The 72,089-nt window shown below is 36.9% G+C and overlaps 2 protein-coding genes and 2 long non-coding RNA genes across 6 annotated transcripts; 1 reads left to right on the plus strand and 3 right to left on the minus strand.

Moving 5' to 3' along the window:
• Window positions 1–33,022: 33,022 nt before the first annotated feature.
• Window positions 33,023–37,803, minus strand: LOC133777666 (uncharacterized). Of its 3 annotated transcripts, none has more exons than XR_009868753.1 (4): window positions 37,516–37,803; window positions 33,839–33,870; window positions 33,709–33,750; window positions 33,023–33,274 (listed from the first exon to the last, which is right to left on the minus strand). It is a non-coding gene; the product is annotated as an uncharacterized LOC133777666 (long non-coding RNA). The 3 variants fall into 3 exon arrangements; XR_009868754.1 differs by having other exon boundaries at window positions 33,023–33,283; XR_009868752.1 differs by lacking the exons at window positions 33,709–33,750; window positions 33,839–33,870.
• A 2,516-nt stretch (window positions 37,804–40,319) lies between these two features.
• On the plus strand, window positions 40,320–41,684 carry LOC133779479 (uncharacterized). Its single transcript, XM_062219438.1, has 2 exons — window positions 40,320–40,838; window positions 40,956–41,684. Exons 1-2 carry the CDS (start codon window positions 40,320–40,322, stop codon window positions 41,682–41,684), a joined length of 1,248 nt encoding a protein of 415 aa, XP_062075422.1.
• Window positions 41,685–46,698: 5,014 nt separating this feature from the next.
• LOC133780607 (uncharacterized) lies at window positions 46,699–48,508 on the minus strand. The gene is made up of 3 exons (XM_062220246.1): window positions 47,840–48,508; window positions 47,171–47,734; window positions 46,699–47,078 (listed from the first exon to the last, which is right to left on the minus strand). Exons 1-2 carry the CDS (start codon window positions 47,945–47,947, stop codon window positions 47,243–47,245), a joined length of 600 nt encoding a protein of 199 aa, XP_062076230.1. The 5' UTR covers window positions 47,948–48,508; the 3' UTR covers window positions 46,699–47,078; window positions 47,171–47,242.
• A 3,824-nt stretch (window positions 48,509–52,332) lies between these two features.
• Window positions 52,333–57,477, minus strand: LOC133777667 (uncharacterized). The gene is made up of 3 exons (XR_009868755.1): window positions 56,555–57,477; window positions 56,219–56,288; window positions 52,333–53,149 (listed from the first exon to the last, which is right to left on the minus strand). It is a non-coding gene; the product is annotated as an uncharacterized LOC133777667 (long non-coding RNA).
• Between the last annotated feature and the right edge of the window lie 14,612 nt (window positions 57,478–72,089).

Genomic DNA, 72,089 nt, shown 5'->3' on the forward strand with positions numbered 1-72,089 from the left:
AGCATACACACCACTAGGTCTACAAAGTTGATCTATCACCCTAGCAAATACAAATGAATGGGTAGCCCCTGAATCAAACAATGCAGTATACAAAGAACCAGCACTAGAGATCTGACCTGTCACAACTTAGGGGCTGGCCTCCGCCTCAGTCTGTGTCAAAGTGAATACCCTGGCAGGAGCAAGACTATCACTTTGCTTCTGCTCCTCCTTCTTAACTTAAGGGAAATCCCTCTTCAGATGGTTGGCACTCCCACAAACAAAGCAGGCCCTGATCCTGCACTCACCCTGGTGTCGACGCCTGCACTGCGGACACATTGGAAAACTCCTCCAATTATCACTGGCACCCTGACGGCCGGTGAAAGCACCCCGTGCCCTCCTATCTGAACTGGGAGGAACAAAGGAATCTGGGGCCTTCCTCTTCTGCTCACTAGAACCACCACCACGACTAAACCCAACAAAAGGAGGCATTGTCCTCCCGGCATCACGCCTAACAGCATTATCCTTCCAAATCTAATCCTCAGCCCTCTCAGCAGTAAGGTCCTTATCCACAGCTTGGCCATAAGTAGTAGTCGCTGGGTCCAAGGTAATATTCACATCGCGGGCGATCATAACATTCAGTCCCCGCACAAACCTATCCCTCCTGGCCGCATCTGTCGGCACTAGATCTGGCGCAAACTTCGCCAATCTATCAAACTTTATTGCATACTCTGTCACTGTCGATTGATTCTGAGTCAGGATGATAAACTCATCAACCTTCGTTGCTCGCACTGCCACACTATTGTACTTCTCATTAAACAAGTTTCTGAATTCCTCCCAGGTCATAACCGTTACATCCCTTCTCTGAACCACCACGTCCCACCAGATGCGGGCATCCTCTCTGACCATGTAGCTAGCACAGGCTACCCTCTCGTTCCCCTGAACTCTCATAAAATCCAGAATCGAGGCAATCATATTCATCCACTGCTCTGCCTGCAGTGGGTCTGATCCACCCTCGAAGGTGGGAGGAAGCTACTTCCTGAAACTCTCATACAAAGGTTCCCACTTATTCTCCTCAGTAGACTGCACTGGCACTGGCGCTGCAACCTGCTGCATTGGCAGCCCAGTAGCCTGAGGCAGAGCCTACTGCCTCATCTGTCGCAACTCTTCCTCTGTTCGCTGCAGTCTTGCTTCCATCTCAGCAAACATCTCTTGCCAGTTCTGTGGGGCAGGTGGAGGGTCCTGACCCTGGTTGTCATCCTCGGCCCTACTGTTGCGGAGTCTAGCTGATTGTCGAGGCATCTCAACAAATATGCCTGCAACCAACGACGCCGCTCATCAAGCATGATAACAACATCCAAAACCACCTCCCAAACACACTAGTCATCCAAAATAATATCTAATATAACATATAACACACAATGGGCCATGCCCTAGCATCACGCATATGTTAACTCATTCATCATGCTCTATATAAAATAAGCAGGCAAACAGGGCATTCAAACACATATTCAGACATATTAACCAATCATACCAACCAACCCTGAGTTAAGCATGTCACTGACTGCGTGTGTACATGTTTAGTCAATCTCTAGAACCAATAACCTTGGCTCGCTCTGATACCAAGTTGTAATGCCCTACTTCCTTAGAGTCGTTACCAAGTGAGTTTTAAAATGTGCTTTCAACTCGCTAATCGAGGTTTTAGGTCAAACAGTGTAACTAAGCCATAAACAACAGAAAAACTTAGAAATAGTAATTTTCATAGAAAATCATAAAAGTGTTACACTTGGGATCCCAAAATACAGTTTAGAAATATTTACAACATATAAACTGAACCAAGTCGACTAAACGACAAATTCTAGGTTTATTTACAAGCATCTCCCAAAATCCTCTAGCTGTGGCAGCCAGGCTGGCCAAACATGTACACGCCGCCTCACGCGTGTTGAATCCTTAAGGTCAAAATCCTCTATAGAAGGTAACAAGTTCTGACTTTGATGTTCTAAGTATCTGAGTTTCTGGTTGAATCTTTCAGTTCTTGGGTTCAATGTTTGTTTTTCTAGTTTGATGATGCATGTGGTTAAGTCTTGTGTTATTGAGTTGTATGGGGAGAGATATAGGTGATGGTAGACTCAATTTGGTGTGTAATTGAGGGTTGGAAGGGTTCCAAGGGGTTTTGGTTCGAGGAAAGTCGAAGAGGAGAAAACAGAGTGTTGTTAGTCTGTGACTAGCGCTGTAGCGCTAGCCTTTGGGCGCTACAGCACTAGGCTAGGGCTTCCTGGGCATTTTGGTTCTGTTTGTAGCGCTATTGCGCCTCCTTAGAGCGTTGTAGCGCTACCCTATCTCCAGGAAGGGGTTTTTGAGTTTTTCCTTAAAGTTTTTGCCCGGAGGATCAGGGTTTGATTCCACCACCCCGTTTGGGGGAATTAGGGCTTCCTGGGGGCTCGGGATTGGTCCCGAGGCTAGGTTTTGGATTTGAAGTTTGGTGGTGATTCTGATCTATGGCTGTGACTAGGTACGCGCTAAGGTTCAGACGGGATCGTGCTTGAGGATCAATTGAACGAGCTAACGAGATCTAAAGGTAAGAAAGCTGCACCTGATTATGTGGTTAGGTTGGGACTAAGTGTTCCCTTTGTTTGTATACATTGTTATGTGAGTGTGATTAACCATGTGAACATGATGGGACTAAGAGCTCCCTATATTTTTATATCATGTCATGAGGTGGTATTATGCCATGGGACATGCAATAACCGGCCTAAGGGTGTTGGAATCAATATTTGCGCACAGGGCGCGGTTCGGCCACTGGTAGCTGAGGCAGCTTATTTATCACTAAGCTTGGTTAAGCTGGCCGGAGTCAGTGGGTATTACACTGGGGGCGACCTAAGTGAGCCGAAGACAGTGGGTTAAAGAGAGGGTGTGGCCTAAGGGCGCCGACCCTGAGTATTATTTGATGGATGTGACAAACTGTTGATTATGAATGTGAATATTGTGATATGGATATGATTTGTTGAGTGTTACCACTGATTGGATAAATGTTATGAATTGTTGTATTCCTGGTTATGCGTTGTGAAGTAATTGGTTATTGATGCTGATCTTGCTATGATATCATGCTTTCTTGCTGGGCCTCGGTTCACAGGTGCTACGTGGTGCAGGTAAAGGCAAGGGTATGCTGAATCAACCATGAGTTGGAGAGCTCTGGGGGCGAGGTGTACATTGTCAGCTGCTCGGCCGCCACGGTCGAGGAATTGTACAGGGACGGAAACCTAAAATGTGTATTTTTCCATTAGAGTGGCTTGAATTATTTATAACTTTTGGAATTTGCTGTAACTAAGTCATCTAAACCCTGTTTTGAGTTTCCATGTATTTAAACTGTCATTTTTAATGAAAATAGCCTGTTTGTGACCAAAATCTTTTATTCCTAATCCATTGATGACGTTGGATTCACATTTTGCGTAAATGACTTGATTAGCAAGTCTTGCACTATTTTTAAACACACAGTGTAACGGTCTTGGTTATCCAGGGCGTTACACATACCCCTTTTCCCTGACCTTCGAAAGCGAGGCTATGCTCCCAATTTAGGCAATGGTGACGACCCACAGACAAAAGAGCTTTGAATAGGATCATAACCATGAGCTACTTAGTGCATTCCTCGATCTAATCGAAGAAAAATGAGAGGCATCACAATTGCAGCTCGCCCATTATCAACAATTAACAAAAGTTAATTTAAATTTCATTTATCAATAATCAACTTGGTTTAGGTTAATTTGAAAAATATTGATTTAATTTAAATAGGATTTATCAACAATTAACCAAAGTTAATTTAAATATCATTTATTAAAAAATATTTTATTAATAGGTTTGAAAAACGTGATATTTTTAAAAATCTAACCAGCTATAAATTTTTAAAACAAATATCATCTGCTGTTTTAAAAAAATATATCTTAAACAGTTAAACAAATTCAAATATCTATAAAAATATATAGTTAACAAATCTTCAAATTTTAAATAATTTAAATATTAAAATCTATAGAATAATCAGATATTATTATTTTCAAATATCATACTTAAAAAAAATATCAAGTATTAACTTAATTCTAATATTTTAATATATTAAAATATTTAAAATTAATTAGTTAACCTATTTTTAAATTTGAATTTGAATCTTTGTAGAAAATATCTATTTTTAAAAGATCAAACAACAAAAATATCATATTTCAATAAATAATAGAAAATATCTTATATTTTTATATTAACCTATTAAAAATAATTTCAAAAATCAAATTTAAAAAAAAAATTAGCACAGGCCGCATCCAATGAAAGTTGGTGGCCGTGGCCACAGGACGTTTCTGGGCATTTTTCATGCACTTGCCGCAGCAAGATGTTTATGGTGGCCGCGACCACTAGCTGCTATTACCGAGGCCGTGGCCAGTGAAAACTGGTGGTTGTGGCCACTACCCGAGAGAAAAAAAATTGATAAAAGTTGTGCAATTTTTAAAACCAAAAACGTTTTCTAAATAATTTTTACCATGATTTACATCAAAGAAAGCATTTATATAAAAATTATTTGCAAAGAAAAAACAACAAAATAACCCAAATATGCTAATAATCACATAAAATTCAATATGCATCATAAAAAATATGAAATCCACCAAATTACTCAACACATCAAATAATTCAATTTTACCATGTTCATGCATGAAAATAAAGATTACCAAAGGCTCAGAGGCAAGTTGTTAGGAAACTTATACATGATCTTTATTTATTTTCATGTAGATCTAATATTAAACAAGTTAATATGAGACAACCTAGAACATGTTTCTAAAATTGAATTCAAAGAGAAATAATGATAAGAACACTCACATTATACGCAGCTGAATGAATGAGTTATTCCTTCAGTTTCTTTAACCCTTGTATCATTTCTGTCGTAGAGTATTACCAAGAAACTAAACCGTTCTTCAATTTTCTTCACAGCCTTCCAAAGTATCCTTGGAATCACCTAGACTAGGGTGGGTAATTCTCAACACATGAGATAGATACAGAGAGAAGAAGAGAAAATAACAAAGAGGCTTATAAAAGGACTTGTGTTTAGTGAAAATCTAAAACCTATCAGAAAATCTGACTTGTGACTTGTCAAACTTGTCTTTTGACTTCTCTCTAAGAACTCCTTTTATAGACTCAATTAGGCCATTTAATTTAATTAAAAAATCAATAAATTAATAGTCAATTTGAAGCCCTAGGTCGAAATTATCATGGGCTTTAGGCCTGTGAAATTTCCCATTTGATTATAAGCCCATTGGACTTAAAATCAAGGCATGTATTATTTTCTATTGATTTAATTAATTAAAAAATTATTTAAATCATTTATCAAAATAATTATTTATAATTTTATCCTTGATTTAAACTTATTTATTAATTTAGATACCAATTTATTTTAATTAATAAATTTTCCCTAATTTCTCTTTTCTTCTCTAAATTACATAACTCTGTGAAACTATCCAAAATTGACTTGGTCAACTTTGATAATTGATAATTAAATCAATTAATTGAGACTGTCTAGATGATTTAATCCAAGGTACAGTGGGGACCATGGGCCTATGAAATCAAGCTCCAATAAGTTATCATAAATCTAACAAATAAATTTACTAGCATATTAATTCCTCGTGACTCCACTACAGACTTGGAATTGCACTCTTGAATTCATAGAATACTCTATAAGCAATATAGATACATTATTAATTATCCATTGTTACAATCATAATTGTTACTCAATCCTCTATAGACGGTCTACAATGAGATGGGATTAAAATATCTTTTACCCCTCATTGTATTTTATCCTTAAAACATTTAGTTCCTTGTAAATGATATTTCAGTAAACTAATATTAATTACTAAAATGAGATCTCTATCATTTAACACCTTGAACCAAACTAAAAGAAAACCATCGTTTCACTTCTTCATCAGAAGCTATAGATGTTCATATCTATGATTAACACTCTCACTCAATTATACTACCGAGTTCCCAAGATGTAAGTATGGGTTAGTCTGTAGGGTAAACTGGTAACGAACAAGTCAAAGAACTCAAATAATACAATCAGTTAGAATACTAGCCACTCAGAACTGAGATTGAATTGACCTATGGTGAACTATATGATCTGACTAGAATAGATAATAATGGTTTGTTTACTTATCCTATCTACTATCAATATCGATCCAGTCCGATGTAACAAATACATCTGATCTTATCTACTTTGTTAATGTTCTGGAAAGAACATAACACTAAAATGTGTAAGTAGATCATATCGTAGATTGGCAAGTCAGTGTAAATTCTATGCACTGACTAATCTTAGGACTAACTTATATTTTTATATATAATCATATTTATATTCCACGGTGATTATGTCACTATAAATATGATTAGCTACATGCTCGGGATTTAATAGATGTATATATTAAACAAATAATCATGAAAATAAAACATGTTAGTAAAGTGATTGATCAAGTCAAAATATGATTTCTAGTCTTTTATTTATATTAAATGAGATTACAAAGAAATTGGATTTTAATTAGGGCATAAAACCCCAACAGCCTGGCCTTGGATCACTTGAGGAATTTAGGGAGGTACATGCCGAGGAAGAGGAGACAGAGCTTTGTGAACTTTTTCAGTTGTTATCGGAGCTAGAGGAGGTTCTTTTGCGGCAGCTCCCGGGTGGAGCTGGCACCTTTGTCTTTAGCTGGAGACTCGGTGGTAGCCCCAGCCTTGGGATTTTTTTCTTTGTCAGTCTGGCCCTCTTCACCACAGGACCAGCTCTAGTCCCACCGAACTTAAAAGCACCCCTCAAACCCGAGGCATCTGGCAGCTCCATCTCTTCGCTTGAAAAAGAACAAACAGAAGGTTCAGATTTAAAAAAATAATTAGTCAAAGTAATATAAAGACAAGAAAAAGAGCAAGAACCCTACCCTCCGAGCTAGAGGAGGAATCTACTACGATCAGCTCGGGGTTATGGACTATGTTAGGCACAACCTCTAACTCTTGGATTAAAGGAGGTGGGGGAGAATCTAAAATTATTACCTCCTGGGTCCTAGGGGATTCAGGTCCTTCTTCAGGGTTGGACTCATCTACGTTCTACCTAAAACCTGGGGCATATATACCCTGACACAAGGAAGGCCAAGTCCTACGGTTTGTCCCATACTCTTCAAAAATGGTGGACCTAAAATTGAGAGTGTTGTCAACCACAATGGTACCTTTGGGGTAGCTATGGTCATAGCGTACCACCAAATGGTGCACACACTGAAGGAGAGTTGTGTTTAGGTTCGGGTTGGTAGGATGATGACTAACGAGCTTGTTAAGGTTGAAGCAAATTAGCCTAAAACTGGCAGCAGCCCGATCTAACTCTGTACATGGGTTACCTTGGCCGGAGGGGCCAGCTGCTGCCCCAGACGCAGCTCGCTCGGGATCATGCCCTTGATTGTCTTCAGGAGCTCAATTTTTATGCACCACCGGTGCTACGTCTTCTTCCTCCTCGATGTCTTCATTTCTTTACGAGGGGGGAGCTCGGGGATGACAAGAAGAGGAGCTCGGGCCCTGAGAGAGTGTCTGGCCCTTGCTGATCAGGTTGCAGGCCACCATGGTGTCATCGTTCACAACCTGACGGAAGTCTCTCTCCCTTGGAGGAAGACTAGATAAAGTCTCATATTGATCCCCGAGGATCATAGATCGCTCTATCCTCGCGCATATAGCTGCACAAAGAATGAACTTAGTTAGAATACTTAAAAAAAAAAATTGCAACAATAATAACAAAGTTCACATGCTGGATTCATAAAGATAGAGGACTTACGAGAGCGGTTGAAGTATCGGTGATCGCAGTTCTTGAACCCATTTATCATAAAGAACAAGTCTTTATAGTCATTTGGGTGGCTGAGGAGGTCGATGACAGAGGCTGTGTTGGGAAAATGAGTGAGGTAGTAGAAATCATCATCTTGCCCATTTTAGTCAGGACTGGCCTTGAGGTAGAAGAAATACGTAATGTCTACCGAGGTGGGGACCTCCCGCTCGTGCCTCAGAAACAAATACTTTAACCCCGCCAAAAGTCGATTTGAGTTTGGAGGGACCTGGAACGGAGCCAGTCTAACATAGTTCAGGAAATCTACGAAGTACTGGTCCAGTGGGAGGAAGGCACCTGCCTTGAGGTGCTCATCCCTCCACCCCATAGTCATCATGGAGAGGGGCGCAGCTCCGCTATCCTTCCAATGGAGGACGGGCCTGGAGGCCATTAGCTTCCATCTCAATCCCATGACTCAGTAGGATCTTATTAACTTTCCCCTGAGACATTATCCTGGACACTATATGCCCAGCCTCGAAGAACATGTTGGGGTCGACAACGAGTTCCCTCTCCACCACAGGGAATTGAGGAATAGGAGAGTCAGATGCGACCTGCTTGCCTTTCTTCTTGCTCTGAGCAGAATAGCTCGCGGCGTTTTTCTTTGGAGGGGCCATGATTTAGCTCGCCTAATGAAAAAGTGTCCTATTAGTGGCGACCTAAGATGATTACTAACTATGGTGTTACAGATACGAAGATCTGAGGGTTTAAGTGGTTTACTTTTGGGATTTAAAATTTACACGAGCTAAGGTGTGTTCTAGCCTCAACGCATGGTCGTAGGCCACGCACTTTGAATTTGTGAAATTCCCTGATACTTCGTGATTCCTGTGTCAGACTCGTCAGACCCACTACTTTTCTTTTGAAAGCAGTTTAATGCAAAACCGCTTAAGGAATTGTGACCCTTAAGCTACCCAGAACCAAACCTAAAACCCTTTCAGCTTCTACATCCAAACAGGTATTCTAATCGATTTACCAGTAGCATTTTCTTTGTAAACCTCAGAAAAATTGCCCAGTTTTATGAGTAGCTTATTTCTAAACAAACTTGGCCTCGTTCATTTAGCCTAAACTGAACCCTATGTCCTATTTACACTCAGACGTAGCCTAAACGATATTGAGCAAAGAGCATTTTTTGAAGTAAAATACTCACTGGAAAACAAAGAATTGAAAGATTCAAACCAAGTGAGGAAATGTTGGGCTTTATGCCCTTATAAAACCATGTCGGACATGTAGCATGATTTCATATTATCAATAAAAGTAGTAGAAATCATTTAGTTTGACAATTGTGTTTCTTGCTTGTTTTATTACATGATTATTGAAATAATACAAACATTTATAAAATTCCGAACATATGGATGGTTACAATTATAGTGACTAGGTCACATTGGATTATAGTTGTAATTATATGTTCAAAAGAACGAGTCCTAAGATTAGATCAGTGCATTGGATTTTCACTGATTAGGCAATCTACGATATGATCTACTTACACATTTTGTGTGTGATGTCTTGTCCAAGGCATCAACCAAGTAGATAAGATCAGATGTATTTAGTTACACCGGACTAGGACCGATATTGATTATTGATTGATAAATAAGTATCGTTGTTATCGAATCTAATCTATGTCACAACATTTACCATATGTTAAGTCGATCTTAATTATGAGTGATAATATTCTACTAATTATATTATTTAAATCTTTGGACTTGTCCGTTACCAACTTACCCTACGGTCTAGCCCATACTTACATCTTAGAGATTTAGTAGTGTAATTGAGTGGGAGTATTATTCATAGAGAGGAAATCTATAACTTATGTATGAGAAGTCAAAAGATGATTTCCTTAATTGCTTTGTTCAAAAGGTTAAATGACTGAGATCTCATTTCTGTGATTAAGTTCACAGAAATATCATCTATAAGGAACTTAGTGGGAGTTAAGGATAAAATACCGATGAGGGGTAAAACAGTAATTTGCACCCATCTCGTTAGTAAGTCATCGATAGAGGACTGACTTACTATAATGGTTATAACAATGGATAATGTATTTATTGTTTTGAAAATACATTCTATGAATTCAAGAGTTCAATTCCGAGACTATAGTGGAGTCACGAGGATTTTATAAGGTAATGAAATTATTCGTAAATAAATTCACGGTAACTTGTTGGAGCTTGATTTCATGGATCCATGCTCCCCGCATCATCTTTGAGTAAATCATCTAGAATGTCTCAATTAATTGATTTAATTATCAATTAGAACTTTTAAATTTGACTAGGTCAATTTTTGAAAATTTACAAAGATATGAGATTTATAGAATAAAAGAGAATCTTTTGGTAAATTTATTAATATTGATAAATTTGTGTCAATATAAATAAATAATATTAAATCAAGTTTCAAATTATAATTAGTTCATTTGAATAATGATTTAATTAATTAATTAAAAAAATAAATAAAAGTTTTTGAATTTAGGCCCAATTGGGATTTAAATTCAAAACAAAGAGATTGGGCCCAAGGCTTTTATTTATTTTTTTTTTTAATTAATTTAAATTTAAATAAAGCCCATTAAGTTGTCTATATAAGGAATATGATATATAGGGTTTTCATAAGAAAGCGAGTTTCAATTGATTGGTAAGTGAAAACCTAGACAATCTAACCTTTCTTGGCCACTCTCTATTCTTCTTCTCTTCAAGATCTCTTTCTCATGTGTTGAGAACCAGCCCACACTAGTTCTAGGTTAATCAAAGGCTTTGTGAGGAAGACTGTGTTGTTGATCTTGTTCAATCTCTTGATAATACTCTGCTACAGAAAGGAATCAAGGGTTAGAAAGATTGAAGGATGGAGTTGTTCCAGTTCCATCGCGTAATGTAAGTTTTTACTTTACTCTGTGTATTTGTATCAATTTCATAGGAGCATGTTCTAGGGATTTGCATGTTTGTTTGATAACATGAAAATTGCATGAAAATAAATAAAGATGCTGCAATAAGTATATCCAACAATTGGCCTGAGAGCCATAGGTTGCTTGTTTATTTTCATTAATGAACATGTATGAAATTGATTGATATGTTGGGTATTAATTGGATGATACATGTTATTGGTGCATGTATTATGTTTTCTTATGTAAATTTAGCAATAATTTGGTTGTGTTTCGCTTGTTTTGTATTAAAAAACTACACATATTTTTTTTTTTAAAAAAAATTGGACTATTTTTTAAGTGTGCGTGTCGGGTGTCACGAGTCGGCTATTTGGGAACTCCAAGTAGACGGAACGTGCAGCACTTGCAGACACTTCAAGCTAGCAAGTCAGCCCACAATACACACCTGCAGGCAAACAAACTCAGTTGTTAGCCACAAACACATCTTAGACATGCAACGGGCAATAACGAAGTATGAGCAAGCACAAAGCAAGTCATTCCTTGGAACATCCACACAACACAAAGCACACAACAAGGCAAGTGGCACGTGATGGCCCAACAAAGATGACAAACAAGTAACACATAGGCAATAAGGAAGCATACAAGGGCAAGTATGGATAAACATCGTTTTATTAATATATAGCCTTGATAGGGCAAGGGAGTACACAGCTTTGGCCCCTATTTGCCGGTGGCCATGGTGCTTCCCTAAGTCACCAGGTCACCTCCCCCTAAGGAGCCTTCTAGGGATACAAGGTCTTCCTAGTAACATATATGTTTTTTTTCTAGGAGTCATATGCATAATTAAAAAATTTCCACTACCCTTCCCCATGAGGTTGCTTGGTGCAAGACTTGACTAATAATCAAGCACCAACGCATGCTCACTTAAAAAATGGCCCCATGTGGGTCTGCCAAAGGGGCAGCACGCCACACTCTCCCCCACTCAATTCTTCGGCGTCCTTGATGAAGTAGCTTGTAGATCTTCAATCTTCTGTGTGAGCTTCTTCAAGTCTTCCACCCTATCCCAGCTGATCTCGTCATCTGCGAGCCCCTTCCATTTTACCAGATACTCCTTATGCTTTTTACGATCAATGGTGACCGTCCTCTCTGCCAGGATTTCTTCAGGTTGACGCTTGCTCCTTGGCTGAATGATGACTCCTCCTCTGGTTGACTGGTTGTGCTCTGGATTTGCTGGATCTTCATGATACGGCTTCAAGTTGCTAACGTGAAGGACTGGGTGTATCTTCATCCATGCTGGTAGGTCGACTTTGTAGGAAGTTAGGCCAACTTTGGAGATGATTGAGACTGGACCCTCGTACTTGCAAACGAGTCTGATGTCTTTGTCCCCTCGGAATCTCAACTATTCGGACCTCAGCTTGATTAACACTAAGTCACCTACTTTGAACTCCAGTGGTCTGCGCTTCTGATCTGCCCACTTCTTCATTCTTCTTGATGCTTTTTTTAAATAAGCTCGAGCAATCTCTGTCATTTTCTTCCAGTCTTTTCTGAAGTGAAAGGCTTGCAGGTTCCGACCGCGATATTCATCCATTGTGTGGGGCAACAATGGCTACTATCCATTAACAACTTCAAAAGGGCTCTTATTCGATGAAGAACTCTTTTGAGAGCTGAAGCAAAATTAAGCTACATCGAGTAGTTGCGGCCAGTTCTTCTGATTGGCATTGACAAAGTGGCACAAGTACTCCTCCAACATCCCATTGAATCTTTCTGTCTGCCCATCTGTCTGTGGATAGTAGCTCGAGGATATGTTCAATTGTGACCCTAAGAGACTGAATAGTTCGGACCAAAAGGTCCCAGTGAATCTTCCATCTCGGTCACTAACAATGTTCTAGGGCACTCCCCAATATTTGATAATATGCTAGAAGAATTGTTGTGCTATCTCCACTACTGAACAGTACTTCAACACTAGGATGAATGTTGCGTACTTAGAGAATCTGTCCACGACCACCAAGATCGCACGTAAATCCCCTGTCTTCGGTAGGCTGGTTATAAAGTCAAGCAACACACTCTCCCATGGTCAGCTTGGGACTCGCAACGGCTCCAACAACCCAGGTGTCTTGTTCCTTTCGACCTTATCTTGCTGACAGATGAGATAGGTCTTGGTGTACTCCACTACATCATCTCGTATTTGTGGTCAGTAGTATCCCTGCTTCAAAAGGGCGTGCGTTCTCTGCCACCCTAGATGACCTGCCCACAAGGTGTCATGACACTCGCTTAGTAATGTCTTCCGCAAATCCCTAGCTTTTGGAACATACAAGCGGCCCCCTTTGGCCCACAGAAGATCATTCTCCACCCAGAACTTGTGAGTCTTGCCTTCTTTCACTAGCTTCAGGATGGTTCTGACAACCGGGTCTTTCTCCAGGTTTTCTTTGATGCGCTACTTCAGTGGAGTATTCACCATGCTAGTGGAAAAACTAGCCAAGATCTTTAGAGTCGCCAATTCTTCTTTGCGATTCAAGGCATCAGCTTCCTGGTTCAAGTGTCCTGCCTTGTGCTCAAAACAGAAGTCGAACTTTTCCACAAACTCCTGCCATCGAGCCTGCTTAGGGGTCAGTTTCGGCTGTGTAAGGAAATGAGTAACCGCTGCTTTATCCGTCTTCACCACAAACTTCGACCCCAGCAAGTAATGTCTCCACACTCATAAGCAATGGACAACCACGAGTAGTTCCTTCTCCTGGGCAGTATACCGCCTCTCAGCTTCAGACAGCTTGCGACTCTCATATGCTACCGGGTGGTCTTCTTGTACTTGTACCCCTTCGAAAGCATAATCTGATGCATTTGTCTGTACTTTGAAGGGCTTACTAACATCTGGAAAGTCAAGAATAGGATCCTTCATCATGGCTTCCTTCAAACTCCTGAATGCTTCAGCACACTTGTTAGTCCACGCCCAAGTCACACCCTTTTTCAGTAGCTCGGTCAAGGGTGTCGCTCTTCTTGAGTAGCCGTCCACAAATCGCCTATAGTAGTTGGCTAGGCCCAAGAAAGAGTGGAGTTCTTTCACGTTTGTGTGGGCTTTCCATTCTTGGATTGCCCTCACCTTCTCCAGATCCATACGATTCAGCCACGTTCCACAACGTGGTCTAGGAACTTGATGCTCTCCTGTGAAAATGAGCATTTCTCACGCTTCACATATAGCTGGTTCTCTCTCAACTTCTAAAACACTTGAGTCAAGTGTTCTTGATGCTCTTCAATCGTGGCGCTATAAACCACGATATCATCCAAGTACACTACCACAAACTTATCTAGATACTCGTGGAATACTTGGTTCATCAGTGTGAAGAAAGTGGTGAGTGCATTTATCAACCCAAATGGCATTATCTGAAACTCAAATGCTCTATATCGAGTAACACACGTTGTCTTTGGTTCATCCCCATCTGTGATCCTCACCTGATATTAGCTCGATCTCAAGTCCAACTTTGTGAAATATTTGGCTCCACTTAGTTTGTGGAACAAATCAGCGATCAGAGGGAACTGTCACCTTGTTGAGAGCCCTATAATCAATGCACAGTCTCAAGCTCCCATCGTGTTTCTTCTGGAATAGCACAGGTGCGCCAAATGGCGCCTTTGACGGTCTAATGAAGCCTACCTCCAATAAGTCCTTTAGCTGCTTCCTCAACTCTTCTAGCTCAGGAGGTGCCATTCTGTAAGGCACTTTTGTTGGAGGTTTTGCTCCCGGTACCCGCTCTGTCTAGTGGTCAATCCCCTTTCTTGGTGGCAAGGCTTTGGGGAGTTTATCTGGCATTACGTCCCCATACATCTTCAAGATCCTCATAATTTCAAGTGGAACAATCTCTTCCACAGTTTCTTCGAACACGGTGGGTACCGCTACATAAGTGGGCTCCTGTTTCTTCACACCCTTCTTGAATTGTAAAGCTGATAGAAGCTTCACACAAGGGGGTGGTTTCACCTTTCAAGCACCATTGAAGGAGTCTCTCCTATTATGAGCAAACTCCCAGTAGCGGGAATCGGGATGGGACCTTTCTCTGTTAGGAAGTCCATTCCCAAAACTACGTCAAAGTCATCCATATGGACCACCACTAAGTCAGTATGCCCCTTCCACGTGTCGATCTTAACTTTTACGCCCTTAGCCACTCCAGTTGTGGCCAAGGCCTTGGAGTTGACCGCTTTCATGCGGCCTGCATCTTTCTCCAGTTTTAGTCCCAGTCGCTTGGCTTCGAGTTCTGAGATGAAGTTGTGGGTGGCGCCAGTATCAAACATCACGCTTTTCACGAGCTTGTCGTTGATGGTGGCATCCACGAACATTAGCCCCTTCCCCAGGGTCTTCTTCCCTTTTTCGCCATGCTTCTTGAGAGCATTCAATAGGCGGACAGCGCCCATGTGCGCATACTCTTCATCCTCCTCTTTTCCTTCGTGTTGTTCTTCTTGGCCAATGAGGGCATTCAACTTTCCCCTGTAAGGCCAAACTGCCGACTTATGTGGTCCTTTGCAAAGCCAACAAGCCAGTGGCTTCCTCCATGCAACAACATCTATACCGCTGGAAGAATTGGACTCTGCTGTCCTCTTCTCTCCCCCACTCTTGCCCTGCCATGACTTCCTAGACTTCTTACTCCCAACGCTACTTGATCTGGTTGAAGGGGTAGCCCTTTTCGGCAGGCTGCTCTCCAGAGTGTAGTCTGTCAAGCATTCAGCAGCAGCTTGAGCAGTGGCTAGGTCAGACACACGTTGTCTCTGAAGTTCTTGCTTGGCCCACGGTTTCAATCCCTCGAGGAAGCAGAAGAGCCTGTCTACTTCGGACATGTCCTTTATATCGAGCATTAGTCCCGAAAACTTCTTCATATATTCTCGGACTGTCCCAACTTGTTTAAGCTCTCTCAACTGGCGTCGAGCCATGTAAGCGACATTTTCTAGCAGAAATTGCGTCTTTAGTTCTCTCTTCAATCTCCCCAAGATGTGATGGTGCATCTACCATTCTCGATGTCGTCATACTTTGTCCTCTACCACACCTTGGCATCCCCAGAAAAGTACATGGTAGCCATGGCGACCTTTCCTTCTTCAGAATCGGCCTGCACGGCTCTAAAATAGTGTTCAATGTCAAAGAGAAAATTTTCCAAGTCCTTTGCGTCTCTAGCCCCGTTATAGGGCCTCGGCTCAAGCACTTTAACTCAGCCATATTCCATACCTATCGGCCCCGTTGCAGGTGCATTCCCAACCTCTCGCATGGTTAGGTTTACCTTTGCAGTTAGCTCAGTCATTTCTTCTCTGAGCACGCCAACTGCCTCCTTGCAGTCTTCCATAGTGTCATTTATGGAAACTTGTTGTTCCTTCAGCATGCGCTACACCGCCGCAATGTGCTCCAACGCGGTTATTCTAGATAGCAGAACATCGTTTTCCTTCTCTAGCGCAGCTATGCGATTGTTTGCATCTGACGATCCAGAGTTATGACTTACAGAGGAAAGATCCCTGACTCTTTCGTCCAGGCCATCTAATTTCCCCACACGCTGCTCAAGTGCTTCGATCATCTGAGTGTTGCTCACCATTAGTGTGTTTCGCCAAGCTTTCTCTAACTTGGCTCTGATACCAACTGTCATGGGCCAACTATTTGGGTACTCCAAGTAGACGGAACGTGCGGCACTTGCAGACACTTCAAGCTAGCAAGTCAGCCCACAACACACACCTGCAGGCAAACAAACTCAGCGGTTAGCCACAAACACATCTCAGACATGCAACGGGCAGTAACGAAGTATGAGCAAGCACAAAGCAAGTCATTCCTTGGAACGTCCACACATCACAAAGCACACAACAAGGAAAGTGGCACGCGATGGCCCAACGAAGATGACAAACAAGTAACACATAGGCAATAAGGAAGCATATAAGGGCAAGTATAGATAAACATCATTTTATTAATATATAGCCTTAATAGGGCAAAGAAGTACACAGCTTTGGCCCCTATTTGTTGGTGGCCATGGTGCCTCCCTAAGTCACCATATCACCTCCCCCTAAGGAGCCTTCTAGGGATACAAGGTCTTCCCAGTAACATATATGATTTTTGTCTAGGAGACATATGCATAATTACAAAATTGCCACTACCCTACCCCATGAGGTTGCTTGGTGCAAGACTTGACTAATGATCAAGCACCAAGGCATGCTCACTTACAAAATGGCCCCATATGGGCATGCATGGAGTCGCCGACGGAACTTGCATCGGCATTTTTTCGCAAAATAAAAAAATTTATTTTTTTATTTTTTATTTTTTAAAATTGGATATTTTGTGCAGTTAGGTTTAAAATATTTAAAATTGATTATCTGATTATTTTAGATATTTTAGCTTTTTAAAATATTTTGAATTGGTTATTTGATAATCAGGATATTTTAAGATATTCTTTTTTGTTATAAATAAAATATTAAAATTATTTATTTGATTATTCAAGATATTTTTATTGTTTAGAATATTTATAATTAGTTATCAGATAATTCTAGATATTTTAAATTTGGTTAAAAGAAATTTTGATATTTTAAAATTGGTTAAAATATTTAAAAATAAAATATTTAAAAATAAAATATCTTGTCATTCCTAACAACTTAATAGTCTTGGTTAAATTAATTATTTGAAATTGAATTTTGTTTGATAAATTCTATTTAATTAACTTAATATTTTGTAACTTGTTTAATTAATTATATTGAATTTTGTCTGATGAATTATATGTTAATTAATTATGGTATTTTGCAAAATAGTATATTGTTGTGGCATATTTGCATAATTTAATGATACATGCTTATAGAGTAACATGTTAGACCCATCCAATTATTAACATATCAAGCATCATTATTAAGTTAATTTTTGCATTTGGGCTTTAAATATAAGTATAATGATGGGCCAATTTTTGTGTTTAAAAAATGTGGGAAAACTCAAATAAAACTTTCTTAAAATGTTAGGTTTTATTTGGGCCAAATTGAACATGTAAAGTTTAAATTCCTCTCTTGTGGGTGGTTCCACTTGTGAAGGCCCATCTGCTTCGCATTACTAGATTGGGCATAATCAATTGAATAACAATTAATAAAACAAATGTTCAAATTCTTGTCTTTTTGGGCTTTGTGTGGAAGTTAGGGAGCCTTAGTAGTGGGTCCGACATATCGAACCCAGCTCTCCTCCATGCAAGATCAAATTATTGAGGCCCATTTACCTAAGTTGAATTTACTTGTATTATGTTTCTTTTTAGTTGGACCTAATAATTGATTAGAAACAGATTAATTCTATTTTTTGAATTAATTTTCAATGGTAATTTTAGAATTAATGGAAAAATATTATAAACTATGGTTTATTAATTTGGCAAATCTATGTTGATATTTTCCAAAAGGAATAAAATACTAAAATATTTAATAATGAGTTTTAAAAATTTGAATTCAATCTCAAGCATTAGTTTAACAAGGTTAGAGTTCAGTGGGGCCTCATGGCGCTTTGATTTCTTCTCCCTACGGAAGGAGTTCACTGGACCTCTTAACATGATTAAATTTCTTAGGATAGATGGTTATAGATGGACTTTCTATAGACTTGTACATATTTTATGTATATATCATTACTCTTGTTATAATTAACCGGTCTACATTCTTATTCTTTGTTAAACAACATTATCTTTACTGGATCAATATATAAATTCTAAATCCGAAATGAGAAAATTATACTAAATATGAGATTTTTTCGTGAACTTTGAAAATTATAGCAGTTTTTTTTCCTTAAGTTTTTATGACATATTTTTTTTTACATTTTCATGGGAGTTTTTTTCCCATATATTTGTAAAATTTTATTTGTATACCATATTTTGTCTTTTATACATTTTTAGTAGTTAGTTTTGATATGTTTTGAGATTATTTTTATAATTTTAATATGTTTGTATTATTTTTTATCATTCATATTTTATAAAAAAAAAATTACATAATTCTTTGAAGAGAAATCTGAGACCTTCATCACCATAGTTTTTATTCTCATTTCTCTTCTTTTCTTCCATTTTTATCTTCTTCAATCAACATTGTATTTGTAGTAACTGGTTACCACTATCAAAACAATTTTGATTTTATTCTTTTGTGATAGTAATGTTGTGCCACTGTCAATTTTTTTAGTGATGTGTGGTAACTGGTTACAACAATAACAATCAGTTTTATTTTTTAAGTGGTGTTGTAGTAACTAGTTACAATTATAAAATAATTTTGATTTTTTTAGTAATGTACCATTATCAAAATATCAACTTAATTGTAACTAGTTACTTAGTGAGATTTGGAAAAAAAATTGATATGAAAAAATAAACTAAATTGATCATGAAGGTAGCTGGTTACAGCTAGGTCTGAAAAATAAAATAGATATGAAAAAAAAGAAGCTAATCTGATGGTCACTTGTTACTTAGCCAGACCTGGAAACAAATAGGATCACAAACAAAAAACTGGTTTCAAATTCAAATCTAAAAAAAAAACCCAATCATCATGTGACCTGGTTACGTAGTCATTTGTGAAAACAAAATTAGTTCTAAATATAAAAATCTAAATTAATCGTTATTGTAACTAGTTACAGCTTGTTCTAAAAAAAATCATATATAAATAAAAAAAAATGAGATGTCATTGTACCCGGTTACTTAAATAGATCTGGAAAAAAAAACTAGAAATCATAACAGATCGTGATTGTAACCAGTTATAGTTAGGTTTAGAAGGAAAAAAAAAACTCAACATGAAGTGAAAAATCAGATTTTAAATGGCAAAACCAGATGTGAAATAGTAGAAGAACAACAAAGAGAGCAAAAACAAAACTAGATCTGAAGAAGAAGGAGAAGAAGAAAGAAAGAAAGAAAGAAAGAAGAAGAAGAAGAACTAGAACTAGAGGGGCGGAGGTACATCGCCGTCAGGGGTGGGGGTAGAGGTGTGTCTGTTGGGGTTTTTTTTTTGCCCTAATTAAAACTCAAATTCTTTGTAATCTCATTTTATTATCAATAAAAGAATAGAAATCATTTTTTGACTTGGTTAATCACTTTGCTCACATGTTTTATTTTCATGATTATTTGTTTAATATAAACTTCTATTAAATTCTGAGCATATAGCTAATCTTATTTATAGTGACGTAATCACAGTGGAATATAAATATGATTATATGTTCAAAATAAGTTAGTCCTAAGATTAGTCAGTGCACAAGATTTACATTGACCTGCCAATCTACGATATGATCTACTTACATATTACAGTGTTATGTTCTTTCTAGAACATTAGCAAAGTAGATAAGATCAGATGTATTTGTTACATCGGACAGGACTGATATTGACAGTTGATAAGATAAGTGAACATACCATTATTATCTATTCTAGTCATATCATATAGTTGACCATAGGTCAATTCAATATTAATTTTGAGTGGTTAGTATTCTAACTGATTGCATTATTTGAGTTATTTGACTTGTTCATTACCAGCTTACCCTCCAGTCAAGCCCATAATTACATCTTGCGAACTCAGTAGTATAATTGAGTAGGAGTGTTAATCATAGATATGAACATCTATAGCTTCTGATGAAGAAGTGAAACGATGGTTTCCTTTTTGTTTGGTTCAAGATGTTAAATGATAGAGATCTCATTTCAGTAATTAAATTAGTTTACTGAAATATCATTTACAAGAAACTAAGTGTTTTAAGGATAAAATACAAGGAGGGGTAAAACGGTATTTCAGTCCTATCTCATTGTAGACCGTCTATAGAGGATTGAGTGACAATTATTTGTTGTAGCAATGGATAATTAATAGCGTATCTATATTTGTTATAGAGCGTTCTATGAATTAAAGAGTGCAATTCCGAGTCTATAGTGGAGTCACGAGGAATTAATAAGTTAGTAAATTTATTTGTTAGATTTATGATAACTTATTGGAGCTTGATTTCATAGGCCCATGGTCCCCATTGTTCCTTGGATAAAATCATCTAGATAGTTTCAATTAATTGATTTAATTATCAATTAGAATTATCAAAGTTAACTAGGTCAATTTTGGATAGTTTCACAGAGTTGTGTAATTTTGAGAAGAAAAGAGAAATTATGGCAGATTTATTAATTAAGATAAATTGGTATCTAAATTAATAAATAAGTTTAAATCAAGGATCAACTTATAAGTAATTAATTTTATAAAGGATTTAAATAATTATTTAATTAATTAAATCAATAGAAAATAATACAGGCCTTGTTTTTAAGTCCAATGGGCTTATAATCAAATGGGAGATTTCACGGGCGTAAAGCCCATGATAATTTCGACCTAGTGCTTTAAAATGCTATTATTTTATTGATTTTTTAATTAAATTAATGGCCTAATTGAGTCTATAAAAGGAGTACTTAGAGAGAAGTCAAAACATATGTTTAATCACTGGTTTTCTGATAGTTTTAGATTCTCTCTAAACACAAGTCATTTTCTAAGCCTCTTTGATTATTTTCTCTTCTTCTTCTCTGTATCTATCTCATGTGTTGAGAATTTCCCACACTAGTCTAGGTGATTCTAAGGATACATTGGAAGGCTGTGAAGAAAATAGAAGATCGGTTCAGTTTCTTGATAATACTCTGCAACGGAGAGGATACAAGAGTTAGAGAAACTGAAGGAATGACTATTTAATTCCGCTGCGTATACTGTATGTATTCTATTCATTTTTTCTCTTTGAATTCAATTTTAGAAACATGTTTTAGGCTATAAAATAAAGATCTTGTATAAGTTTTCCTAACAACTGGCCTCAGAGCCTATAGTAATATTTATTTTCATGCATGAACATGTTTAAAATAGGATTATTTGATATGTTTGAATAATTTGATGGATTTTCATGTTTTTATGAAACATATTGATTTTATGTGATTACTAGCAATTTTTAGGTTATTTTGTTGTGTTTTCTATGCTATTAATTTTTATATATGCTTTATTTTGTGTAAAACATGTTAAAAATTAATTAGAAAATTATTTTGGTTTGAAAAATTGATCAAAAAAAATTTGAAATTTTTTTGCACTGGCATCCATGCGTGCGCGCACCTAGCCCTGCCACCGCCAGCCCAGCCACCATGCACTCAGGTGAACAATACCCTAAATGGGTACTGTTCATCCAGATTTTTTTTATTATTTTTTTTAGAATTAAAGAAAATTAAAATTGTGAAAATACATTATTTATTATTAAAAACAAAATATCTTTTTTTTTTGTTTTATCATTTAAATTTTTTTTTTTAATAAGATATTTTTGTTAGTTGAGATTTAAATAATTAGATATTTTCTACAAAGATTCAAATTCAAATTTAAAAATACACTAACAACTTAATTTTGAATCTTTTTATATATTAAAATATTAGAATTAAGATATTAGATATTTAAGACATTTTCTTTTAAATTCTTGATATTTTTATTAAATCTTTATTTGAAAGTATAAATATCTTTTTATTATATAGTTTTTAATATTTAAATTATTTGAAATTTGAATATTGTTAGTTAGATATTTTTATGGATATTTGAATTTGTTTAATTATTTTTAGATATTTTAGGATTGTTATAACTATTTATATTTTATTTTATTTGTTAATGGTTAAAATATTAGCTAATAGTTATAACAACAGAAGATATTTTGGAAAATAGGTAAGATATTGATTTTAAAATTTAAAATTGGTTAAATTTTGAAAAATATCAATTTTTTTCAACCAATTAATAAAATATTTTTTTAATAAATGGGATTTAAATTAACTTTGGTTAATTGTTGATAAATCCTATTTAAATTAAATTAATATTTTTTTTCAAATTAACTTAAAACCAAGTTGATTGTTGATAAATGAAATTTAAATTAACTATTGTTAATTGTTGATAAATTTCATTTAAATTGACTTATTTTTTGTAAAAATTTAATTAATTTGAATTTTTTGAAAAAATCTAGATAATTAATTGTGGTATTTTTGCATGAATTCACAAAATTGCTCACATAGAAACATGATTAGGCCTATCCAATTATAACATGTCTGTTTGCACTATTTGTGGTATTTTTTGCAATTGAGCTTAGATGCATAAAGTGGCTCATATGTTTGTTAGATATATGGATTTTGCCAAATAAAATATTCATAAAATGATAGGTTTTATTTGGGCCTATTAGAAAATATAAAGTTTAAATTTCTCTCTTGTGGATGATTCCACTTGTGAATGCTCATTTGTTTTGCATGACTATAGTGGGCCTAATAAATTATTAACAATTAATAAAACGAATGTTTAAATTCCTATCTTTTGGACCTTGTATGGAAGATAGGAGGCATTTGTAGTGGGAATGACATACTGGACCCAGCCCTCTTCCATACCATCCCAATTGTTAAGGCTCATTTACCTGAGTTGGACTTAATTGTATAGGTTCATTATATTAGTTAAACCTAAATATTGATTAGCAACAAATTAATTCTAAATTAATTGAATTTATTTCAATGACACTTTAGAATTAATAAGAAATTATAGGATTTTGGTTTTAAAAAATTTAATCTGTTTAATTTTTTTTTTGGAAAACCATAGTCATTAATTTTCTAAAAATAAATAATAAAAATACTATTTTTTAAATTTTATAATCAGCTTATTTTAAGAATTATATTCGATCTTCACCGTTGGTTTAACATAGTCAATAGCTTAATAGGGCCTCGAGGCGCTTTGATTCGTCCCCCTACAGAAGGTGTTCATTAGTTATTTTGACAAGGTTAGATTTCGAAAGATAGATAATTATAGGTCAAATTCTACTAGACTCACCCCTACGGTGACTACTAAGACTAAATCTATGATTATTGAAACCGTGGGTCTAGCTCATAAAATAAGATATTTTGTTTTTTTATTTTGATCGAATAGTAGGTTGTTAATAGTGGTGTCCATTATTAAATGAGTTTACAACTCTATTTAACTAGTGATATTTTTTACTCTCGCCAACCGGGACAATGATATCATAGATTAGTTAAAAACCTAAAGAAATAGAGATATGATTGTTTTTGGTATTTTTTCTCATATCTTACATATTTTTGGTATATGTTGGGCTATTTCTTGAAATTTGTGTGAATAGAAGTTTTATTGAGCAAATGTGATTGATTTCTGTTTTATTGGTAATTTGTAGTTTTAAGTTATGGTTGTCTCTACTCCCATCCTTTCTCAACTTTTGATAGAGAAACTCACTAGAGAAAACTTCCTTAAATGGAAGCAAAACATCAACATTGTGTTAATAGGTGACAACTCCAAGTTCATCATGACTGAGGAATCCCCAGAAGTTCCAGCTGAAGGAGCTACCAAGTCTGTGAGGGACAAGTATGAGCGTTGGCAGGCGGCTAACAACAAGGCGCGGTACTACATGTTGACTAGTATGGTCGACACTCTCAAGACAAAGATGGAGAATGTCGAGACAGCCTACGAAATCATGGATCAGATCCAAGACATGTTTGGTGCCAAGTCAGCGCAGACTCGTTTTGAGGCCACCAAGAAATATGCCAATGCTCGAATGGAACCTTCTCAACATGTTCGTGATCACCTGATCAAGATGACAAACTACTTTCAGGAAGCTGAACTGACGGAGCCATAATAGATGAGGAAACTCAAGTTGGCTTAATCCTCAACAGTCTTTCTCCAGCTTTCCTTCCATTCACCACCAACTATGTGTTGAATAAACTCAACTATGGTCTAACGCAACTCATGAATGAGCTTCAAACTTTTGAGTCTATCATGGGTGGACCTAGTAAGGGAGGAGAAAAGAAGACAACTACTACTACTGCTGTTGATCCAGCTAAGGCTGAAGCTAACCAAGATTCGTCTTCGAAAGCTGGAAACAATAGGAAAGGTGGGAAAAAAAACAACCCCAAGCCTGCAAAGGCTGCAAAGGCGAGTGCACAACCAAGTGCACAGAAGCCTAAGGGGAAGAACAAGAAAAACAAGAAAGGTAAAGGTAAGTGTGTTCACTGCAAAGAGAAGAGGCATTGGAAATAGGATTGCCCCAAGTTTCTAGCAGATAAAAACAAAGGTAATGATTATAGTTCATTTATCTTGGAAACATGTGTTTTAGAGAACGATAACTCTATTTGGATTATTGATGCTAGATCTACTAACCATGTTTATAACTCTTTACAGCTTCTTGAATTGTGGGAGGAAGTGAGCGAAGGTGACTTAAAGCTTAGAGTTGGGAACGGAGCGTTCGTTGCGTTCCAAGCTAAAGGAAGAGCTCGTCTGAAGTTCGAAAATAAAAATTTTTAAAAGATATTTTTTATTCTGGATTTTAGTAGAAATTTAATTTCAGTGTCCATGTTGCAATTAGAACAATTTGTTATGACTTTCACAAGTTTTAATATATCTATTTCTTTCAATGGATCACAATTGTGTATTGCATGTTTGTAAAACGGGCTTTATATTCTGCGATCTAACGAACCCCTCGCTCTTAATAATGATTTATTCAACGTAGCTACACCTAGGGCCAGTAAACGTCAAAAGACCGATTACAATAATATGACGTATTTATGGCACTTGAGACTAGGTCACATTGGCTAAGATAGGATTCAAAAACTTACAAAGGACAGACCTTTGAGGGAACTCACCTTAGGTGAATTCCCTATCTGTGAATCTTGTCTAGAAGGCAAACTGACCAAGTGTCCATTCTCTACAAAGGGTGATAGGGCCAAAGAACCACTTGGTCTTGTGCATTCAAATGTTTGTGGACCTTTGAATGTACAACCCAGGGGTGGTTTTGAGTATTTCGTCACTTTCATTGATGATTACTCTAGATACTCATGTCTTTACCTAATGCATAGGAAATCATAAACATTTTCAAAGTTTCAGGAATTCCTAGCAGTGGCTCAGAACCAATTAGGTAAAACGTTAAAGATCTTGTGATCTGATAGGGGTGGAAAATATTTGGATATGCAGTTCCAAGATCATTTAACTGAACTTGGGATTTTTCACAACTTACTGCACCAGGTACTCCGCAACAAAATGGTTTAGCGGAACGCCGGAACAGAACTTTATTGGAAATGGTTAGATGCATGCTTAGTAACTCAACTCTACCAACTTCATTCTGGGGACATGCAATTGAAATCGCAAACGACATTCTCAATGTCATGCCTTCTAAATCAATCCCCAAAACACCTTTAGAATGCTGGAATGGTCGTGAACCTAGTTTATGCCATTATAGAATCTGGGGGTGTCCCGCTCACGTCCTGAGGAAAAAGGAGGGAAAGCTAGAACCGCAAACTAAAGTTTGCATGTCTGTTGGCTTTTCTAAAGGTACTCGGGGTGGACTTTTCTATAGTCATTCAAAAAAGAAAGTGTTTACTTCTACAAATGCTACTTTTCTAGAAAATGACTATGTCCAGAACTTTAAACCTCGTAGCAAAGTAGTTTTAGAGGAGATGGTTAAAGAATTGGCTCCAACCAATGTTCCATCGTCATCAATGTGAGTTGATGATGAAATTCCCACTCTTCACGTCCAACCGACACAAGTCGAATTAAATGAAGAAAGTACCACTATTTCTGAGCAAATAATCACGGAGCCTCGTCGTAGTGAAAGGGTTTCTAAGAACCCAGTTCGCTATGGTTTGGATGGTGAAACCAATATGGTTGTTGGTGACACTAGTGATGATGATTCGTTGTCTTTCAAACAGGCAATGGCTAGCCCTGAAAAGGAACTATGGCTCGAAGCCATGAAACAAGAAATGGAGTCCATGTACTCAGATTCCGTCTAGGATCTTGTGGAAGCACCTAGTGATTTTAGGGCCATTGGGTGCATGTGGATCTACAAGAAGAAACGAGGTGTTGATGGAAATATTGAGACTTATAAAGCTTGATTAGTGGCAAAGGGTTATACCCAAAGAGAAGGTGTGGACTATGAGGAAACTTTTAGTCCGGTAGCCATGCTCAAATCCATTCACATCCTCTTATCCATAGCAGCTGCTCTCGACTATGAGATCTGGCAAATGGACATCAAGACAACTTTTCTTAATGGAAAGCTTGACGAAGTCATTTATATGGATCAGCTAGAAGGATTTAAAGTATCTAGACAAGAAGGAAAAGTTTGCAAGTTGAATAGGTCCATCTATGAACTTAAGCAAGCTTCTCATTCTTGGAATCTTAGGTTTGATGAAATAATAAAAACCTATGGCTTTGAACAAAATATTGATGAGCCCTGTGTTTACCAACTGAAGGAAAATCAAATAGTGGTATTCCTGGTTCTTTATGTAGATGATATCTTACTCATTGGAAACAATGTTAAGAAATTATCAGATGTGAAGAATTGGCTGAGCGCTCAATTCCAGATGAAGGATTTTGGTGAAGCAAGTTACGTTCTAGGTATCCAGGTCATCAGGGATAGAAATAACAGACTCTTAGCTCTATCTCAAGCAACTTACATAGATAAAGTGCTTGAACGTTTCTCAATGATAAATTCCAAGAAAGAGCGTCTACCGTCCCGCCATGGAATTCATCTTTCAAAGAAGCAGTCTTCCCAGACTCCTGAAGAGGAAGATGCATTGAGAAAAGTTCCTTACGCATCTGCAGTTGGAAGTCTGATGTATGCCATGTTGTGTACTCAACTAGACATATGCTATGCTGTGGGAGTAGTGAGCAGTTATCAGTCAAACCTAGGATCGGAACATTAGATAGCAGTTAAGCATATCTTGAAGTATTTAAGGCAGACTAGGGATTATATGTTAGTCTACAAGGGTGGTGTTCTGAACCCTGAAGGCTACACTGATTCAGATTTTCAGACTGATGTCGATGACAGGAAGTTTACTTTTGGAATGGTGTTTACTCTTAGGGGTGGAGCTGTGATATGGAGAAGTGTAAAGCAGTCTGCAATCTCATATTCCACAATGGAGGCTGAGTACATAGCCGCGTCAGAAGTAGCTAGGGAAATAGTCTGGCTAAAGAAGTTCTATTCGGATCTTGGTGTTATTTCAGAAATGGATAAACCGCTTGTGTTGTTTTGTGAAAATACAGGAGCGATAGCCAACTCGAAAGAACCTTGAAGTCACAAGAGGAGTAAGCATATAGAAAGGAAGTATCACATTATTCGAGAATATGTGGCCAAGGGAGATGTGAAGGTTATGAAGATTGCAACTGAAGACAATCTTGCGGATCTGTTTACAAAGACACTACCAGAAGCTACATTTGATAAGCATATCAAAGAAATGGGATTAGTAGAATTAAGGCATTAGTTTCAATTAGTGCAAGTGGGAGTTTGTTGGGGTTTTTTTGCCCTAATTAAAACTCAAATTCTTTGTAATCTCATTTTATTATCAATAAAAGAATAGAAATCATTTTTTGACTTGGTTAATCACTTTGCTCGCATGTTTTATTTTCATGATTATTTGTTTAATATAAACTTCTATTAAATCCCGAGCATATAGCTAATCTTATTTATAGTGACGTAATCACAATGGAATATAAATATGATTATATTTTCAAAATAAGTTAGTCCTAAGATTAGTCAGTGCACAGGATTTACACTGACTTGTTAATCTACGATATGATCTGCTTACACATTATAGTGTTATGTTCTTTCCAGAACATTAGCAAAGTAGATAATATCGGATGTATTTGTTACATCGGACAGGACCGATATTGATAGTTGATAAGATAAGTAAACATACTGTTATTATCTATTCTAGTCATATCATATAGTCGACCATAGGTCAATTCAATCTCAATTCTGAGTGGTTAGTATTCTAACTGATTGTATTATTTGAGTTCTTTGACTTGTTCATTACCAGCTTACCCTCCAGTCAAGCCCATAATTACATCTTGGGAACTCGGTAGTATAATTGAGTAGGAGTGTTAATCATAGATATGAACATCTATAGCTTCTGATGAAGAAGTGAAACGATGGTTTCATTTTAGTTTGGTTCAAGATGTTAAATGATAGAGATCTCATTTCAGTAATTAAATTAGTTTACTGAAATATCATTTACAAGAAACTAAGTGTTTTAAGGATAAAATACAATGAGGGGTAAAACGGTATTTTAGTCCTATCTCATTGTAGACCGTCTATGGAGGATTGAGTGACAATTATGGTGGTACAATGGATAATTAATAGCGTATCTATATTTTTTATAGAGCGTTCTATTAATTCAAGAGTGCAATTCTGAGTCTATAATGGAGTCATGAGGAATTAATAAGTTAGTAAATTTATTTGTTAGATTTATGATAACTTATTGGAGCTTGATTTCATAGGCCCATGGTCCCCATTGTACCTTGGATAAAATCATCTAGATAGTCTCAATTAATTGATTTAATTATCAATTAGAATTATCAAAGTTGACCCGATCAATTTTGGATAGTTTCACAGAGTTGTGTAATTTTGAGAAGAAAAGAGAAATTATGGTAGATTTATTAATTAAGATAAATTGGTATCAAAATTAATCAATAAGTTTAAATCAAGGCTCAAATTATACATAATTAATTTGATAAAGGATTTAAATAATTATTTAATTAATTAAATCAATAGAAAATAATACAGGCATTGTTTTTAAGTCCAATGAGCTTCTAATCAAATGAGAAATTTCACGGGCCTAAAGCCCATGATAATTTCGACCTAGGGCTTTAAAATGGCTATTATTTTATTGACTTTTTAATTAAATTAATGGCCTAATTGAGTCTATAAAAGGAGTACTTAGAGAGAAGTCAAAACATAAGTTTAATCACTGGTTTTCTGATAGTTTTAGATTCTCTCTAAACACAAGTCATTTTCTAATCCTCTTTGATTATTTTCTCTTCTTCTTCTTTGTATCTATCTCATGTGTTGAGAATTGCCCATACTAGTCTAGGTGATTCTAAGGATACATTGAAAGGCTGTGAAGAAAATAGAAGATCGGTTCAATATCATGTTAATACTCTGCGACGGAGAGGATACAAGAGTTAGAGAAACTGAAGGAATGACTCTTTAATTCCGCTGCGTATACTGTATGTATTCTATTCATTGTTTCTCTTGGAATTCAATTTTAGAAACATGTTTTAGGCTATCTCGTATTAATTTGTTTGATATTAGATATACATGAAAATAAATAAAGATCATGTATAAGTTTTCCTAATAGTGTCATCATCATTGGGGGCGGGGATGGAGGTAGCATCACCAACGAAGGGTTAAGATGAGAGAATCAAATGAGGGAGGAGAGAGGAAGAAAGGAGAAAAAAGAGAGAAAGAGATATCGTGAGGGGGAAAAAGGGGAGAGTGAGAGAGAGTTTTGTATATTTATGATTACGATAATCTATTTTTTATATTCTATGGAATTGCCATATTTTAAGCTTTTTTTTTTTCAAATTATCATATTTTTTATAATTACTTTTTCCCATAAATATAGAAACTATGCTTATTTTTGTCGTATTTATGTAAACTTCTCATAGGAAAAATACTAGTTTGGCCCAAGTGTTTTTTTCTAATACATAATTGTCTCTTGCGTTTTGTTAAATCACAATTTGAATCCTATTTTTTCACAAAATAGATCAAAATAGTACCCTAGATCTGATATTGGTCAAAATATTTTCAAAAATAATATTTCATTCTTAGCTCTTCAACTACCTTCTTTGCTTCTCTGAACCCATCAGATCGCCAACGTCCTAAGAATTGATCCTATAATTGAAAATATTTTGACCAAAATCAGATCAAGGATTCTATTTTGATCCATAGTGTAAAACAAAGAGTGTGAGGATTGATTGCATATTTGAAAGAAACGCATAGGCCAAAATAACATTTTTCCTTCTAAATACAAACTCATTTATACAAGTTTACATCATCATACCAGGCCAAGTTGATAAATGATCTAAAGATTTATGTGAATGTGTGGTGCCTAACTCTAGTCTTTTAAGCATTTTTTTTAGAAACGCTGTAAACAACATTTTTGTTTATATCTTTCAATTTTAATATTTTAATCATTCATTAATTTCATTTAAATATTAGAAAGAGAACTTTACAAAAATATGGGAAAAAATAAACTAATTTCTATATTTATGGGCATTAAAGTTATGCCACAAAATATGGTAATTCCAACAAACAAAAAAAAGTTTAAAATATGGGAATCCCACGGAATATTATGAACAAAATACCATAAAAAAATACACTCTCTCTCTCTCTTACTTTCCTATTTCTCTCCATCCCTCACGTATTCCTCACTTACTCTCTCCATTTTTCTCACAACAATGGTAGCCAACCATTTTCTCTCACAACAATAGGAGCTATCTCACACCGGCAAATGGACGACGTGTCTCCGGTCACCGCCGACGCCATCTCCAATTCGTATTCCTCTTCGCATTCTTCTTCGTTTTCGTGTTCTTCTTCTTCTTCTTCTTCTTCTTCTTCTTTACGTTCTTCTACGTCTTCTTTGTTGTTTTAGATCTGTTTTTTCTTTTCTTTTCAGATCTGGTTTTCTTTTACAAATCTGGTTTTTTTTTTCTTCTAAATCTGTCTAAGTAACTAGTTACTGTCATGATTCTGTTTTGTTTTCAGATCTGAGGTTTTTGTAGACTTAGCAGTAACCAGTTACCTTATTTAATTTCCTTCTTCATGGTTGTTTTTAAATCTGATTTTGTTTTTTAGATCTAGTTTAAGTAACCAGTTACTGTCATGATTTTATTTTATTTTTCAGATTTGAGTTTTTTTGTGGTCCTAGTTGTAACCATTACCTTATTTAATCTCCTTCTTCATGTGTTATTTTTAAATTTGAATTTATTTTTCAGATTTGATTTTTTTTATAAAACTACCTAAGTAACCAGTTACCTTCTTCGATCTTCTTCTTCTTAGTTATTTTTATATCTGATTTTGTTTTTCAGATGTAGTTGTTTTTTTTTGTTTTAAAGATTTGGCTAAGTAACTAGTTACTAATTAATTGTTATTTTGATAGGGGTAACCAGTTACCACCTTCTTCTTCTTCTTCTACTACTACTTCTCAGATTAATTTTTTATTTTCTGAGTTTTTTTTTTTAGGTTTGGCTCAGTAACTAGTTATCAATCATTTATTTTAATAGGGGTAACCGGTTACCTTCTTCTTCTTCTTTACTGGATGTATTCTGATCTGTTTTTTTTTTCTTCCAAATTTGTTAGCAACCAATTACAATTCACTCGAGTACTTGCCATGATAGTTAAAATTGATAGTAATAACCGGTTACTGCCACATTACTAAAAAATCTAAATTTATTTTTATAGTGGTAATCAGTTATTATTTAAAATGAAATTAAATGGCATATATACATCTCCAACAATAATCCAAAACATACATATGTATAATGACATAACCTAGACATCATCATCATCATCACCACAATTAGTGAAAGTCATTCTCATCACCTCATATTTGAATGTATATATAAAATTAATATAATAACAATAATAATACATCCATATATATATGTGTACTATTTTATAATCTTATATATATATGTATATACATATAAAAATAATAATAGCAATAATATATGTATATATATAATGGAAAAAATTATATGGTTTAATGTATACGATCAATTGTATATATATGTGTATACATATTATTAACTTATAAAAAATATATAATAATAAAAATATCCTATAATTAAAAAAAAATCAATATTGAAATTATATGGTATATTTTAATAAAATTACAAAAATATGGGAAAAAATCCAATAAAAATATAAATAAATAAATTATGCCATACAAAACTTAAGGGAAAAAAATGTCATATTTATCAAAGTTTTAAAAAAAATCTCATATTTCATGTAATTTCCTCTATTGGAAATTGTAATTGAATTTATTTTTATTTATCCATCGCAATTGAATATTGATATAAAAAAAAAGGACAAAGTCTGTCACAAACAATCAACCAAACACCTTGAATGCCCTTGACAACCTTTGCAAACTCAAACCTGAAAATTTACATGGAAAACCTTCACAACACAACAATAACAATTCAAGAAATAAAATAACACAACAATAAGATTTACGATGTTTTACCAAAGTAGTCTACATCCTCATGAGTGCAGCCAATCTTATTCTTCAATCAACAATGGTTACAACAACAAAAGTTCTCATTTCCTTAACCTCTCTCAAGAAAATACATTCTATTATAAGCATTCTATCTTTCTCTCACGTGTTTTCTCACTCACAAAAATGTAATCAAGCTTATCCTCAATGAACTAAGTTGCTTGAATTATATCACAGCAAAAGTGACCTTACAATAAAAGAGAACCAATAAAAACGAAGTAAGATCCTTTAACAAACTAAACTAGTTCTGTAATGCCTTGACTAATTCTAAGATCTCGGACCATTAAAAATACTAAGCATAACTACTATTTTGGAATACATACATAGGATAATAGAACTTTATTATAAAAATCCAAAATACGGGATCCCATTGTTATTACATAAAAAACATAAAGAAACATAAACCTTTAATTAATTGTTCAAATACTAAATGCCAAAATATAAATACATAAATTAAAAAGACTCAAAAATATAAACTTCATTCTCGATTTTTTCCAGCAGTCCATCCATTCAGTCCTCTCCCAATACACATGCCAAAATTGCCATGAATTCGTCCCGCCATCCAAGCTTATTTTCCTGCATCATCTAAATGAAAATGAATGAGCCTAATGCCTAGCAAGGAAAATCTACTAAAATATATTATAAATCATAAGTCTAAAACATAAAACATATGACGTAAAAACGTAAAAACATAGGACTACAATATTAATGGACATTAACTCATTTTCGTAGTATGTGATAAAACCATCTAGGTCATGTGTCTACTAATGGAGGTAGGTTAGATCACAAAATAGTATATGATAAACCATCTAGATCCTCTCTCTAGTAATCGAGGTAGATTTAATCATAACTCTAATCTACGGTAATGATAAAGATCTTGGGATATATTTGCTATCTAAGCAACTATATATCCCAAGTGACTACAACATAGAACAGATACATATATACATATAACATATAACCATAACAGCATATAAACATAATCATAAAATCTAACCTATTTTCCTTACCAAAAACCTGGATATTGGAGACAAGAATGGGATGGAAAAATCCTAAAATCAAGCAGGAAGATCCATAAGTTTTCTAAAGAAAAAAAATAGAGATGAAAATAATATCTAAACCATCAAGATAGTAACTTACCGAAAACCTTAAGTTTCAAGAAACTTAAACACCTATCAAAATCCATAATAACAAGTTAGGATATGAAGGAAAAATGAAAGAAAAATAAAAGAACTATAATGAACTAACTCTGAGGATAAGAATACCTTGAATAGACTATAGCTTCGTCCTACACCTCAATACCAAAATATCATTCTATCTTACATCCCAAGTGTTTAGAAAAGCTTAGATTGAAAAGCTTTTAATCCCAAAACCCTAGAGTTTTCTCTTTAGAATAAACCTAGTAGCTTGAAGGCTCTGAAGAATGCTTGAATGATGAATGAAATGGCTGAGTGGTCCTATTTATAGAGTTCAAGGAGTGAAACTAACCCCTATTAAAATAAATATTAATTGAATAAATTTGAATTATTTGTTCAACAAATGCCCAAAACTCGGTCAAAAAAGTTCAAGAGCAACTCCAAGTTGTTGAGGCTGTTTCTAATTCAATTTCCACGAAGTTTAAAAAAAATACATAAGGGCAACCGATATATTGCCCCTATAGGCGATATATCGCCTGTCCCTATATCCCGAGCCTACGTGGTTTCGCTCGTGCGAAGTCGACGTGTTTTCCATATCAACCTTAGGCGACATATCGGCCCCTATAGCTGTGATATATCGGCATACGCTGATATTTTAAACACGTTTTTGCACATTTTCAGCACACTTGAAGTTTTTAATAATCAAAGAGTTTTGGTTAATAAATCTTTTATTTACTGGAGCTTGGAATTATTGGTCCATAGGTCATCGGGGCGGCTCTATCAACACTAATCAAGGTAAGAGTTGATACAAGGGTTAAACTGTGAATGGGCTATATGAGAGAATATTTATTCTTCTGGATAAATGTGCAATTATGTGACAATTGAAGTTGCACAATTTATTATTGCATTTGTGCAATTTTTGAAATTGTGTAGAAATAGAATAAATTAATTTTAATCAATTATTTTATTCAAGTGTGAATAAATAAATATGGATAGTCAAATTTTGGTTTTGATTATTATATTTATTTAATTAATAATAAGATGATAATGAAAATTAATATTTTGAATTTTATAATTTAAATTGTTATATTTTCCTTAAAAAGATGATATCTTATTTGGATATCTAATTATTAATTAATTAAAATAAAAAAACTTGAAAAAAATCAAAATCTCATTTTCGAGGGATAGGCCACACGCATAGGGCTTGAACTGTTCTATGCGTGTGGCAGATCTGATGTTATCAGATATTGATTTTTTATTTTTATTTTTAATTAATTAATAAAACATTTTAAAAGGGGTCTTAAAATCGAATGTTAGATTTTTGTCTATTATCATTATTATTATTATAAAATATGATTGATTTTTATTATTATTATGGTAATAATGTCTATATATTCTATATGATAGAAAATAGAAACAACAAGATTTTACAGAGAAGAAAAAACTATCTTTTTCACAAAAGCAAAATTATTTTCTTTCTAGCCTATAATCAAAAGTCTCATGAGTTGATAATACTTTTGATTCACAAAGTTGATATTTGTTCTCTATGTGCCCACCCACATTTGGAGGTGGAGAGAACGTCTTGGAAGATTTAGGTGTGAGTACTCAAGCAAGGATAAGAAGATCGAAACATATACGAAAAGATTCAAGGATTATTGATATGCTACAAGAGGTAAATCGTTTCGTATTATTTTTCATATTCATATATATATATTGATTAATATATTGCATATTAAAGGATCCTCATATAAATATTATGAAATTTTTTGTTGTATACCATTGCCGCAACTTCTGCTGCGCACTAGGAACCATTCCTAACAAGGATATCAAAAGAAATATTTTTAGAGAGAATGAGTTAATTGCAAAGGAATTAATTTTTCAGGGCAATGAAATAATTATGTGATAGTTATAGACAATTGATTAATTATGAATTAATTAATTAACTATATAATTTTTATTTTGAAAAACTATAGGTTAAAATAAATATTAATCTTGTTTGGATTAATATATATAAAGAGAAATTAATAATTATCTTATTTAGAATAAGATATTTATTTAATTATTTGAAACTGAAATTTTAAGCTAAATTTATTTTTTATTAACTAATATTTATTTTGGGATAAATATATTGTCTTAAATATTAATTAAACAAATAAATGAGAAAATTAGGAAAAATCCTAATGTGGCTCACGACACTCACTGTCTTGCATAGTGATTGGCGCCACACAAAGATATTTCCTATCTCTAGGAATTGAATTTTGAATTTCAAATCATTTGTTTATTTAATTATATTTATTTAGTTTTTTAAAATATATTTTTAATTAAATAATAAAATAAAGTTGTAACTGGTCAGTTTTATTTTAATAAAATAAAGATTAATTAAATTAGTTAATTATCCTTATAAATCTAAAATGAAGTTTATTGTATAACAGATTCTCTCTCAAAAACAGAAGCAATATAATTTTCCTAAACCTGAAAACTATTCAATTCATCTTCTCTCTATCAAATCTCTCTAGTTCTCATGTGTTGAGTACATTTAGAGAATCATAAATCAACCTTTTGAATTCTACGTGCCCACACACGTCCTTGTGTATTTGAGGATTGGTTTTGAAGATCAAGATGTGAGTTTTCATAACTTGGATAGGAAGATCGTTAATTTTATACAAAAAGATTCGATGACACTTGATAGGCTACAAAAGAATCTCTAATCTTATTGTATGTGATTTAATATATATATATATATGTAAGATTTTGGTTGGTATTAGTAATTATTAAAAAGGGCATATTCCCCACTACGTATCTCTAATTTGTTCTTTTAATACCAACAATTAACAACAATTAAGTGATATGGAAAGAAGTTTTTGGTAAGTTGTGATATGGAAAAAAGATTTCTGGTAAGTTGTGATATGGAGAGAAAGCATGTTGTTTTTGCTATGCAAATTACTACAACTTGAATGTGAGATTTTAAGAGGTTGCCTGTTACCAATGAGCAAATGGGTATTACCTCTAAACTCAGTTTTCTGCTACAAGTTTGAGGGCTCTGAGGCTATGTGGTTTGTGGCCCCATTTTCTAAGTACCAACCATTATCAACAAAGAGAATCGGTGGATGAGGTGAAATAGGCTTGTTGACCATTTCCTTGAGGTTGGTGGTTTGTGTGAGAGAAACCATTTTTTGAAGCATTGGTAGAACTAGAAGGATTGAAAGAAAATGTCAAACTTATGATAATATTTGGTAGCAATATGGCTTGGCCTATTGCACAACTGACAAAAGGGACGATTGTTGTTGTTTTTGCCCCTACGGCCATGACCACAACCTCTAGAATAGTAACCACGGCCAATTGAAGAATTTGGAGAGAAGGAGAGTTGATGAGTTGATGAGTTGAAGAGACCTGCAATCTGGGTAGCAAGATTAGTACTAGAAGAGGGAAGGTCATTAAAGGCGGTTGGGTTGACATGTTCAAGTCTTAATTCTTGACTTTGCAACATGTATTGGACTTCTTTAAGGGTGACTTGGTCATGCCTAGAAGCAAGGTTGACAATTACAGAGTCATAATCATGCCCAAGATCTCCTAAGATGTATAAAATGAGATCCCATCTAAAATAAGTTGACCAGCAGCATAGAGGTTTTCAGCAAAGGAGAGCATTTTAAGCATGTAGTCATGGATTGTGAGATTACTTACCCTTTTTGAGAACTTGAAGTTGGAAACGAAGTTGGAGGGTTCTAGCCTTGGAATGAGTGGTGAACAAGAGCTCTAGAGTGTGCCAAACAACAAAGGAGGTGGTGCACCAAACAATATGACCAAACATGGTCTCGGAAATGGAGTTCATGAGCTAGATCATGATGGCTTGATTTGTACGGATGCACAGGGAGTAGCCAAGGTTGAGTTGACGTGACTCACCAGGATTAGGGCCATTGATGGTGTTGTCCACGAACTGTGGTGGACAGATTTTGGTTCCTAAAAAATAACCATCTAGGTCATGGGCTCTAAGAGCATGAAGGACATGTGATTTCCAAAAGGGGTAGTTGGCTTTATCTAACTTAAATGTGAGAGGAGCAAGGCTTTGAAAGAGAGATATTTTTTGGGACCGGAGCTAGAGAAGATGAGTTTATTGGAGCAGAGAGCGTAGGAGATGAGGTAGAAATGTTGGGTATATGAACAAGAGGGCTAGATGTAGGGACCCACATAGGTGTCGTGGTGGTGACAGACTGCTCATTTGAGGCTGAGACTAATTCTACTACAACAGTGCTAGGTGGAGTAGCCATAGATAGGCGTGAGTCAAAAGGCCCTAATACCAAGATAAAATATAAAATAATTGTATAAACTTCTATGTTACTGTAATGCTCAACAGTACAAAGAAATGTGAAGAACACCTTGATATAAATATATATAGGGTAAGTCTGTGGTGCAGGCGTACGAAATGCATGTACCTGTGCGACTATTTTGTCAACCATTGATCTATAAATTACTTAAGCTATGGTTTCAATCAATGGCTCTAATTTCATCAAAACACCCAAGTTATGGTGCACTTGAGCTTAACTTATTTGTTTCTTTTATTCAAAGTAGATTTTATATTTTCCTCTTCTCTCGTTTTTTTTATTTCTTTTCACGAGGAAAGTAGCTGCTTGGAAGCCGCCGATGGAGACCATTGTTCAGTACTGGATTTACAGTCTGGCGGTACGGATCGAACCATTTGTTCTGCATATACCAGTTCTACCTCCTTGGAGGTATTGAAAACTCTGTACTTTTTAAAAATCTCTTGACCTCGTCGCACACTGTTTTGATGATCCGCTTCAGCACTAAGAGCGTCTTGTATGGTGCCGACAGCCGCGCGATCTCAAACTTGTTAGAGAATACACTTAAGCACTTTGTTAATTCAGTTAGGATGTTGTTATTGATTTTTAGCTATGTGTACAACTATACTTAGATTTATCTTATGATTTTTACAATAGATTGTATCATTCAAGCTCTATAAATAAGACAGATTCAAGCTCTATAAATAAGACAGAGCAGCTCAACCATTCATGATGGTATTGAGCCTTTCTCTTATTAATTTCTACAATCTCTTAATTATTTACATAACTTAGTCGCGAAGTCGAGATCAAGTATATCTCGGTCTGCATTGGCGAAACTTATAATGTACTTAGATGGTACTGAGTGTAATATTGAAGTCAAATAAACTTATCTAATGACATTGTTTTAAAATTTTTCTTTCTTTCAAATCAATTCAACTTGTTTTCGATCCAAACCATACTACTATTAATTTACTAGGATACTGGTCATAAATGACTTGAATTGAAAATACATTGTAAGATTTTTTAATAATAAGATATGGGTCATGAAATAAATTAATAATAGCTCAAAATTCTCCATTTCCTATATTGGCTTGTGGAATCCATGTACATCCTAACTCAAATCACTGTGTTGGGCCCAAAATATTCGGCCCAAAGTTCTTTCCTCATTTACCGAACATTCAAAATGGATCGTTTTGGCCTGCAGAAGCTCCGAAGGCAGAAGCCACGGGTCAGAGGCGGTCTGCACCTCTGACCTCCGAATACATAATTTCAAATTATCGTGTTTTGGAGGGAAATTTGGTTATCTTTCCTCCACCAATCAAGGGTTTGCTTGAACCAACTAACCATTTTACATTTCTGCTCTATAAATATGAGATTCTTATTCAAATAAGGGGATCGAATTCGATACTGACTTAGGCATCGGAGTGTTTTTCTTGCAGGTATCCCCAACGAGTCAAAGGCGATCTTCATCACTGGAATAGTGTCAGAGCATCATCTACCGTTGGTTCATACCTCCAAATATAAAAAGACAAATTTGTTGCTTCAACAATTGGCGCCGTCTGTGGGAACCGCCGAATGTTTTGGCCTTAGCCACATCGTCGAATCAAGAAATCAAGAACTCTCTTTTTTGCAACCAAGATCTTCTCAAACCTTGGAGCCATGCCGCCAAAGGGCAACGAAGTGTCGGGTCCGATTACCCAGGTCGTCCCACCAGCGGACGTCAGTGACCAGATCGACAGGATGTGTCGCCTACTGGAAGCCAGCCAGTAGAGATCCGACGAAGCAATTAAAACGTTGAACAAAGCTCAGGCTAGGCTCGAAGCTGAGATCGCTGAGCTGCACAAATCCGCCGACGCCACACGCAGCACCCAAGCCAACAACAATCTCGACTCTGGTAGACCCGAAGTTCCAATCGACCGCATCAGTTCCCCTCAACAAACCACGCACCTCGGTAGCGAAGGATCCCAGGGTCTCCCACCACCCTCCCCAACCCATCTTCGTCTTGGGACCGAACAACGACGAGCCCCGCTCTGTGACACACATGCACGGACCGGAGCAGAGCCCACCCGGTCAACTCAACCGACCGCCGAAGTCAGGCCCCAACAAATCGCACAGCGAGCCGCGCATGACTCACCCGCTGAGGACCGTGCTCCCTCGATCCGGTTCTTAGACAGTTGGAAAGAAGAGATGATGAGGGAAATGATGCAGAAGTTCTCAGACGGAAGATCCGTTCACACAACCAAGCATATGGATCTGGTGTCAAGAACCACTGAGAAGTCTCCCTTCTCAGAGTGGATTCAGAATGAGCCTAAACCTCGAGACTTCGTCATCCCTTCCCTCCCTACGCTTAATGGAAAGAGAGATCCGTTAAACCACCTGTTCCAATTTCAGCAGAAAATGGCACTAGAAGCCAACAACGAAGCCATTCAATGCAAGGACTTTTCAACGACTTTCTCTGGGCTAGCTCTGCTGTGGTTCCGACAATTAAAGTCCGGATCCATCAACAGTTTTAATGACCTCCGACGAACTTTTCTCAAGCAATACAGTGCGAACCGTGAAGCACCAAGAACAATGGCCGACCTCTATTGGATCGAGCAAGGAGAAAATGAACATCCGAAGGCGTATTTACAATGTTTCATTGACCTCATGCATCAAATTCACGACGTCGACCCGGTTACCGCGGCCAATCTCTATGTCAAAAGCTTGCAGGTGGGATCTCTTTTGCACGAAAATATCACCATGACACCGCCTTATGACATGGCTGAGATCCAGACCCGAGCCGAGGGCATCTTCAGAGTCCTAGAATTTTGAGAGCATGCATAGAAGAAATCCGCACTTATCTCTGCTCCACCAGCAAATAACCCACCACCACCTGCTAGAGATGATAAGAGGAAGAGGCAACAGACAGACCACGCAAAGGAAGGGAAGAGGCCAAGACAGAACCGAAATTCCCCGCGGTACCCTTCCTTCGAATACATCGTCCCACAGGAGGTCATTTATGAAGAAAATAAAGATAGACCTATCTGGCGTGAGCCGTATAAGATTTCCACTCCTCCAGACAGAAGGGATAAAAACAAATACTGCCTCTTCCATAAAGATCACGGTCATACGATTGCAGAATGCCACAACCTGAACAATCAGATCCAGGCCTTCATGAGAAGTGGGAGGCTAACCCAGTACATTAAGGAGGCAGGCAGACTCGGCACCTCACAGCATAATCCTGCTTCTGCCCCAACACCACAAGCAGCAGACCCCGTGCGCACAGCCTCTACAAGCCCACAAGAACCTCTTAAGCAAGTCCCCATGATACATGGGGTTGTGGAGCTCACTGAAAACCAAGAGCATGCAACCAAAATCCGTAAGAGGATTGAGGAGCGGGTGAAGCGATATAGATCATTAGGCCACACGGTCAATATTTTCACTTCAAAGGACAGAAGTTATCCAGCCTCTGCAATCACCTTCACCGACGATGACTTGCAAGGAGTGCACCTACCCCATGACGATCCTCTCGTCATTTCGCTACAAGTCGACCATTGCCAGTTGGACAGGTTCTAGTCGACGGGGGCAGTGGGGTTGACATCCTCTTCTGGGAAGCCTTCCAGAAGATGGGGCTAAAGGAAAATCAGATCCGGACCTTCACTACGCCCATTTTGGGATTTAACAGCCAGATAGTGTACCCGAAGGGCGTCGTGCGGTTAACCGTGGTAGCCGCGGAGCGTACCCTGCCAGTAGACTTCCTCATTATAGATTCCATCACAAGCTACAACGCCATCATGAGGAGAAATTGGATCCACAGGATGCAAGGGGTAGTCTCAACTTTGCATCAGGTGATGCGATGCCTCTCATCCAACGGGCGCTACACCATCGACATCAAGCGTTGTCAGAAGCAGGCCAAAAAGTGCTTCCTTACCTTAAAAGAAATAAACAATTCTGGCACTTCCTCCCATGATGACAATCTTGAAAAATAGCAATCACAGCACAACCTACCAGCATGCCTCAAAGGAATCAATCTAGGAGAAAACCAAGAAAAACCCCAAGTCACTCTCGACGACCTAGAGACAATCTGTCTAGACGACGCTGACCCATCTAAAATAGTGCTGGTAAGTACCAAACTTTCTGAAAATGAAAAACAAACCCTAGTCCAATTTCTCAAAACTAGAGTTAGAACTTTCGCCTGGTCTCCACACGACATACCCGGAATAGACTCCTCCATCATGAGTCACAACCTTAATATATCCAACAGCTTCCCGCCCGTCAAACAGAAGCAAAGGAGGTTCACTCCCGAAGTAAACCAAGTCATCCAAGAGGAGGTACAATGGTTTCTGAGCACGGAGGCAATTGAAGAATGATTGTATCCCAGTTGGCTAGCCAACCCTGTCGTGGTCCCAAAGAAGAACGGGAAAAAGAGAGTATGCATAGACTACACCAACCTAAATAAAGCATGTCCAAAGGATAGCTGCCCTCTACCGAAAATTGATCAGATGATAGACGCTACGGCAGGGTTTGAAAGAATGAGCTTCCCAGATGCCTACTCCAGATACAATCAGATCCCAATGAAATCAGAGGATCAGATCCACACAGCTTTCATAACAGAAGGTGGATTGTATTGCTACAAAGTCATGCCCTTTGGACTGAAGAATGCAGGCGCAACGTACCAAAGGTTGATGCACAAGCTGTTTTCCTCATTGCTTGGGAGAAACATGGAGGTCTATATTGACGACATGGTCGTCAAATCTAAACACAGCTCTTCACATGTAGGTGATTTGACCGAGTGCTTCGATATTCTCGACACTTATAAAATGAAATTGAACCCCTCTAAGTGCGCCTTTGGGGTGTCCTCTGGACAGTTCTTAGGATATGTGGTCAGCCAGAGGGGCATCGAGGCCAACCCAACACAGATTGCATCCCTCTAAGAAGTCAAAAGAACCCAGAACCATCTGAGACATCTAGGCTCTGACAGGCAAAATTGTGGCATTAAGCCGGTTCATATCGCGCATGTCCGACCGTTGCCAGCCCTTCTTGCAATGCATAAAGAAATCCACCAACACCGCATGGGGACCAGAATAAAGTAAAGCATTGGAAGAATTGAAAGCTTATTTGAGCTCTCCTCCTATATTGAGCTCCCCCATCACCAATGAAGATCTATTCTTGTATCTGTTTGTCTCACACTTTGCTGTGAGTTCCGTTTTCTTCCAAGAAGAGGCTAGTCATCAGAGGCCAGTGTTTTATTGCGGCAAGATGCTTCTGGACGCTGAAACTCACTACAGTATGATGGAAAAATTGGCACTCGCACTCATCACAGCAAAGACGAAGTTACGACAATATTTTGAAAGTCACACCATCATTGTATATACGGACTATCCACTGAAGCAAGTATTAAGTAAACCCGATCTCTCTGGAAGGTTATCTAAATGGGCAGTTAAGCTAGGGACGTATGATATAAAATTCTCTCCACGAAAAGCAAAAAAAAGGACAAGTACTTGCTGACTTCCTGGTTGAAATACAATCTTTCACCCCAGACACCCTGCCTGAATTGTTAGAATCAAAAGATGAATGGGTGTGGACAATGCATACGGATGGGGCATCCAATTCCCAAGGAGCCGGTATTGGCGTCGTGTTAGAGGCTCCCTCAGGCCTCAAAATCGAGGAAGCCATTCGTTTAGAATAGTTCACAACGAATAATGAAGCGGAATATGAGGCTCTAATCTATGGTTTAGAACTAGCACGAGACATAGGCATTAAACGTCTGAATGTCAGAGGAGATTCACAGCTTATGATAGAACAAGCGGTTGGGAATTTCGATACCAAAGCACCCCATCTAGCTAGCCTACTACAGAAAGTAACTGACTTGCGATCAAATTTCCACCAATTCGAACTCGTACAAGTACCGAGGGAGAAAAATCAGAAGGCCGATGCCCTTGCCAAATTATCCTCTGCAGGAGACTGTACACGCCAATCCTCCATATCTATAAGCCGGTCAATCAAAGCTTTAGAAGTCTACTCAACCTCGTCAGAACTCGAGTGCTGCATGGACCCAATCGTTCGATACTTGTCCACCTCTGAACTACCCCCTCATCCAAAAGACACGAAGCTTTTGCGCCTTCGAGCACAACACTATTCCATGATCCATGGAACGCTATATCGCAAGTCCTTAGATGGCCCCTACCTTCGGTGTTTGCATCCATCAGAAGCTAAAAAACTGTTAGAAGAGATACACGAGAGAGCATGTGGAAATCACACGGGGGGTCGGAGTCTGGCACACAAGGCACTTACAGCGGGGTACTACTGGTCGTACATGATGACAGAAGCACGAGACTATGCCAAAAAATGTGACAAATGCCAACGATTTGCACCATCCATCCATCAACCCGCTCAAACTTTACACTCAATCGTTGCACCTTGGCCTTTCGCAAAATGGGGCATGGACGTGGTAGGTGAACTGCCTAAGGCTGTTGGAGGAAAACGGTATGCTCTAGTAGCCACTGATTACTTCACTAAGTGGGTTGTGGCAGAAGCGTATGTCACGGTCAGCAAAACAGACACCATGAACTTCATATGGAAGCACATCATCTGTCAATTTGGGATACCATGGGAGATAGTCGTTGACAATGGAACCCCGTTCCAAAATGCCAAAGTACAAGAACTATGTGACACATACAAGATCAAGTTGAGTTTTGCCTCTGTCACTTACCAGCAAGGCAATGGCCAAGCAAAAGCTTCCAATAAAGTTATTTTTGCCAGCATTAAGAAGAACTTGGAAGATAAAAAAGGAGCATGGGCAGAGGAACTACTGAAGGTGTTATGGGCGTACAGGACAACAAAAAGGTCCTCTACGGGTGAATCTCCCTACGCCATGGTATATGGAACAGAAGCTATCATCCCGACAGAAGTGGGCCTGCCTACACTTTGAATAGAGATCGCCTCTGATCAAACCACAAACAACATTCAACTAGTGCACAACCTAGACCTTCTGGAAGAAGTACGTGCGATGGCACAATTACGAAGGGAAAATTATCAAAAGGCTGCAGAACGCTACTACAACAAAAGAGTCCACTCACGCACATTTCAGAAAGGTGATTGGGTTCTACGCAAGGTCACCGGCAACAAAAAGAAGCTAGAACCAAACTGGGAAGGGCCTTTTGAAATCATAGAAGTACTAGGCAGAGGGTCTTATACTCTTAAGAATGTACGTAGTGGGAAGATCGTACTTGGAATTCAATGTCTTTGAAACAATATTATTGTTAATTGTTGTACTGTGCAATTCAAAAGTAATACAACAACTTTCCTTTTTCACATTATTTTGCACGTTAAATTTTTGTTGACACGATTTTGCATAAGGATTCCTCACTATGACAACACACTAAGTCAGACATGTGACAACCGTCACTTCACTCGAAAGATGCTATCAAATATGAACTTTAATATATCCCTACCTACCCATATTAAACACAACATTATTCACGTGCATTTAAAACCACCTACCACTCTGACTATAAATAAGTGACTATCTGAGCGCTTGTGGTTATCAGTTTCCCATAACAATACACCATAAGCCTTTGGTCCCAATACAGCCGTTTTCCACGCCTAAAACAAAGAAGATGTTTCCCAACAAACGAAAAATAATGCATGGTGAGATACAGCATCTCGCCCCACACATCGGCACAAGGCAGAACCTCAATGGATCGAGGCAGCAAGGCCACTACACACAATCTGTGTACACAATCATGTTGCCTCTGCCATTTCAATCGATGTTATGCCCAAAAGCATTCTAATCTGACTTGACTAAGCTTACGGGGAGCTAAGGCCAGCAATTTCGCAGTCTAATCTGCCCTGACTATGCAGATTTGGTCGTCCAACCAGGGTACACTACCTACCCTGTCCTCTTACTTGAGTAAGAGGAGCTCCCCCTGCAGTTTACTCTGCCCTGACTACCGCAGCAGAACCATCAGCTGCAACACTTTGGGTCCGACACCAGTGTACATTACCTGGTTTGGCAATCCAAGGCTGGGAGGAACTTTTCCCGCAGTCGCACCCCTATCCTACACAACGAGTACCTCTGTCGGACTACAAGACTACCCAAGAAAGCCTTCACACATACCCCTCGGTATGGGTGCACTAGAAAGACTTCTACCTCATGGCCCTAACCTCCCCGCCTCTGCCTCGACGCCCAACCCCGCATATTGTTTCCTACGTCTGGCCTGAACCGTATCGAACCCTCTAGCAAATGGTAGAGCATCAACCATGCTCTTTCATACACCCTAGAGGTCGGTCCCGTTCTGATAAGGCATCAACACGACTCTCCAAGCATAAGAAAGATTAACACTTAACGATAACGTTGGCTTCATAGAGTACAACACTCTCATTATAATCCAGTTTGACAGATGATACGCACGGCCATACATTTATGATCAACTCTTTTAAGTAATCAACGCATGAAAATGAGGAAAAATTTGCAGTTCACGCAATCAGAAGAGCACAGACAATTAAAAGCGGTAATTAATCAGCAGCTGTTATTTATAAATTATGTTACATTAATAACAATATTCGTTACATATCACATATTTCTTTACCCACTATATACAAATATTCTCTTAGTCATATTCAATCCCATTCAATACGGCACATGTACTCTGCCATCGTACTCTCTAGCTTCGGATGGCCTAACCCATATCGCTCACACGATATGTAGTACGGAATGCCGCTTCTAATTAGTGCCTCCAGCGCCCACGTTGAGTATAACCACTGTGGGTTATCGAAGATTCGCCTTAAAAAGGGCACCATCATCCACTCACGATGCTCACTTGCAACAGCAATGTCATCAGCCGCCTCTTCTGCCCTCTGCGCTGCTCACGATGCTCACCTGCAACAGCAATGTCATCAGCAATGCTCACGATGCTCACGATCTCGGATGCGCTGTCTCATGGATTCCATTACCTCCTCTTCTGCCCTCTGCAAAAATAAAACCATCATGTCATCAACACACGTGCCATATAGACCCACTATCTTGCCAATACATTTACGGCTACAAAAATAACACATACCTCAGCCGTCTCCTTCAACTGCTTCTTAGTTTTGGTGACCGCTTCTTCTTTTTTCTTCAGCTTCTTCTCTAACTAGAGTTCCACCTCCAGCTTCTGCTTCCTGGCATCTACTACGCTCATCTCTGGCACCTCTGACTTTTGTTGCAGTTCTTTCTTTTCTTTCTCCAAAATCTCTTTATTTGTCTGCAACGACACTATATCCTCATGAAGGTCATTTATCATGCTGTCGAGCTTCCCCATGTGGGCTTCGTGTTGAGCGCAGACTTGGTTTCTCTCCATCCAATTATTGTTCATTGCCACCAAATCAGCTTTCAGTTTGTCACGCTCCACCTCGAGTCCGACAGTGCCTACTAGTTTCTCCTCTGTGGCGCCCACCTTCTTTTTAGCCTCTGCTAGCTCTGTTTCTAACTTTTTGATGGCTTCCACAAGCACATTTCGATTCGCTTTGGCCATCATTCTCCCCGCCCGCTCCTCTTCCAACTTCAGCGCCTGTTCTGCCAGTTTAGAGCTATTCTGTACAGCCGCCGCATACTCTCGCCTTGCAGCAGAAGCACATACATAACTCTGTCACACATCAATTACACTCATCAAAAATCACATTACACACGTATCACATGATACTCGCTCTATTCTGTAATAATAAAAGGTGCTAGTTTTTAACCAACTTACCATCCAAATATGGTCCGACACTTGTTGCAGCAAGTCACCTTGCCCACTCAGCGATCCAACAGCTTTTGCAGGAAGATGGGGTCTGCTTATGCGTAGCATCTCCTCCATCACCTCTGTAGATGCAGAAGGACCATATTCAGACACGACCCCCGCTCTGTCATTTACTTCTCACCTTGTTAATGCAGCAGCAGAAGCAACGGGGGCAACTGGCTCCCCACCTTCTGCTAACGTCGACACCATAACACTGTCAGACGTCAACGCAATTGTTCCCATTCCAGAAAGATATGGCTTGGAAGGGCGTACAAGTAAACTATCATCTTCACCCAAGTCGCTTGGAAGGTACACCAACATCTGCACGGCAGAAGACGTTAGTTGCTCCAAGAAAGCACTGGGAGACTCGAAAGTACTTGTACTCTTCGAAGATACAATGATAATGTAACGACCCGAATTTTCTAATCGGGCTTAGGGCCTTGATTAGTGTGCCTGGAGGGCAATAAATGCTTTAATATGCTAATATGTGGATTTATGTGAATATATGATAATGATGCATGTTTAGTTGAGTTAAATGTGCAAGTGGGCCCCCTCTGGATATTAGGGGCATAAATGTGATAAATGCGATATATATGTGATATGTCTGTGCAGCATGATCCAAGATAGTCCTGGGGAGTGGATAGCCAAAGAGTCACAACGGGGTTGAGATTCTGACTCGGAGCGAGTCGAGGGGTAGTTCGGGTTCTAGGTGTGTTATGGGGTTATCGGGACATGAAAATAAATATTTGGAGATATATTTGAGGATAGAATGTCTAGGAGGGAATATTGGAGAAATTTGCCATTTTGCCCTCGGGGACGTTTTGGTACCCCGAGCCTTGAGGTAACCCTTTAGACTTAAGTTAAGTAAAACAAAAAGGAAGAATCACTTAGAAACTTTGGGGAAACCGACCTATACTCCTCCATTCAGCTAAGGATAGCTTCTCACCACTCTTTTCTTCTCTACTCCTTCTCTAAGGCATATCAAAGGCAAATTCTGGTGTAAGCTAGCTTAAGCAAGGAATTGGGCTGAGAAAACTTAGGATCTTTAATCTTGAGGATTGAGGAACAAACACAGGGACTAAGCTCTGCAAGGTAAGATCTAATTATTAAGGTTATGTTGAGAATTGTTCCTGGTTTGTAAGAGTTTGCATGTTGATTAAGTTTGATCTATCTTAAGTGTTTTAGCTGAGTTTTGGAGCAGATTCTGTTAGGTTTTGATGATGATATTGAGCTGGAATGTACGTGTTAAATATCTGGGTTTGTTAGATAAGTTTTGAGTGAGTTGGCTTGAGGAAAATGCAGGGAAGGTGGTGGAAATTCTTGATTTGGAGATGAGGGTCGGGACCCTAGGAGGGGCGCGCCGCGGCCCGTGTGCCCGCGCGGCTAAGTGTGGCCGAGGAGTTCATGCGCGCCGCGGCGCTTGGTGTGCGTGTCACGGCCCGTGTGTGTTGCAGGGGTGTGCTAGCCTCTGTTTTGAGGCTAGCCGCGGCGCTTGAGGGTGGGGTCGCGGCTCTTAGTGCAAGTCTGCATTTTTAAGGGTGTTTAGGCTTGGGAATTCAATGGTTAAGGCTCAGGATGGATTTTTTCACCTGGATTGATAGAATTCAAGGTCCCGGAGGTTAGAGTTATGGCTCAAATTTATTTATTGGGTTAGAAATTGATGGATGGATGTTGTTAATGTGTTGTGACTAGGGTTTCGGAGAGGCTCAAGTTAGTGGACTGTGCTCGGGACATCGGTGCTCGGAGAGCTTGGGACTCAGGTAAGAAAACCCTTGTTCCCATAGAGCTTGTATGCAGGACTGAGCCCATTGTGTTTGGACTGCGGGGCGTAGCCCTTTAACTGAATATGCTAGAATTTTGTACTTGCTTGCTATGCTATGTATGATATTATGTGAATGATCAGCGAGATCCGAGAACGGTGTAGGCCGAGAATGGCGAAGGGTCGGGAACGGCATTGGCCACGTTGAGTGCAAGGCCGAGAACGGCAAGGGGCCGGGAGCAGCGTTGAGCACGTGGAGTGCGAGTTGCCAGGGCGAGTCCTTAAAAAGGATACCTGGGATATCCTCACGGCATGGTCCGCGAACCCAGGGCTTGGTAAACGCTTAGGACGGCAAGGCCGTATGTGTTTAGCCCATTGGTGGCCTGTTTATATGCCTGTTATATGTGTTGCATATGTTATCTGTTTGTGGGTTTTCTTGCTGGGCTTCGGCTCATAGATGCTCTGTGGTGCAGGTAAGGGTAAAGAGAAGGTCAGCCAACCATGAGTATAGCAGGCGTGAGGCGACGTGTGCATGTTTGACTAGCCTGACTGCCACAGCCAGCGAATTTTGGGAGATGCTTGTAAATAAACTTAGATTTTGTCGTTCAGTGGACTTGGTTCAATTTTTATGTTGTAAATATTTCTAAACTGTATTTTGGGATCCCAGGTGTCAAGCTTTTATGGTTTTCAATGCTATGGTGTTATTTCTAAAGTTTTTCCTCTGTTTATGGCTTAATTACACTATTTGACCTAAAACCTCGATTAGCGAGTTGAAAGCACGTTTTCAAACTCACTTAGTAATTGCTCTAAGGAAGTAGGGCGTTACAGATAACCTCTCCTGGATGGGACTCAGAAGCCACAGGTGGTGATGCGGAAACAGCAACATTAAGAGTATGAACACCTGCTATTTCGGCAACCCCTAATTCCTGACATACGGGGAGAGTCTCAGAAATGACGGTCGTGCCTGACTCAACTGGCTGGGGAGGAGTGTTCACAGACTCAAAATCCCCTCCGAAAGCATCCTCCAGAAGTCGATTCTTACGAGAGGCAGAAGAATGGCGTCTCCCCTCTGAGCCATGCTTACGGCCAGCGTCAGAACCCCCAGCCAAAGCAGAAGTAGAGGGTAATGCCTCTGACGACTTCATACAGACGCCAAGGGACTTCGCCTCGATTGGTAGGCCACCTTGCGCACCATCTCCAGTCACCACCTCTGATGATTTAGGTGGTGTAGGAGATACAACCGCATCATGAGCCGCTCCTTCTGGACCTGCCTTCGAGGAGGACCCAACTACATGCGAAGAAGAAGACGACCGAGGTAAAGATCCAGCGGGGGCAGACCCTTGAGGCTTCTTGCACAGCGTTAGAGCCTGGCCGATTGGTAACTTCCCTGGAGTAAGCTTGGGGATTTCAAGGGGAGAACCCTTAGCAGCAGAGGCAGATCCCTTTGGGATCTGAAGCTTGGACGAAATACACTTCCCATCGTCCGAATCTTCGGATGACTCCTCGCGCGTCTTTCTCTTTCCTAAGGCATCCTTAGGCAGAGGCACCTACTGAAGAGGCTGAATTTGGAGAACATCAGAAGGCGTGGAGGATCGCCCATGAATACGGGAAGATTTGCGTGACAAGGCAGACTTGTCAGGAGAAGATTATGCAGCATTGGCTGAGCTAGAGCCCTCTTTCTTTTTATTTTCTGGGATCCCTAGGCGCTTGGCACATGTGGCGAAGGTCTCAAAGCATGCTCGTTCACACTCGGTCTTCGATAAAGACAGAGTTGAAGAAGCAGGGGGAGACTTCTTCAAAAAAGCTCCCAGCTGCTTTGCACATGTAGCTGTAATTTTTCTTAGGGTCATGTCACCCTTCTGCGATCTGACCCGCACGGCACCAGGATCGACTCGATCCATAAAGCAGAGCCGGGTCATAATTTGCATACAGTAGGGGTTCATCACGCCCCTGATACTAATGGCATTCTCTTTAGACTCATGCAGAAGCCCATTCTCTATCAGCATGCTCTGCCATTCAGGACTCATATTAATCTGAGGCCAAGAAAAATCTGGTACAAGGAAGTAAAAAAGTAATACGCAGAGTCAGATTAATAGGCAATCATCCAGATATGATTAACTCACACTAAAAGCAATAAGGAACAAAATAAAAACATAAATCGCCTTTTATGAACACCTTGGCCAAAGGAAAAATTTCTTGAGGTAGGAATTTAGGATACCATGCTCCTCCAACGGCAAAGAAGTATTTATCCCAATTTCGATGGGAGCTGTCAAAATCAATAAAAATCGTTCGATCTTTTTGGGAGAGAGATAGAAGGTCTTCCAGGGTTTTCCCTCTATCGCCTTGTTCGTCATCTTGGTAAAGCATGCATAAATGTCATCTGACTGAATGTCAACGTTCCTAAGACTTCCTATCATCTGAGCACCGACTATGGATTGAATAATATTTGGAAGAAATTGAGAAATGTGAGCTCCGGAGTTCGAAATTACTTGCACCAACAAAGCAGGAAGAGGGAAACGGAGCCATTCGATGTGTCTCAGACTCATGACAATTTTGGTGGGCTTGACTACATCTTTGAATCGCCATTCTCGAAGTTCAGCATCCGAAAGCATCCGTACCGTGACATTGTCAGGAATATTGAACGATTTGCGTATGCGTTCATACGCATTCTTGTATCCTTCGCGATCCAAAGGTTCAGGAGATGAGCGTGAAGACATGATCGAGAAGATTGAGATGATCGTTGTAAGATTAGAAGGATGGTTATCTTTAGGGTTTCTTCCCTCAGAGCTCTTTTCTAGAAAGTTTAGAATAAAGTTTGAAAAATTTGAATGAGAATTATTTTGAATTAGAACTAGTTAAATGAGAAGTAAAATTCTGAATCGAGTGCTTCACTCGGTAATTGTGTTTGCATTAAATTTTAAATGTAGCTTGTCAGGAGATTCAATGATCGTGTACCTACGAACCCCTCGATCTGTGGAGAATGACGGCTTTGGGCAAAAAATTTGGCATTGAAGAGTCGGCCCAAGATTCGAGTAATTTAGCATGCCTCGTCTGTTCGAAGCTTGGGCCAGGGGGCATCTGTTGGGCCCAAAATATTCGGCCCAAAGTTCTATCCTCATTTACTGAACATTCAAAATGAATCGCTTTGGCCTGCAGAAGCTCCGAAGGCAGAAGCCATGGGTCAGAGGCGGTCTGCGCCTCTGACCTCCGAATACATAATTTAAAATCAGCGTGTTTTGGAGGGAAATTCGGTTATCTTTCCTCCACCAATCATGGGTTTGCTTGAACCAACTAACCATTTTACATTTTTGCTCTATAAATATGAGATTCTTATTCGAATTAGGGGATCGAATTCGATACTGACTTAGGCATCGGAGTGTCTTTCTTGCAAGTATCCCCGACGAGTCAAAGGTGATCTTCATCATCGGAATAGTGTCATAGCATCATCTACCGTTGGTTCATACCTCCAAATATAGAAAGACAAATTTATTGCTTCAACACACTGCTTGCATCAAATTCATCTGTTTCAGTTCTTAGCATGTTAGTGATTGAATATCAGAAAAGAACACCTGAATATTATTCTGAGGTGTTGAGCTTACTTCGTTATAAGTATTATGACTTTATCAACCAATAAATTAAATGAAATTATAAAGTGGAAAAACTTAAAACCTTATTAATGCAATTTAGTTATGAATGAACAAGGAATGGAACTCATATGTCTCTGTGTCTAAACTATTAATGTATTTACATTATTAAACAGGATGGAAATTTCAACAAGATGAAAACTTGCAAAACAAATATGTAAAATTGTCATTTCTAATTGGCAAGATAATCATTAGTCAAATTCTAATTCTTAATGTTATGGCTCATGTTTAATAAAATTGCAATAAAGTAAACCATAATCAGATTCCAATTCCAAATGTTATGGCTGAGGTTTCATAAAATTGCAATAATGCAAACCATAATAACAGTTCTGTTTAGTGTTGATTAACGAATCCAAATACTCTCCATTTTTAACATGCCTATCAATATGAGAAATTTTTAACATGCCTATCAATATGAGAACTCTAAGAAACAACATCCCAGTTTGGCATCAGCTCAATCACTTGTCTTGCTATATTCATATCCTTACATTTTGCATACCCATCCAACATTTAGTAAAATATAACGACAACTAGCATGCACATGAATCAAGGTGTTTTGGATAAAAATATCATTCTCATAGCCATGTTTGGCAACCAAGGCATGCACGGTCTCTCCAAGCTCTCTCTCCCACAGGGAAGACGAGGCCTTTGTAAGAAAAAGATAAGTAAATTGGTTCGACTTGACCCCATCTTGCAACATTTAGATGAAAATCGAAATCGAATGGTTGGGATTTGGGCTCTTAGAGTAGCCTCGAATTACTAGGTTCCAATGAAAAGTGGCTAGATTGAAGAGTTGCGAAAGAAACCAAAAGGAGAAATCAACATTGCCCAGATTGGATAAGGCCGAGGAAGGAAGGATTTTGGAGGCGAAAGAATCATGTTGGTGGAGTCCATAAGTAACCTTCACTATTTTTATAGAAGATTATGAACGGAAGAGAGCAAACGTAGTCCCTTGGTCGGAACTCTTCACAATGGCCACTCACTTTGAATTAGGCACGAAGCCACCCACCGTTTAACACTAAACAAGGAAAGAGATAAAATACAACCAAACCTATATTAACACTCACTTTTTCTTTAATGACAGCCAATCATGTTAAAAAAAACACCCGCACCGGTGCAGGCCTTTCTTACGCCCGCACCAAAGACTTTTTCAATGTATATATTAGGGGTGAGCATCGATCGGTTTGGGCGGTTTTTTCATAACATAAAATCCAGAATTCGGTTTTCGGTCCGGATTGGTGCAATCCAAAAACCGACCGACCAAACCAGTTAAAAGAAAAAACCGACCGTTTTGGACCGCGGTTTGGTCGGTTAAACCGACCAAACCGAATTTCTTATTTTTAAAATTTTTTTTTAACTTTTGTTGTTGAAAGTTTTAGTTAAAATACTAAAATTTTTGGATTGTTGGAATCCATTTTTGTACATTTTTAAAACATAAATATATAGAACATAATTTCATATATTTTTTTTAATTTTTATTTAATAATTATATAATATTATATTATTATATATTATATTGTTTGGTCGGTTTCGGTTTCGTCGGTCGGCCCGGACAAAATTTTCAAACCGACCGAACAGTGGCAGTTTGCGCCGTTGGCGGTTTTTTGGTGTTCGGTTTAATCGAATTTGGTTTTTTCGGTGTTCGGAAGGTCGGTGTATACGGTTTTTTCAGTTTTTCGGATTTTATGCTCAGCCCTAGTATATATGATATTTATTTGGTGCAGGTGTGGAAAAGAGTTGCACCGGTGCACACTTTTTTTGTGTAATTCTATTGGCTTGTTTATGTACGAATAAGGATGCTAGTGTGGGCACAACTGTATTGTATTTTTTTCGGGCGGTTATTTTTTTTAATTTCATCACGTGTTACCGGTCGAATTTTTGGGCTAATCATGATATTTCTATAAAAAAATTTCAATTTCCACGACTTTTTGCTTCTACGACCACGCTTCAAGAATAACTAGTGAAACCTGCTCTCCGATTCAACCATTGTTCTGGACTCCGTTGATTTTGACAGCGGCGAATAATGAAAGGCACTAACGAAATCGTTAAGAAACGTTCGCAGGAGGCCGGAGAGATTAGGAATGTGAATTTGTTGTGGTCGGTCATCACGTTACGGGGGATTATGGTATGATGATTTTTTTTTTTTTTTTTGTAGTTATGGTTTCGGTCTAATATTTTGTCTTTCGAAACTGTCTGCCATTGTAATGGTATATAGAAGGATGTTTGGATATGGTTTAAATAGTTATTTTTTATGGAATGATTTTTTGGGTTTCTCTCTGTGTATTTTCATTTGTGTGGATTTCAAAGATTGAGATGGTGAAAGGTTTTGGGAGTTTTATTTTGTTGGTTATATATATGGGGCATGTTTTTGTTGATTTTCTGGGTTTATTTTCTAGTGCTCTTTCTTTTAAATTTTGGCGGTTGACTTAAAGCAGTGACATGCTTGCTTGATATTATTATTTTAACCTTTTATAGATTGTTTTTTGTTTGTGTTTTATGGTTTGTTTGGCATTGTTATATTTGGCAAACAATAATTAGTTACTTTTTTATTATCTGTTGGCTTTGTTTTTGAAGGAAGAATGTTAGATTGATATGGTTGCAATTGTGGCAGTTGTTGAGATTGTGTTCCAATTGAAGGTCAAACAGAACGTTGGATTAAAAAGGTGGTTGTGATGAAGATTGCATTGCTAAACAATTGAATTTTGTTATATTGTAGTTTTATTTTGTTTTGCTTTTTGTTATCAAGAGTTTTATTTTATTTTGTTAGTCTCAGAGATAATAGAGGTATGGAAGAAATTCAATGTTAGGCATTGCATTCGATGCATGGTGAATAAAAGTAGTATTTTTTTTTTCTTTTGGTGAAAGTAGAAAAAATTTGTTTGGTCCTTTCTCATTGATGTATTAGAAATTATAGTTCTGTTTAAGCAGAGCATGGCATGAACGTACGATTAAGGTATGTTGTGGACTTGCAAACCTATACGTTCAAGACGGGCTGCCAAAATTGACATTAGCACACCTACATATATGCAATTAATGATATTAAATCAGTCGCAATATTAATAATAACTAAGATTCATATGCATCGATTTAGTTAATTAATGTTTGTCTTCTGTGAAGAAATAATGATTGAAAGAAGCAAAGCATTGTTGATACAATACAAGCACACATTCTTCGGCTAGTTTTTAAAAGCTAAGCCTTTTGTAGAATTGAAAATAATTGGAAAGAGAAAGGGCTTTTCGTATTCCTTTAATCCTTATTCAATTTTATGCGTATCCCACTTACCCAGATAATTCGATGCCAATGTCGCTTATTCTTCGAATTTGTTCATTTATCCCCTGCTGAGTCACTGCCCCACTCCTCCCTCCGCATTCATTCTGCAACATCACTTATTCAGTTCTTAGAAAAGAAGAATTTTGTGGGTACGGTTAAATTTTTTTTTGTAGAAATCCCAATGATGGAAATACATCAGACAAATCATGAAACAGAAACCTTCATCGTCAATCTCTGTAGCTAAAAGAAAATACAGATTTAGAGAAAACAAAAGCTACACATAAAATAGGTACACAAACCTTCATAGCCAAACGAAAATAAAGGTAAACATAAAACAAGTTGTCTCTTCCTATCTTCTGGATTTCCCAAAAAATCAAAAACTCATCTTTAAGATTCTTCGAAGAGTGAGTTATTTTGCTCCTTGACTCGGCATGCAGAGCCTCCACCACAACGATATACAGGGCCAGTTACATATATACCAAGCACATTCAAATTCTTCAATATGAATCTCAGGCAAGGAAGAGATAATAGAAAGACAAACCTCACTTACACCTCAAAGGAGAAGAAGAGTTTCTTAGTCCCACTGCGATTTCAGAACCTAGAAAAACCTTTGTTCAGATCTAAAACCCTAAATAAGATACCCTACAATTCTCGAAAAGTACACCAGGTAAGTATCCCCTAACAAAAACCACACCGCAACACTTCTATACCAATGGTACGTACGATGTATGAAGACCGCCCATTACAATATCAATGGTAAAAAAAATGACTGCATCCGTGCGACCAATCCGTACAACTGCCCAGAAACACCATATATATATTGCAAGATTGTGCTATTTACAGCTAATAAATTGTACAATTTTATAATTTGATAAAAATTAGTACTAGGAAAATTCCTACAAACAAGGTGAGCCAATGAATTGTAATCGAAGAATAACCAAGGACTCCTTAGAGCAGTCCCAATGCTGCTTTAAAGTAGTCCAAATGTAAAAAAATTTAACTAAATGACTTAATATTTATTAGATTATTGTGCTCCATATGGAATAAGTGTAAGAATATTGATTCATTAATAAGAACATGTATAACTCCACTAATCACCAATTAATTTTTAGATGTAGCCTCATGATTCTTGTCAATATCTACTCCCTTTAAATATATAGCTATAATAGCTTAAAGCGTTTTTTTTCTTTCTATTTACTCATTTTTTCATTATTTTTTACTCTCATTTTAAAAATTTATGATTAAAAACAATTTCTATCTAATTCATATATTCTATATCTATATCTCTTCTATATAAAAAGTGTGTAGATAGCAGAAATTATTGATTTTAACGGTTTCTTTAGTTAACTTTAACAATGTATTCCAAATATATAACAGAATATACTTTTAAAATCAATTAAAAATAAATATATTGACTGTCTTTTTCACTATCAACCTTAGAATGAGAGATTAAAGAAACAAGCAATACAAACACAAGGATTTTTATGTGGTTCGGGTTATAAAAGAACCCTAGTCCACGAGTCTCTAGTTTAAAAAGAATTGAAATCTTTTGATAGCATGATCCAATGGTGTATTCTCAGACAGCGTTTAGATTGCTCTGAGTACAAGGTATTTTCTCTCTAAAAACCGAACCCCTTATAATTAGACTCACAACCCTATTTATAGAGGCTGGGGTCATTAATACTAATCATCATTAATTAATACACATTCTTCCCATTATTGGGGGATTAATACCAATTTAATGCATTGAGCTGCATTGAATAGAGATCACGACCCAAGCGAGATCTACGGGGCCCATCGCAGAAAGATACCTACTTTATGGGGAACATGCCCCAGGTACTGTCAGAGCGTGCTGTAAGTACCTCCATGTTAGACGGCGTAGTGGGAGTGCAGATTTTTGAGTCGTACACTCGACAACACTGTTGACAGATCGCCCAAAAAAGTTGTCAAAAGATCTTCTGGCGCTGCAAACTCGCACTGGCTGACACCTAGCGCCTTTTCTTATGTCTAAGAACTAGAACCTCACACCTGGGAGAAAACTGGGGGAGGAGAGGCCTCACCTTAATTTCCTGAGATGGAAAACCTCCAACTCCGAGGGCACACCTCGGAGAGTAATCTACTTTTAAGGTATCCACGGTGTACCAATTGGAAAAAATAGGAGACCTCACCCAAAATGATCTTCCTCCCAAATAGAGCCCTCGGGGGGTAGCATACTCTGAAGATGTCTATGACCGTCCAAGACATTCATTTTGAGTTGCCACGTGTCGGAGGAAAAAATACGGACAACATTTGCCCCACAAGTCTCTACTCACCCTTGGACAGTGGAGACTTAAATTATGAGTGATTTGAAAAATTGGAGGGAAAAACGTTTAGGCTTTCCTCTAACGTCACTCTGAAGAGTGAACCCACATGTCGACGCCCCACTGCTGGGCTCGTCAATCTGTGCATTTAATTAGGGGTGAACTCCGGGGTCCCAAACGTCTACTTGGCAGCCAATGCATCTTTTCCCAAAGAAACAATGATTGCGATCCATGTCTTTTGAACCCTGATTGCTAGATCATCCCCGTTACCTTATCAGGGGAAGCCATCCGACGGTCTTGGGGAAGTTGTTTTCCCCTTAAGTTTTATTGGGTATAAAACCCAGAAAAACCCTTTTCAGTCTCACACTGTTACCATACGAAAAGCAAAACCCTCACAGAAGACTCTCTTATTCCTCACCCTTATCTTCAACCACTATTCCCGAAGCTCTGGACGATTGGCGTGAATCGTCTTACTTCTGGGCAGACGACAAACGATATCTTAGGGCCAGGATTCGCCTCAGCACCTACCTTCATTTCATCTCTGGTAAGTGCCTTTATGTTATAATGTATGCTTGAGGATTCTTGATATATGTTTAGGAATGCCAGTGATATGGCATTTAGGAGTCTGTTTTAAGCTCTCACAAGTCATCTTAGACACATTTTGGTATTAGGGACATTCAAAATGGCCCTCAAAAGTTTTTATATCAATTTTGCGTTTTTGGGCCTTTGACCGGAATCTGGGGAATTCCCAGATTCCGATAGGTTCATCCCCTCCACTTGTCCTTAGACGTCGGGGATACCCCACCTTTCAAAACTCTTTCTCTTCTCCTCGAGCAGTATCCCTAGAGTCATCTGTGTTTTGGCCATCTTTCCTTCGGTCAGAATACTAACTTAGTTTTTGTTTCAGATGTCTGAGAAACTCCGGCAGCTACACGAACAAGGGTTCTACCTCTTCGACCAGAAGATTTCTGATATGGCCCGAGAACAAGGTGCCTCAAAAGGCATTGCAAGGAAGGGAGCCCAAGAGCCAGTTGGGGAGTTAGTCATTCGTCCTGACAACCAAGTGGCTGAGAGGCCTAAAACGCCCAAAGACAGGGGGTTAACTATGGAGGAGGTTAACAGAGCCCCGCTTCCACACCCTACACAAATGTATGAGGGTGATGGGTTCGAAGCAGAGGATTACCACACTCTACTTCGACACCCCGATGCCATTGAGGTGATCATGTGGCACTATTTGGTTGGGGACAAGTGTCTCATCCGCCTCTGTCAGGAGTCTAAAAGGGCGCACCGCAGCGTCAACGGCCTGGGCGCCTGGAGCTATGCCCACTTAATGGCAGGGGCTACCCTACTCCTCAAACAATATTTTGTGAACTTCCTAAAGTTCATGGGGATAGCCCCTTTCCAGCTTTCCCCCAACGGCTACAGAGTGATAGCAGGGATGTACATTCTGTATTGGAAGCAGAAATGGCATGAGCCTTCGTCGGTGGAGATACTCTACTTCTACATCTTCCACACCACTTCATAGAAGAACACCAAATGAGACGGGTACTATGCACTGGCGAAGTACGCAGCCTCGTTGCTCGACTATAAGGATCCTCACCATAACGATAATCATTCTCGGAATTACAAGGACGCCTTCTTCCTCATGAACGGCTTCCCGACTCGCACATCCGACCCTGATTCTCAACTTTGCCAGAGTTGGTGAGTATCTTCTCGACCATGTTATCTCTCACATCTTTGGGGCTTTTTGTGTTTGATACTTAGTCAATTCCTTTTAAATAGGTCCTTTCTGCCGAACCCACTTTGTCCAACTCTTCGAGGATCATCTCCAAGTGATGAAGGCTCTCCCCGACTGAGATTTGGACCTTAGCGTCCTGGTGTCTGAATCAAACCTCATTAGGTCGAGGCTAATCAGCGTGGAACAAAGAATCAGGAACCTGGAGTTGACCAAGTATCACTAGTCCAAAAATTCTCGGGAGTTGGCATTCCATCACATCAACTACATAGACGGGCTGGCCTAGAGGGCTTTACAGAAGCGGTTGGCGGAGGAAAGGCTGGAGAACATGCGTGCTGCGGAAGAAGTCTGAGAAGCCAGGAGGATCAGGAGCTCGAGGAAGAGCCTCAAGCAGGGATGGAAGCCTCGCACATTGCTCTAGGTAACCTACCTCATACCCTATACCATTGGCAAAAATAGGCGACCTCACCAAAAATGATCTTCCTCCCAAATAGAGCCATCGGGGGGTAGCATACTTCAAAGACGTCTATGACCGCGTGTCGAAGGCGAAAATATGTACAACAAAATATTTATTAATTATATTAATATAAATTTAAATATTATAAAATATCATTATATATTTATTAATTATATCAATATAAATTAATAATAATATATAATACAAGACTAGATATTTAATAATTATATCAATATAAATTTAATGTTATAAAATATCATTATTATTATTATTATAATATATAATCTTAATTTTTATAAAATTTTGCTGGAATAAATATTATATTAATTATTTAAATATTATAAATTATTATTGTAATTCAAAACTAGATATTTAATAATTATATTAATATAAATTCACATGTTAGAAAATATTATTATTAAAATAATATATAATACATTATATATAAGAGTCAATGTGTACAAATAGTATGATTATGTAACTATATAAGAAATTATAATAACATTTATCTTTTATCAAGAATAAAGAAGTTTCTTCTCCAATCATTGATGTGTGTTTGTGATCTGAAAGATTATCGTATTATTTAAAAAAAAAAAACATAAACAATGTTTTGGTTTATTTTTTTTAATATGCTTATGTCACTCTTTTATATATAATATTGTTTATTTATTTAAAAAATTTATGATAATCATACAAATTTAATAAAAATAATTAATAAATTTTATATATAAAATTATGCAAACGTGCATTGCGCGTTGCTTACACCTAGTATTTATATAAAGAAGAGCAATAATGAGATTATGTGGTACTCTAAAATTTCCTTAAATCACTTTATCTATTTTCTTATTTTAAAAATTTATGACTAAAAAAATATGTCTATGTCTATATCTATAAACTTATATAAATGAGAGTTATAGGGAGGTAGGGTGACTTCTTATAATCATTTATATATGATTTATCTATTTTATCATAATTTGTAATTTTTTTCTAATTTTTTATTTAGCAAAAGAATTAATTAACAATTTAAAAAATCCATATAGTCCCACATGGTTTACAAACCATTGTGATGTTATACTTTTAGGCTATATATAAAGTACCATTCATTTATTTTATTTTGTAATATGTCAAAATATTAGTACTTTTTTCTTACATAAGTGATTGATTTAACTCAATCTTGCCAAATAATTTTTTTTAGTTAATTAAATTTATATTAATATTTAACATATTATTTATATTTATATATTTACTTTTTTAGTATATATTTTTTATATCATTTAAATTTGTAAATTATATATTGAACAAAAATCTATATGTTATTCTTGTATATAAATGAGAGCTATATAGAAATTGAAAAAAAAATTAATTTTTTTTAGATAATTTAAGTGATGATGTAATATATAGGTATATATATATATAAATTCAGGTAAATTGCACAAACATAACATTAAAAAAATATAGGAATCGTCAAATGTCTACAAAAAAAATATATAATATTCTATCATTATAAAAAAAAAAAAATTATAATTCCCTTACTCAAGATTATATTATTTTTTTAGAAAAATTATAATTAACAAGGTTAATATAATTTTTTTAAAATACATTATAAAATTGCACAAAGAGCGATTATATTTCTTAGTATTTATATAAAGGGGAGCACAAAAGAGATAATGTGACACTTGAAAATTGCTCTAAAGTATTTTTTTTTATCAAAAGAAAAATTTTATTGATCAACAAACAAGTACAAAGCCAAAGGATGGAAATAGAACCACCTCAGCAAACAACACAACTTATAGCAAACTAAAACAAAAACCAGTGGCTGGACACAGAACACCACCACAGCAAAACCACTCCTTACAATAAACTAACAAAATGCAGCATTTGTTTTTCTCTGGGAGAACAATTACAACCAACTAAATTCATAATTCTTGCTTTAATAGAAAAACGAATCAGTTGATCAATCCTATGCACCGGGATACAGCTTTTCTCAACCCAACACTTATTTCTATTCATCCAAATGAGGTAGACAGAAGCAGCACAAGTTGCAGTGATCACCTTCGAAAACCAGCTAGACTGAGGCAAGGACAGCGAAGTAATCCAGTTCTGGAACTGAACTGGCCAAGCAATCCCTCTCAGCCATTCTTGGGCTGAGTGAATCACTTTCCTGGAAAAAATACAATATTTTTTATTCTTATATTTAAAATTTATGATTAAAAAAATATTTATCTAATCTATATATCTATATCTCTTCTATATAAAAAGTGTGTAGATAACGGCAATTCTTGGTTTTAACGGAATTATTTTAAAATTTCGTCAATTTTAACGGTTTTAAGTAAACTAACGTTAACTTTAACGATTTTATTTTAATTGAATTAAAATCATAATAAACGTGTACACAATTATTTGAATTAACATAATTTTTTTAAAATTCTAGCAATTATAACAAAATTTAATAAACTGGTGTTAACTTTAACAGATGGCAAACGCGTACGTGTGGATAACGACAATTCTTATTTTTAACGGAGTTATTTTAATATTTAGTCAATTTTAACAGTTTTAAGTAAACTGACATTAACTTTAACAATTTAATTTTAATTAAATTAAAATCATAATAAACGTGTACACAATTATTTGAATTGACGAAGTTATTTCAAAATTCTAACAATTTTAATAGAATTTAATAAACTGATGTTAACTTTACAGATGGCAAAAGCATACCCATTTTTTGGGATTAACATGCTTAAATGCTATTATTTTAGTTAAAGAGATTAATTAACCAATTACAAAATATCTATTATTTAGATTAATGAAATTATTTTAAAATTCTGGCAATTTTAACAGAATTTAATACTGATGTTAACTTTAACAGTTTCATTTTAATTGAAAAAAAAAATATGGCAAAGGTGTACGTATTTTTTTGGATTAACGTGCTTAAATATTATTATGTTTGTTAAAGAGATTAACATCTATTAACCAATTACAAAAAATCATGAACATGATATTTTTGTTTGGAATTTCTAACTTTAACGATTTTATTTAAAATGTTGAAAAATTGACCCCTTCAACAATGTCCTATTTTATAGGCCTTGATTTTTTTGTAATTTGAAAAAAACATCAGTTAATAAAGTCAAAAAAATATCAACCAGAAAATAATATCTAATTTAATAGTCCTATATAAGAGTTACGAATAAGAGTTACATATGAATTATGGAACCTCTCTCCAAAACATCATACATTCTCTCCACACAAAATTGTAAGCCGAGTTCAACCAGAAAAAATTATTAAGGTAAATCATTTTTTTTATGTACACAAAATTAAGTGACAAATTCTTATTTATGTACACAAATCATAGATTTACTAACTATTTTGTTATCTAATCAGGTGGTCAATCTACACAATTTCCAAGGTAAATCGACACACAAAAATAATTCAACTTCAACAAAACACAAGGTAGCATCTTATACAAATTTATTTATGATTTACTATATCCATCTTACAGACACAAATTAAGTCTTAAATTCTTTATAATCATACATCATTAATTTTCTAACCATTTATTCTCAAATAATTTTGTTTCAAATTTTTTATATACATTCATCATAGATTTACTAACTATTTTTTTTCTTCTAAAATCAGGTTGTGAATCTACGCAAAATTCAAAGGTAAATAGACACACAAAAGTAATTCAAATTCAAAAAAAGAAAACACAAGGTATCTTGTACAAATTCAGTTATATTTACTCTATTAATCCTATACAAATTCAGTTATTAATTACTATATTATATTATGCTATGTGAGTAAAAATATTTTAGATGTTTTTAGTTTATGAATTTAGTGAGTATCAACATCCAACCATCAACAAGATTTTAAGATTGATTAGTTAACTATCAACATTAAATAACTATCAACCTTAAATAATACTCAAACAAATAATGCTAACCATGTATAAATAATTATTAAAATGTAACATAATTTATTAAAATATTCCATGGAGCCATTAAAAAAGAAAACCAAAAACATATAAAACTTATACTTCCATATGAAAAGTAGCACATTAATATTTAATTTAATCTTTTAACCCACCCCATATAATGAAATTCATTCTTTAAACCCACTCAATATATGAAATTCATAATTTAACCCACCCCTATTAAACAAAAGTACAAACAAAGAAATATATACCACATAAACATAAATCAACCAAACAATGGCCACTGATATGACAAAGTACACCACCAAATTTATACAAAATATGAAATTGTCTAACAATTCAAACCAAAACCAAAGAAAAAAAAAAGCACTGAGAATGCAACAACAATTCATCCAAAACTGAATAAGAAACAGAGAAACAAACAATGGCCACTGATATGACAAAGTACACCACCAAATTTATACAAAATATGAAATTATTTAACCATTCAAAAGGAACAAGAAAAGCACTGAGAATACATCAACAATTCATCTATAACTGAATAAAAAACAGAGAAACAAACAATGGCCACCGATATGACAAAGTACCCCACCAAATTTATACAAAATATGAAATTGCCTAACAATTCAAACCAAAACCAAGGAACAAGAAATTCACTGATAAGTCACCATTGCAATATCAACAAACAATGGCCACTGATATGATAAAGTACACCACCAAATTTATACAAAATATAAAATTGTCTAACAATTCAAACCAAAACCAAGGAACAAGAAATCCACTGAGAATCCATCAACAATTCATCCAAAATTGAATAAGAAACAGAGAAACAATTCTATTGCAAAACTAAAAATATTGCATTGTATGCATTACAATTTTGATTGGGTTGGGCATATGTAATGCATTATCGATCCATAAGGATTAAATAAGAGAAAAAAAATCCTAAAATAAGTAGAACGCAATTACAAGAAACGAAAAATTCTTCCAAAAAATTAACTAAAAATAAATTGTGAATGCTAAAAATCTGGTACTTGTAGGAGACCCAAAACAAGTGCCAAAAGCCCCTCACGTGCCACCAAGGACCCGCGCGCGCTGACCGCGCGACGCCCCTGCTCCGCGCACGCGCACCGCGCGACGCCACCAGGATCCGCGCACGTTGGCCGTGCGACACCACCTGATCCGCGCGCAGGGTGACCTCGCCCACAAGGGCCACACCCAAGTAACATGCAAGCATAGGGTGGACTCGCCCAAGGACTAAACACGCCCAGTGGCCTCACCCCAAAGGGCCTCGTCCCAAGGGCTATGCGTGCCTAGTGGCCTCGCCCCGAAGGGCCTCGCCCCAAAGGGCCTCACCCCAAAGGGCCTCGTCCCAAGGGCCATGCGTGCCTAGTGGCCTCGCCCCGAAGGGCCTCGACCCAAGGGCCATGCGTGCCTAGTGGCCTCGCCCTAAAGGGCCTCACCCAAGGACTAAGCACGCCTAGTGGCCTCGCCCCAAAGGGCCTCGTCCCAAGGGCCACGCGTGCCTAGTGGCCTCGCCCCGAAGGGCCTCGCCCAAGGACTAAGCACGCCCAGTGGCCTCGCCCCAAAAGGCCTTGACCCAAGGGCCACGTGTGCCTAGTGGCCTCGCCCCAAAGGGCCTCACCTAAGGACTAAGCACGCCTAGTGGCCTCACCCCAAAGGGCCTCGTCCCAAGGGCCACGCGTGTCTAGTGGCCTCGCCCCAAAGGGCCACGACCCAAGGGCCACGCGTGCATGATGCCAGTGTTCAAGGTGGCCCACAAGAGACAAAAAGAGTACGAACAAGGTACCTCTAAAGGGGTACGTACATGCCTGCAAGGATCATGGGACATGCCTGACACCGGTACCCGACAAGTAGTGGCGGTTGGGAATAGTACAAGGAGTGGCTACACCACCACCGCGTCTCTGACACCCGTACGAGACAAGTAGTGGAGTCAGGTCCGGGTACAAAAGCTGAGGTGCTCCCATGGACCTTGACGGTGTACTAGAGCCGACACCACTACGCCTGATATCACTCTCCTAACAGAGTACTTATGTACCCCTGGATCTCCTGGACCACCATGAATCCCAGGCCATCAAAGCCTACTATAAAAAGGACGCCTCTCCCACATGGGAGGGGGTTGGTTGGAAAATTTACTGTAGCAAGTGCTTGAGAGTGAATGAAAGATTGATTTCTCCATTGTTGTTCTGTCATTGTTCTTGAGTTATTACTTCAATTTCTACAGCTTTTTCATTGACTATCTTAACTTGATAATTTTTTCCACCTCAACTTAGTTGACGAGTTCTCACCGTCAACATAAATTAATATCATATAAAAATTAACCAAGAAAAGAGTAGAGTATAATATGTAAAGAAGTAAGTAGTCATAAAGAAACAAAAGGAGAAACTAGAAAAAAAAAACAAAGTAAATAAAAAGACATCAAAGAATTAAAAATACTAAAAATATATATAAAACATAATAATGATGCAATAATTTAAGCGGTAATCCCAGTATAAGTAAATGAGAGAGAAATTAAGTAAAAATTAGTAAAAGGAACCGAAAAAATTCTGATCATTCTTGAACTTAAGCAACATATCAGCTATTTCAATTAAGTAAATAACAGAAAAATATATGATAAAATAAACACCAACAAAAAGTAAAAAAAAGAGAAAGATTATTTATTTATTTTGAGCGAAAAAGCTTTGACTTAAAAAATGAAAATGATAACAAAAAGTCTGAAGAGTGAAATGACTAATAAGATATATCCAAATATAAAGGGTATTCTGTCAAATTCTGATAAAATACAGGATTTCCTACAATAATTTTCTCATATCTAATGAACAGTTAAGCAGACTAGAAAAAGGAATGCAAAAACAAGTACTGTCCAATACATGATTTTAAAAAATTTATTGACACATGCACATATATATTTATTGGAAGAAAATTCTAGGATTGCTGTGATAAGGGCACATATATATATTACCACAACACATGGTGCAATAGAGGGGCAATTAGATTTTGAGATGCAATGAACTTTTAAAGAAGTATACATAAACAATAAACCATTCCACAATCATGAAACAAAGAAAGCCACCAAAAATAATTATTAGGAAAGTAAGTAAAAGCAAATAATCCTTATGGCCAAAACAATTTCTGATGAACACTTGTATATTTCCTTTATCCTATCCATTCCTTTATCACAACTTCACTTATTTTTAGCTATGATTAAAAAAGTATCTTAATACAAAAATGATACGTGCAACTCCCAACCAGAATTCAACTAGCTTCTGATATCACGAATACCACACCTAATCAGATTTACGTTCCCTATGGCAAGAAAGCAATCACATTAAGGCTTAAAGAAACCAAATGACATCCGACAGGATTGAGAGATAGTTTACCTCGCTTTTGGCAATTGCCTTTTCCATAGCTTCATATAAACCATCTGTATCCTGACCACAACATTGCAAAGTCAGCAACATTTGGACTCAGCACAGATCCCTGTCATAAAAGAAATATAATAAAAATGCTCCTTAATATAACGTAAGGTTACTGCCCTTTGATATACCGCAATTCGCTTATTATTTTCAATTTTGTAACATACTATAACCAACATGACAAATATCTTACAAATTTTCATTATTTAGAACCCCAACGTGACAGATTCTAGAAGCCTCCATCCTTATGAAACATATAGTTTGCAATAAGCACAAAATTAATACTGAATAGAAAGAGTTGACCACACTTGACTAATACAAATGCAGATGTAATATCTTAAGTTTAAAACATGTATCAACAGTAGCACAACTAGAGGAGAAGGCAAACCTTGAACTCATCTGAGCCTCAGCCGAAATATGAACAAAAAAGCAGAATCACACATTATAATACAAAGAAAATGTGAATCACCCAAGAAAATTTATCGAAAAGAAATTAAAAGAAAGTAAGTACCTTTTCCCCCATAGCTCAGAGGATCTCAGATCTGAGCCTCAACCGAAATGGTTTATGGAATGAGAGTAGTGGGAGAGTGGTGTTACCTCTATGGGAAAGGTTTTAAAGTGTGGGAAGAGAGGAGAAAGCTGGGGAGCTAACAGTTCAGTAGCGAATTCAAGGAACAGAGGAGAGGGTGGGTGGAGCTGGTGGAGTGGTGGTGGGTTCCTTTGCCGAGAGACAAAGAGAAGGCATTGTTTAGACAGAGGAGAGGGAAGGGAGACGGCTAGGTTTAGAAATGAAATGGGGTGGGGTAGAAAGATATATATTTATACTAGGGTTTGGTAGGTAGGGTTTGATTATTGGGCTTCAGTTAATTAGTTTGGGTTTGGCCCAATAGGTTTTAATTATTGGGCTTGACTTAATTAGTTTGGGTTTGGCCCAATAATGTGTAATTTTTATTACTAATGATGTTAAAATCTATCCAAAATTTATATTACAAAAGATTAATAACTAAAAATTTATAGTCAAAATTTAAAACTTAGGTAAACAAAATTTTTATTTATATATATTTAAATTAATTAAAATTAAATTATCTAGGTATTTAAATTTTGGAATATATTATTATCATCATATAATATTAATAATTATGTTATTTTGGATATATATTAATAATAATATTCATAATATATAAATTGTATATCTTAATAAATATATAAATATTATTGTTATTAATTTCCATATATATATATAACATAGTTTGGTGGATTAACATATTATTATATAAAAAATATAATTATATTAAAAATTTAACTTTATTATTATTATAATTTTACTTTTAGGATTATACTCATCTCTATTCACCTTCAATATTTTGAGTGCTACCAGGTTAGTATTAAAATATTAATTATTTATTATTACATAAATAATTGGAAGTTTCTTGGACTATAAAAATTTAGTTAATTAGTATATTTGAAAATATATTTTATCATTTAATTATTTAAATACAAAATCAACGTGCAAATAGGTTGATTTAGTAAATATTTCATATTTTATCATATTTAAATTTAGTTAAATAGTATATTTAAAAACATATATGACATATATGCATTGCAATTTTATCTTTAATAAGTAACGTCCAATTTTATTAATAATAATAGTGTTTAAATATTTATAATAATAGTAGGGTTTTGGGTTTTGAGTTTAATATTAATGTTGTTATCCAAAAAACAAGCATGGATGACATGGCAAACATTTAGTACACATGGCTAACATCTGGCAGAATTCGTGCTCGACTATCGACCAGGAAGACATCTAGTGTCACGACGTTCGATCTCTTCATACGACCAGACTGGTCGTACGCATGCTATACGCGGAGAAGATCTTATGCAGTTATGATAGTATCCGAAATGATCTCCCATGATTTCTTGAGTATCCGATTATTTAGGAAATAATATCTGTAACAAATTAATGTAAATCCTCCTTGAGCCTATAAATAGAGAAGGAGGGCTCAAGGGAAAGGGGTCTCCTTCTTCTTTTTCGCTTTCTGATCATTTGATATATTGTCTTGTTCTTCAGAGGTTGGTGAAACTCATTGAACCCTAGTTCTTTGATCACTCATTTGAATTCTATATCAATAACAATTCAAGTGGACGTAGGTTATTTGTAGCGCACCAAATTTTTTTTTTTTAGATTATTTAAATTTTTGTGATTTATTTTATTTAAATGTTAAGTGTGATGAATTGTTTTATTTAAGTGTTGTTATTTTATTTGGTTGATTATTTGTTTTATTTGATTGTTTATTATTTTATTTAATTGTTAGAATTGTTTGGTATAATCTTTTGAATTTAAATTTGTTAATTGTTTGTTTGGTTAATTAATTTAATAAGTGAATAATTGTGTAACATGTTTATTTTACTATTAGTGTTACATTTTAGATAAGTGTGACAATTGAGGTAATTATGTGAGATTTGGTTGAATGCACTAAGGTGCATGGTAGATAGTGATGCACCCTAGTGATTTAGTGTGTGCTAGTGCATGGTAGCATGGTACACATGTGTAGATTTTCTACACACTTTATATTTCCTTATTTTAGATTTTATTTGAATTAATTTATAAAAAAAAAAAGAAAAAGAAAAGGGAAATGGAGAGGTTTGGACGTGTGAACCTAAATGGGAAAGGAAGGTTGAGATTTTTATTGTATTTGGGTCAATTATAGTTATCATCTTATTTCCATAATTTTTTTAGATAAAATAAATTAAAAAAAAAGATAAGGTGATAATGTTATTTTGGGAAAGGAAGTGATCATCTTTATTTTTCCACCTATTGTGATATAATTAGATAAATATGAATTAAGACAAATCTTGGAAGAGAATAGGAAAGTTACCTTTTTTCTTTTATTGAGTCATTATGGGAAAATTAGGATAAAGAGGGAATGGGAAAAATGGAAGAGCATTATGCTCTTGGGGCTGCCGAATTATAGAGAGAAGAGAGAGAGAGAGAGAGAGGGCGTGACCTAGAGAGAGAAGGAGAAGAAGAAAGAAAGGAAGAAGAAGAAGAAGAATAAAGGGTTCAAGCTAGGGTAAGGTTTTTGGTTGTTTTCCTTATGATTAATCTAGTATTATGATTGGGTTGTCTCTAACCTTGTTCATCTTCTTCTCCATCTTGATTATTCAAAATATACAACCCCCTAGGGTTTGAGCAAGGAGGATTATTGGACTCTTGGTTGGATTTGATTCTTGATTTTCTATCAAGAAGAGGTATTGAAATCCCTCCCTAAATTTTGTGATGGTTTTGATGAATGGATTATTAGAGGGATTATGGTTAAAAGGGGATTCATGTTTTGGGTAGAAAAAAAAATGGGTACTTTGTGTTCTTGATATCTTGTTGATAATAAGTTGATTGAATTGCATGAAGGGTATCATGGTTTAATGTATAAAAGGGTTATGATGTTGATTTTTCTATGTATAATGATTAGTGGTAATTTATGAATGCAAATATGGGGTTTCGGCCTAGGCATACCTAAGGATTATCTTGATATTTTATTTGATGTTGTATGATTTTCAATATATTAGATCCATGTTTTAGGACCTATGTAATATGGGTAAGATGATAATTGGCAATCTTGATATTTGGATCCATGAAATTTTGATAGGATGCATGTTATATTGTGAATGAATAAATTATAAGATGCATGAAAATAA

This window comes from Humulus lupulus, chromosome 5, assembly GCF_963169125.1.
Source record: "Humulus lupulus chromosome 5, drHumLupu1.1, whole genome shotgun sequence".
Taxonomy (NCBI): Eukaryota; Viridiplantae; Streptophyta; class Magnoliopsida; order Rosales; family Cannabaceae; genus Humulus; species Humulus lupulus.

Excerpts from the sequence above, each read along its gene's own strand:
- LOC133779479 (XM_062219438.1), top strand. The coding sequence starts at position 40,320 with ATGAGGGAAATGATGCAGAAGTTCTCAGACGGAAGATCCGTTCACACA. Across the intron at positions 40,839-40,955 it reads TCTATGTCAAAAGCTTGCAG|AAATCCGCACTTATCTCTGC; the intron begins GTGGGATCTCTT and ends CATGCATAGAAG.
- LOC133780607 (XM_062220246.1), bottom strand. The coding sequence starts at position 47,947 with ATGGAGGAGATGCTACGCATAAGCAGACCCCATCTTCCTGCAAAAGCT. Across the intron at positions 47,735-47,839 it reads TGTCGGACCATATTTGGATG|AGTTATGTATGTGCTTCTGC; the intron begins GTAAGTTGGTTA and ends GATGTGTGACAG.